The following is a 72,089-nucleotide window of genomic DNA, read 5'->3' as shown; positions in this document are numbered from 1 at the left end:
TGTTCCCTTTACTCCAGCTGTCTGTTCCCTCACCTCCGACAGTGCAGCCTCTGCCCTCAGATTCTAAATACTCTCGTTATTCAACAGCATCACAAACTGTCTTGTCCTTTCGTTCAACATCGCCAATGGCTAATTTGGATTTCATGGATTGCTTCGGGCTGCAGAGTTTTTTTTTAAATTTAGATTACCCAATTATTTTTTCCAATTAAGGGGCAATCACCTACTCTGCACATTTTTGGGTTGTGGGGGCGAAACCCACGCAGACACGGGGAGAATGTGCAAACTCCACACGGACAGTGACCCAGAGCCGGGATCGAACCTGGGAACTCAGCGCCGTGAGGCGGTTGTGCTAACCACTAGGCCACCGTGCTGCCCCTCGGGCTGCAGAGTTGAGGCTGCCGTCCTCCAATGTCTCAGCCTCTGTGACCCTGAGTGCACGGGTTCATAGCTGGTAAAAGATCCCTCCGATGGCATTTTAATACAGAGCACGGAATTCTTCCTCGTGTCCTGGGCCAAGATTTATCGCTGAACCACAATCTCAGAAAACAAACTGCCCGCTCATTGTTCTTCGCAGCACAGTGATTAGCACCGCTGCCTCACAGCAGCAGGGACCCAGGTTTGATTCCGGCCTTGGGTGACTGTGCAGAGTCTGCCCGTTCTCCCCGTGTCTGCGTGGGTTTCCTCCGGGTGCTCCGGTTTCCTCGCACAGTCCAAAGATGTGCAGGTTAGGTGGATTGGCCATGATCAATGCAAGGGGGTTATGGGGATGGGCCTGGCTGGGTAGGGTGCTCTTTCGGAGGGTCGGTACAGACCCTAATGGCCTCTTGCTGCACTATAGGGATTCGATGGGAGCTTGCGGTTCACAAATTGGCTCCCAATAAAAAAGTTTGGACAAGCCTTATTTCTCTTTTTTGTACTGTTTTTCTTTCTCCTGGACTGTGCCATTTCCTCCACGACTGTAAATGGGAGATGCTTCAGTGGCTGCAGAGCACCTTGAGGCTCTGGGCGAGCTTGTGAAAGGCGCTATGCAAATGCAACATCTTCCCTTGTGCTCATTCCTACCATCTGGGCTCAGGTCCATTCTGACCCTCCCTCCAATTGCTCGTATTCAACACACCGGGACCACCCACCTGACCTGTCCTGTCCTGTCCTGTCCTGTCCCCTTGCCCTGAATTGAAACGCATTGACATCTGCAGCCCGGGCTAACTCACCTTCGGCCTGTCACGCAGGCGCTGGGCCCAGGAATAGGAAACATCGATTCTGCCTCCCGCCCGGCTCCACCGACAGCGCCACCCGGCGGAGAGGAGACTGAGCCCCGGCTACAGCGCCACCAAGTGGAAAGGAGGTCCCGCCAGCCACAGCGCCACCCAGTGGAAAGGAGGTCCCGCCAGCCACAGCGCCACCCAGTGCAAAGGAGGTCCCGCCAGCCACAGCGCCACTCGGTGGAAAGGAGGACCCGCCAGCAACAGCGCCATTCAGTGGAAAGGAGGACCCGCCAGCAACAGCGCCACCAAGTGGAAAGGAGGACCCGCCAGCAACAGCGCCACCCAGTGGAAAGGAGGACCCGCCAGCCACAGCGCCGCACAGTGGAGGGAAGGAATTGCCAGCCACAGCGTCCCCCAGCTGCGGGGGAGAAACCGCCAGCCACAGAGCCACCCGGCGAAGAGGAGAAGGAGCCCCGGGCTACAGCGCCACACGGAGGAGGGGAGGAATCCCCAGACATAGCGCCACACAGTGGAAGGGAGGACCCGTCAGCCACAGCACCACACTGACGAGGGGAAGAAACCGCCAGCCACAGCACCACCCAGCGGCGGGGAGAAACCGCCAACCACAGCGCCACCCAGCGGCGGGGAGGAACCGCCAGCCACAGCGCACCCCAGCGGCGGGGAGGAACCGCCAGCACAGCGCACCCCAGCGGCGGAGAATAACAGAGCCAGAAAATGAACAGGATTGTTGACTCCAGGCATTGAGGGAATCCATTAGCAACAAGTTAAGTCAGTTATGATCCTGCTGCTTCCAAAAGTGAGGTTCCAGATCCTAAGTTTTTTTAATTATTGTAGTGGAAAAATGAACTATATTACATCAGGATGGAAAGTTCTCCATACAAATACAAGAAAATGATTCAAATATTCACGATTCCGGACCGCGGGCATGTCCAATCTGGCCCGCGGGATGATGGCAATAGAAAATATTAACGTTGTTATTTTCTTGCAAACGGTTCACTAGCATGGCAGCGATTGGAGGACTGCATACAGAAAAAATCACATAATACCCTTGAAGGCTCTTGTAGTTCATTGTTCATCCTACAGGTGTCGCTATCGCCTCTGTCGCTGAGGCGCAACCAAATACGCCGAATTTCACCGGCGAGAATTGCGTGGGATTTTTTTTTTGAAGGTACTTTATTCCAAACACATGTAACAACAGCAGAATACAAAATACACAGTCCATACAATCACAGTCAACAGTTTGTACAATTTTTCTCCTCCTTCCCCCCCCCCCCCCCAAATGGGGCTGGTTTAGCTCACTGGGCTAAATCGCTGGCTTTTAAAGCAGGCCAGCAGCACGGTTCGATTCCCGTACCAGCCTCCCCGAACAGGCGCCGGAATTTGCTGACTAGGGGCTTTTCACAGTAACTTCATTGAAGCACGGTAGCATGGTGGTTAGCATAAATGCTTCACAGCTCCAGGGTCCGAGGTTCGATTCCCGGTTGGGTCACTGTCTGTGCGGAGTCTGCACGTCCTCCCCGTGTGTGCGTGAGTTTCCTCCCACAGTCCAAAGATGTGCGGGTTAGGTGGATTGGCCATGCTAAATTGCCCGTAGTGTCCTTAAAAGTAAGGTTAAGGGGGAATAGCGTCAAGAACAAGCCCCACGGCAGCTCGAAGCCCCCATCTAATCCTTTCAACGCGAACTTAAATCTTTTCCAAATGGAGAAAGTCGTACAAATCCCACAGTTAAGCCGCTACCCCCGCCAGCGTGTCTGATCTCCAAATAAACAGGATCCTTCGCTAGCCAATTATCGGTGGCGATTGTTGGTGTCTTGGAAGCTCCAGAGCTTCTGGAGGGGTCGGAGACCGAAATTCCTTCTGTGGCGCTCGTTCCTTCCATGCCCACTGGCAGACCCACAATCCACAAGTTCTGCTGTCTGGATCCGTTCTCCTGCTCCTCCACCTTCACTCACAGCGACTTGCATAGATCCCCAGCATTCCCACCTCCTCCTCCAAAGACACAATCGATCGCTCTGGTCTGACGCTACCTTCTGCAACTCACATATTATCGCCCCTTGCACCTCCAGGCACTTGCCAACTCGGTCCAATGACCCTCACAGAGGTGCCACTGCTTCCTCAATGGCCTTCGACCAGTGGTCGGTCACCTCCTTCTTTTGCTGGTGAAATTCCTCCTTGATGAAGCTCATCAACTGCTCCATCTGAGGCTTTTCCACCAAAGGTGAGCCTCCCCTCTCTGCCATTCTCAAAACTGGTGCTGTGCTACAGGTCTCAAACTCATTAGCCAGGTCCTAAACGGCCAGGGGATGGTTTAGCACTGGGCTAAAGAGCTGGCTCGCAATAACCGTTATAAACCGTCTTCCGCCGTGTCAGATAGCCAGTAGACATCCAATCTTGGGGTGAACGTCTTCACCTACACCTTCTGCTCCACCTTCGTGCCCAAACTACCCCAGTAACAGGTCAAATGTGCCAAAACCAATGCCTTCGTGTTGGAGCAGCTCTGTGTGCGACCACATGGCTGCCACCGGAAGTCCCATTGGACGGGATTTCAATGACATGAATTGGACAGGACAAACCGAACCAGCTAGCTTTCCAGCACTAGACGATTTTCCGTTCTCGCAGCTAAATTGATGAGGACGAAAACGGTGAGATGATGGGTGTTATCGAAGAGAAGGAACGTTTATGGAGAGTATCGCCTTTTTCAAGAAAAGTGGGAAAAATGTACTTTTGGAACTTGAATGATAAGCCTACACGCCTGATATGCAACAGGTAGCTGTGCCAACACAGTACAACACTGAGAGACAGTACGTGTCTAACTATGGCACTCAGTATGACAGATACACAGGTCAACTACACAAAGGCAAATTAGCTGAATTATTAGGGACCCTGAAAACATCACAGTCAACATTCACTCGTTCTTATGAAGTAAACGAAGCAGCTCTCAAGTCTAGCTTCATTATCACTAAAGAAATTGCCTTAGCATCAAAAATATTTTGCGAGGGCGGGTTTCTATAGAAACGCATGCTAACGGCAGCCAAAATTAATGTGTCCTGATAAGCAACAAGCCTCCGCAAATATTAGTTGCTGAGAAACACCATTGCTGAGAGAATTTGCAAATTATCTGATCATTTGCACAGCCAACTTATGACCAAGGTGAAGTCTTTTATTGCTTTATCTATTTTTTTTCAATTTATAGGCCCAATTCTTTTCCCCCCCAAATAAGGGGCAATTTTAGCGTGGCCAATCCACCTACTCTGCACATTTTTGGTTTGTGGGGGTGAGACCCACACAGACACGGGGAGAATGTACGAACTCCACACGGACAGTGACCCAGAGCCGGGATCGAACCTGGGACAAAGAACAATACAGCACTCCGGCCCTCCAAGCCTGCACTGATTGCTTATCCTATCTCGACCTGTATCCTTCTATACCCCGTCTGTTCATGTGCCTATCCAGATACGTCTTAAACGTCGCCAATGTGTCTGCCTCAACCACAACCATCTCACTTGGCAGCACATTCCAGGCCACCACCACCCTCTGTGCAAAAAACGTTCCCCGCCATTCTCCACTGAACCTATCCCCCCTCACCTTGAACTTGTGCCCCCTTGTAATTGTCATTCCCACCTGGGAAAAAGCCTCCAACTGTTCACCCTATCTATATCCCTAATAATTTTACAAACTTCTATCAGGTCGCCCCTCAGCCTCCATCTCTCTGGGGAGAACAATCCCAGTTTATTCAATCTCTCCTCATAGCTAATACCCTCCATAACCAGGCAACATCCTGGTAAACCTTTTCTGTACTCTCTCCAAAGCCTCCACGTCCTCCTGGTAGCGTGGCGACCAGAATTGGACACTGTTTTCCGAATGTGGCCTAACCAACGTTCTATATAACTGTAACATAATTTTTGAGCTTTTTATACTCAATACCCCGTCCTATGAAGGCAAGCATGATGCTTTCTTTACCACCATTTCCACCTGTGCTGCCACTTTTAAGGCTCTGTGGAGCTGCAAGCCCAGATCTTTCTGTGTCACTGTGTTCCTGATGGTTCTGCCATTTATTTTATACTTCCCAGAGAGTCATGAACACAGCCTAGTCCATCACATAAACCATTGACTCCATCTACACCTCCCACTGCCTGGGGAAAGCGGGCAGCATAATCAAAGACCCCCTCCCACCCGGCTTACTCACTCTTCCAACTTCTTCCATCGGGCAGGAGATACAGAAGTCTGAGAACACGCATGAACTGACTCAAAAACAGCTTCTTCCCCGCTGTTACCAGATTCCGAGACGACCCTCTTATTGACTGACCTCATTAACACTACACCCTGTATGCTTCATCCGATGCCGGTGCTTATGTAGTTATATTGTGTACCTTGTGTTGCCCTATTATGTATTTTCTTTTATTTCCCTTTCTTTTTATGTACTTAATGATTTGTTGAGCTGCTCGCAGAAAAATACTTTTCAGTGTACCTCGGTACACGTGACAAACAAAATTCAAATGAATTGGATCGATCAAAATGCATCACCTCACATTTGTCCAGGTTAAATTCCATCTGCCATTTGTCTGCCCAAATTTGCAGCCTATCTATATCCTGTTGTATTCTCTGACAATTTTCATCACTACCCGCAATTCCTGCAATCTTACTATCATCCGCAAACTTGCTAATCAGATCCGCTACTTTTTCTTCCAAGTCATTTATATATTACAAAGAGCAGAGGTCCCAGTACTGATCCCTGTGGAACACTAGTTACAGAACTCCATTTGGAAAAACACCCTTCCACTGCTACCCGCTGTCTTCAATGGCCAAGCCAATTCAGAATCCATCCAGCTAGTTCACCCCTGACCCCATGTTATTTAATCTTTTGTACTAGCCTGCCATGAGGGACCTTATCAAATGCTTTACTAAAGTCCATGTAGACAACAGACACAGCCCTTCCCTCGTCAATCATTTGTGTCACCTCCTCAAAAAACTCAATTAAATTAGTGACACAATGACCTCCCTCGTACAAAACCATGCTGTCTGTCGCTAATGAGACCATTCACTTCCAAGTGTGCATAGATCCTATCTCTGAGAATCTTTTCCAACAATTTCACTATCACTGACATCAAGCTCACTGGCCTATAATTACCCGGATTATCGTTGCAACCCTTCTTAAATAATCCTGGAGCTGTGGAGCAACAGTGCTAACTCTGTGCTACCGTGCCGCTTCTAGTAACACTGGAGGAGGAGGTTTGCATTTTCATTGTATTTTGCACCAAGAGGCATTGTGTGCCAAGTGGCTGAAAATGGACAATGTCATGGACGTAGTTATCCAGATTGTGCATTTTAAACATGCAAGAGGGCTCAATCACTGGCAATTTGATAGTCTCCTAAATGACAGTTACATGAGTCACGGGTTGCCAGAAATTGGCTTAGTTAAGGAGCCATGCTTAAATGTTTCTTTAAATTGCATTAAGCATCAGGAGAGTTCATGTATCAAAAGCAAAACAGGAGCTCGAATTACAAGATGAAGCAACCGTGTCTTTACGCCGCACACGACGGAGCATCTGAAGTGGCTGAACATACAAATGCAAGGGTGCAGCAAGGTTGCGACAGACCTTTATTTATTTATTTTTTAAGCTAGTGTACCCAATTCATTTTTTTTCAAATTGAGGGGTAATTTAGCGTGGCCAATCCTGCACAACTTTGGGTTGTGGGGGCAAAACCCACGCAAACACACGGGGAGAATGTGAAAACTCCATACAGACAGTGATCCAGAGCTGGGATTGAACCTGGGACCTCAGTGCCATGAGGCACCTGTGCTAACCACTGTGCCACCGTGCTGCCCTTTGACAGACCTTTAAGACAGTTTTTATAGGCCAGGGTTTAGAGAACCCCAAAGTGTGTCATGGAGTTCCCATGACCCACAACTTTTAACCGATTGTGGTATGGGGAGCATACGGCCCACTCTACAGGTGTGGTACAGCAGAAATGGAAAAGTATATTTGAAAGCAAAACAATGTTTATTCTATGAACTCAAGTTAACCTTTTTGAAACATACAGTGAACATCTTAGCAACCATTAATTCAAATACAACCCCCCCCCCCCCCTCAAAGAATACAACACTAAGTAATCCTTTAAGCTTTCCTTTTAACATCCATAAGACTTAAAATATTTTTACCAGAAGCACATCAGGTTAGTTTTAAATCACCAGGATCGATTTACAGTCTTTAGATTACAGAGAGAGATTCATACACCTTCTGGCTGTGACTGCAGCTATCCAGCTCTGAAAACAAAACTAAAACACACCCTGCAGCAAACCGCCTAAAATGAAAGTAAAAAGCTGACAGACAGCCCAGCTCCACCCACTCTCTGACATCACTGCAGTAGTAAACACCCATTTCTTAAAGATACTCTCACTACAGATATTTATATACACACCCATTTCTTAAAGGTACTCTCACATGACACGGTGTTTGTGTGCTTGAACTGAAACAACTTTCTGATGGTAATTATGCACAATCTCCCTACATTGAAATTGATGACTGCAAATGTCAGGGTCTCCAGTACAGAATGTGAGGGGGGATAAAATAGCTGGATTAAAAAGAATTATTGCTGTGACTTCAGAAAACTTGTCAACGATTTCACAATTTTCCATGCCACTTTTTTGTCAGTCAGTGCATCTGACGTGATAGATGAACTACAAATGATTGAGCTGCCGTGCGCCACACTGTTGAAAGAAAACTCTCCTACAGTGAGTGTCGACAACTTTTATCATTACCTGGCCCAAACTACAGCAAATTGAAAGCATTTGCTTCAAGAATTCAGTCTGCGTTTGGATCAACTTATGTCTGCAAACAAGTGTTCTCAGTCGTGAACCTTAACAAGATTAAAATTACACTGGTCACACTTCAGGCCCACGTTAAGCCCGCCACATTGAATGGTTTGACAACCCTGGTGTGGACGGACATAGGGGAGGCCATGGTGCAGTGGTATTGTCACTGACTAGTAATCCAGAGACCCAGTCATGCTCTGGGACTCAGGTTCGAATCCCACTCTGGCAGATGGTAAGATATGAATTCAATAAAAATCTGGAATTGAAAGTCTAATGTCGCTCGTCATGAAAACTCATTGTGTTCACTAATATCCTTTAGGGAAGGAAATCTGCCATCCTTCCATAACCAGGTTTAGCACACTGGGCTAAATCACTGGCTTTTTAAGGCAGGCCAGCAGCACGGTTCAATTCCCGTACCAGCCTCCCTGAACAGGCGGCAGAATATGGCGACTAGGGGCTTTTCACAGTAACTTCATTTGAAGCCTACTTGTGACAATAAGCGATTTTCATTTTCATTTCTTAACTGCCCCCTCAAGGGAAATTAAGGAATGGCGATAAATGCTGGTAACAGCCTGTGATGACCACAATCATATGAACGAATAAAAAACACCAAATTACAAAAGCGAAAAAAGCAGATTCCAGGGATTTCTCAACAATCCATCCAGAGGCTTATCACATCGTGATCCAACGAATCTCGCTGAAACTCTGCCTTTCTCATGAAGGTTTCCAAACTCCATGTTTGAAGAACTCTCAATGGGAATGCTCTCCCATTGTCGCTCCCATTCGGATGGCTTCAACAAGGACTCCCCTCCAATGCTTCAATCTCGGCTTCCAAGATTCCAGGGGCTGGTTTAGCTCACTGAGCTAAATCGCTGGCTTTTAAATCAGACCAAGCAGGCCAGCAGCACGGTTCGATTCCCGTACCAGCCTCCCCGGACAGGCGCTGGAATATGGCGACTAGGGGCTTTTCACAGTAACTTCATTGAAGCCTACTCGTGACAATAAGCGATTTTCATTTTCAAGATTCCTTCACACTAGATATCAGAGTACACCCACGCTTCACCTTCCCAGCACACTTTCAGATCTACGGCTGCGCCAAGCAGATACCACTGCTCCAAAAGGGCACCGTTGCCCTTACAAAGAACAAATAAACGTACAGCACAGGAACAGGCCCTTTGGCCCTCCAAGCCTGTGCCGACCATGGTGCCCTATCTTTAAAAAAAAACCTTCTTCCCTTATACAGTCCGTATCCCTCCATTAATTGTTCTTTCGGTCCGCAGCATGGAGTCACCGACCTTTGGCTGCATCCTTGAAGATTCAGGGCTTCTTACAAGCCTGCTCCTCACAGCACTTTCTCTAACTTGGAGCCTTCCTCTCTGCCTCTGTCATTTATCTTGACGCTACGCGATATGATTCCGGTCTTTGAGGCAGCTTTCTTCTGGGATCTCTTTCTGTCCGAGGCCCTACTTCAAAACCTTCTTGATTTAGGACTCCCTCTGTTTCCCTCTCCGCTTATCCTGCACCCGGGGACACCTTCACTCTTTTGGCACTCTGGTTCCAGGTCACCTGACCTGCAGTTTCCCATTCTTTCACTCCTTTTCTTCTTTTCCTTCTGCGCCAGTAAGTGGGGTCAGTTCCTGGTCTAAAGACACCGTACACCATGGCCCGTGCCTGTGTAGCTATCTCCCAGTTGGCACATTCAGGAGGCCCGAGGCCCATTGGGAACAGCTGTCCCTGGTCTCCAAATTCCCAATCTCAGACTTTGATTTAAAATTAAGTATCAGAGTTTCCTAACATATGGAACCAGGGTCACTGAACCACAATATCTTCTGAATATTGGCTGCTCAGTAATAAAACAATAAATTGGGTAGAGCCAAGCCCCCTGTTTGCTCATCTCTTTGGAGCAAAGCCCCAAGGATCCTTGGAGCCTTACCAACCAAATAAATGAGCTCATTAATTTATTCACTTTGACGAAAAAGGACTTGGAGAGAAAAATGGGAGGCACTGAAAAAGAAATAAAAATCTCGGGTGTATGTTCATTTTAATAGAACACACAGTGCAGAAGGAGGCCATTCAGCCCATCAAGTCTGCACTTAGGCCCTCACCCACCCTATCCCTGTAACCCAATAACCCCATTTAACCTTTTTGGTCACTAAGGGCAAGTTTATCACGGTCAATCCACCTAACCTGCACGTCTTTGGATTGTGGGAGGAAACCGGAGCACCCGGAGGAAACCCACGCAGACACGGGGAGAACGTGCAGACTCCGCACAGACAGTGACTCAGCGGGGAATCGAACTTGGGACCCTGGCGCTGTGAAGTCACAGTGCTAGCTACTTGTGCTGCCCACAAATAGTCTGAGCCCTGCTCGCCAAGGAGAGAGGGAGGTTATCACAGCTCCAAGTCTGACTTGACACCATCAACCACGTAGTGTAATTAAACTTTTGAAGTGAGGCCCAATTGTGGGCCACCTGGACCCCCAGATAATGAAAGCTAGCTGGTCTTGGCAAGGCGAAAGGTATCATCCCCAGTTGGGCTCTACTACCTAGGGGGGGTTGACCCGGAAGCATTCACTCTTGTCCAAGTTCAACTTGTACCTAGAAAAGGAGCCAAAACACCGAAGCAGCTTCATTATCTCATCCATAGGGGATATTGGGTCTGTAATATAGAGAAGTAGGTTATCCGCGTAGAGACACCTGACGCCCCATTGAAGGAACTTATGATTGTGAAGTAGAGCTTCAATTTAAGGCTACCGGTTGTTCTTGAGCATTGCTGAAACTCAGTAGAAAATCAAGTTAAAAACTTGTTAGGTGCAAATAAGAATTGTTTTATTTGGAGTTCATTGGTTACAACTTGAAAATCATTTAAAAGGTAGTTTGTAAACAATTTGATTTTCTTCAAAGAATCACAGGAATTATCTTCTGAGACAGTAGCCTGAACACAACTTTAAAAGTCAAAGTCTGAAATCAAAGTATGAAAATGAAATATGAATACAGAACTCTTTTCTAATTCTCTTCCTTTACTTTATGGCTCTCTCTGTCTCTCGCTCTGGCTTTCTGTCTTTCTCTCCTGTCTTTCTTTCTTTCTGTCTCTCCTTTCTTTCTTTTCTCTCCTGTCTCTCCTTTCTTTCTGTCTAAAATGGTGGCCAAATCGTCCATGGATATACTATTTCATATCTGTCTTAAGCGATCCGATCACACCCCAATATAATCCTAATTGGTTTGATTTAGACTCAAACACATTTGATTTGATAACAAGCCGTCCATCTTCACGATGTAACATTGCTTCCAATTGTTGCTTGTCTGCAACAATGGAGACCTTATGTTATCTCATCGTACTATGCGAGGCATAATTCCGAAAATATAATTCAAACTGTCTTTTAATGTTGGAATCAAATATATATATTATATTTGATTTGATGTTTTAACTGTCCATTTATTAAAAACAAGGCAACACAGTCTAAAATGCTTCAGCTATTATAATCGTGGGATGTGATTTACTCTAATCTGAAATGGCGTGAGAATCTTATTCTTATTCCTCGTTGCCATGGATTCAACCCTTGTCCTTGGAAAAAATGTAATGTTTTTATCAGACTTCTGTGTTTTGCAAACTCATGACTGAGTTTGGAAATTGTATGTTTCTTTCATTTTAAAACTGGGAATTAATATTTATGCTTTAGCCAGCTTTTTACCTATATTAAGTGTATTTGAAATACCTGGCTTCTACACCCATCCCTCCCCGCGTTATCTCCCTCCACTTAACAGAGGACCTCAACACAATAGCAAGCCAAAGCAAACAGGAACGGAAACAGTGGACATCCCTATCTCGTTCCCCTATTCAACAGGCAGCAGCCAGAGTTCAGAGCATTCGTATGAACACTAGCAGTGGGGGTCCTATACAGCCGTCAAATCCAGGAAATAATCTCAAATCCAACTCCAAACCTCCCAAGAATCTCAGATATTCCCATCCGTGGCTATCAAATGCCCTTTTGGCATCAGGGGAGCAATCACCTCCAGTTTGGGCTGAGGAGGGGAAAAGGACAATGTTTAGCAGGTGATATATATTGGCCGACAATTGCCAACCCTTAACAAAGCCGGTCTGATCCTCCAAGATCACCTCGGGAGGCAGGGCCCCAGCCACAGCATCAACACTTCAGCAAGTAACTTAATACCCACATTTAAGAGTGAAACAGGTCACTACAACTCATACTCTATTGGGTCTTTGTCGTTCTTGAGAATCGAGGAGATAGAGACCTGTGTGAGGGTAGAGGGCCACGAACCAAAGGATATGGAATCATTAAACATATCCAGAATTAAAGGTAAAAGCAAATTACTACGGAGGCTGGAATCGGAAACAAAAACAGAAAATACTGGGCAATCTGAGCTCTGACAGCCTCTGTGGAGAGAGATGGGAGCTAACCTTTCGAGTCTGGATGACTCTTTAAAGCTGACAAAGAATTAAAGGTACCAACTGCCTCGCAAACCTCTTATAAAATTCAATGGGGAGGATATCTGCACGAAGGGCTTTACCAAGCTGCATCAACCATTGCATTTCACAGCGCCAGGGTCCCAGGTGCAATTCCCCGCTGGGTCTCTGCCTGTGCGGAGTCTGCACGTTCTCCCGGTGTCTGCGTGGGTTTCCTCCGGGTGCTCCAGTTTCCTCCCGAAAGTAGCGCTGTTAGGTGAATTGGACATTCTGAATTCTCCCTATGTGTACCCGAACAGGCATGGAATGTGGCAACTAGGGGCTTTTCACAGTAACTTCAATGCGACAATAAAGATTATATTAAAAAATTTGATTGGTATATGCTAATTTAATGTAATCGAATCTCAAAGAATAACTATCTGTACCATAAATGAATCTGGGTTTTTTGGTGTCCAAATTGGAATGCAGAGAGCCCTCGCTGCAGCTTGTAAATAAAGACTAGTTTTTAAACTCCAAAAGCCTTCATGTGGTCCCTCACGAGAGTGAGGGTCAAGTACCCGACATTGCCTTATTCAAAAAACATGCCCCTCAGGTGTTGCAACTGGTCCACAGCTGTCTGTTGACAATAGCTCAAATTGTGTTTGCAACTATTTCCTCCTTGCCAACAACGCCGGGATTGGGGCAAGTGAGTACTGGTGGTTCACCTCAAGAATGGAGTCCACCATCCTCTGCTGCTCTGACCTCGCCGCCGCTCCGACCCTCGCTGCCTTCACCATGTGCATTTTGTAGGAGATAATCTACCAGCCTGAGAACTGCCTTAACGGCATCCCGCAGCGCAGGTGGCGAGATTGACTCACTTTCTTTTTTTAAAATAATTTTTATTCAAATTTTCACAAAAAAGAAAACAATAACAGAAAATTCTAAGAACAAAAAAAACAGAACCCCCCTCTGTAAATACAAAAGAGAAACAATAAATTAACGCCCGTCGTTGGCAAAAAACAGATATTCAACCAAAAACAAAAAGACAACCCCCCTCTCCCCCCCCCACCCCAGCACTTGCTGCTGCTGCTGACCTTTTGTTTTACTGTTCTGCCAGGAGATCTAGGAATGGTTGCCATCTCCTGAAAAACCCGTGCACTTAGGGCAAATTTCACCCTCTCCAATTTAATAAACCCCGACATATCGTTGACCCAGGCCTCCACGCTTGGGGGCCTCGCATCCTTCCACTGAAGAAGAATCCTCCGCCGGGCTACTAGGGACGCAAAGGCCAGAACACCGGCCTCTTTCGCCTCCTGCACTCCTGGCTCCACTGCAACCCCAAATATTGCGAGTCCCCAGCCTGGATTGACCCTGGATCCTACCACCCTCGATACCGTCCTTGCTACACCAAAATTCCCCGAGCGCTGGGCATGCCCAGAACATGTGGACATGGTTTGCTGGGCTCCCTGAGCATCTAATACACCTGTCCTCGGTCCCAAAAAACCAGCTCATCCTTGTCCCGGTCATATGAGCCCTATGCAGTACCTTAAACTGTATGAGGCTAAGCCTCGCACACGAAGAGGAGTTCACCCTTTCTAGGACATCCGCCCACATCCCCTCACCCAGCTCCTCCTCCCATTTATCTTTCAGCTCCTCCACCGAGGCCTCATCTACCTCCTGCATCACCTGGTACACTTCCGCGATCCTCCCCTCTCCAACTCATACCCCCGAGAGCACCCTGTCCTGGACCCCACGCGGCGGCAGCAGGGGGAACCCCGCCACCTGCCAGAGATTGACTCACTTTCATTAAATTTAAGATATTCCCCAATGGCGGTGGACATGCATTCACAAAATGCATTGTCTGCTAATAACGTCGTGCCCAACCTCCATGTCGGACCCTGACTCTAGTGCCAAATCACGAAGTGTGAGAGGCATGGTCCAAAATGACAACTGCTGAGTAACTAGCTGCTATCCAGAACAGAGGAGACCTCTCCAACACACACACACAAACAAAAATCGATTTGCGTGTGTACCTGATGCACGTGAGAAAAATGAAAAATCGTTATCACCTGGGTGCAAAAAGCTACACGAATCCACAACCCACCCCCCCCCACATCTGTTTCATGAAAAACAACAAAGCTCTGGCCACGCCTGATGGAGTCAGAGATTTTGGCCTTGGGCCGATCCAGTTCAGAACGCAATTTAAGTCCCCACCGTAAACAAGCTGATGAGATTCCAAATTGGGGAGGTCAGCAAATAAGGAATATAATCCATATCGCCCCAGTTTGGAGCATACCCGTTAGTGGAGCGGCTGGACTCCAGACGCTGCCACCGGCATCATTTCTGCTGATCAGCTCAGAGAGGCCTCCGATTCCGTCGCCGAACTTCCACTATCCGCCTTTTATACCTGACTTTTCTGGACATTTCACCTATATAGGATGGTCATCACATTAATTAGGTGGGATTTCAAAAGAAAATACCTCCTGAAACGAAGAGAAAAGAGCAGGAAGTGCAGTACACCTCGTGCAGACTAACTGGATTGAAGGATCATTTTGCAATAGGAGGGGGTTGTACAGAACAAATTCCAGAGATTAGTGCAGCAGGCACAACCACCAACGATTAAAATCAAGGATGCTCAGGAATGACTAGAATGAGATGAGCAGAGTTCCTGGAGGGTTGGTGGAGTTTACAGAGATAGGGAGGAACGAGGGATTGGAGATAGTTTTAAAAAATGTTGCGAATTTTAGAAACAAGGCCTTGCCTTGCGTGAGTCTCAGCCCCACAACCCAAAGATGTGCAGGTGGATTGGCCATGCTAAATTGCCCCTTAATTGGAAAAATATAATTGGGTACTTTAAACTTATTGGGAAACATTCTGTCACTAAGACACATTGACTATAGGGTGCTGAGGGAATCCTCAGGCCTCTCAGTCCTGTCACGTTTAAAAAAATATAATTTAAAGTGCCCAATTTATTTTCCAATCAAGAGATAATTTAGCGCGGCCAATCCATCTACCCCGCACATCCTTGGGTTGGGGGGGGGGGGGGAGCCCTATGCAGACACGGGGAGAATGTGCAAACTCCACATGGACAGTGACCCAGAGCCAGGATCAAACTTGGGTCCTCGGCGCCGTGAGGCAGCAGCGCTAACACTGAACTGCCCGCACAGATCTGTCACTACAACACACTGACTGGAGGCTGCTGAGGATCCAGTGACCAGGCCTCTCCGTTCCTGTCACTACGATACACTGACTATAGGCTCCTGAGGGAATGAAATGACCAGAACACTCCATCCTCACTGAGACACGTGGCGGCACGGTGGCACAGTGGCTAGCACTGCTGCCTCACAGCACTAGGGATCCGGGTTCAATTCTGGCCTCGGGTGACTGTGTGGAGTTTGTACGTTTTCCCCTGTGTCTGTGTGGGTTTCCTCCGGGTGCTCCGGTTTCCTCCCGCAGTCCAAAGACGTGCAGGTTAGGTGGATTGGCCACGCTAAATTGCCCCGTAAGTAGGGTGCTCTTTCGAAGGGCCCAGTGCAGACTTGATGGGCCGAATGGCCTCCTTCTGCACTGTAAATTCTATGATCTATGACACACTGAGAAGAGGCTAATGAGTGAAGCAACCAATTGGAGCATTAGGAGAACCTATTGCACATATTCTACACAGGTTGTAAATAATAACAAATGAAAGGCAGAAGCTTTAGCAGGAAGACCAACGGTTTTCTTTTACATACAAATGCCAAACTTTATTTGAACCCTCAATAATGGGCAGCTCTAGGCTGGCACAGCCATCCTGTGCTACACATATACAAAAGTGAATGAGTCCTGAGTGAATCAGGCACTGCTGCAGGTTGCAACTGAGTCAAGCTCTGTGGCAGCTGCTCCTGGCTCCGGCTCCATAAACAACCGAGCTTTTAAAACGGTAACTTTCCCCGCTTGTTTATTTAGACAAGGCTGCGATTGGTCACTGTGATCGCGGCATGAAGCCAAACCTGCCTGGGTATGGTGGGAGTGACCGTCGGTCATGGGCCTTCTCGGCCTAGCCCTGAGCTGTCGCCGGCTGGAGCGTGGCAGATTCCTCACAGCGACGAGAATTCCATCCGACCTGGGCGTCAAATGCAATCCCGGGAACGCCGGCGGAACCGTATTCGAGGTTGTGATCCACACGATATTCATCTGTACGTAACGAACACTCAGGAGCAGTGACACTGGTCAGAGGGGGAGGTGGAATTGCCCTGGGAGAGGGGGGTGGGGGATGCCAAGACTGGACAGGCAAACGGCTCACGTTTGATCCCCGCGGACCGCCGTCGCCTGCCCTCAACCCAGCTCCTCCCGGGCCTTCCCCACCTTCTTGGGCATCTTCTTGCTTGCCGCGTCCTGCAGCTCTTTGGACTTGTAGTAGTGTGGGGCGACCTCCAACAACCATCCGCTGTCGATCTCGATCACCTGGGACAGAAGGGCAGGTTTGAGACGGCAGCACAGAGTTTAAAGGTACCCGCCACAGAGATCGAGAAGGTGGCACACTCGGAGAGGAGGTGGCAATGGAAACATACTCATTACAAAACTGAGAAGGCGGCAAGACCATCATCAGGCCCCATCAATAGGATGAGGAAACCCAATCCCATTCGCAAGTCTGCTATCAGACAGGATGCCAGCCCTGGACAGGGTGGGCGATGCAGTATTCCCAAACTGAGCACTACCCGACACGGATGCCAGCCCTGGACAGGGTGGGCGACGCAGTATTCCCAAACTGAGCACTACCCGAAACTCCCCGCCTGGACAGTGCAAACCTCTTGGACCGAGTCAGAATGCTGTGGGTTCAGGATCCCCTCCGGTGAAATATAAAAGCCTAGCCGACGCTCCCAGTGCGGTGCTGAGGGATTGCTGCACTGCCAGTACTTCCGCCTTTGCGGAAGAGACATTAAACGGAGAGCCCTTTCTGCCCTCTCAGGTTGGCTGTAAAAGACCCCAACGTGGCCACCACTTTGAAGAGGATTGGGGTGATTTCTCCCGGGTACATTAATTCGCCTCGACCAATGTCATAAAAGGCAGATGTGCTGCTGGGTGGTAGCGACACGTTTAAATTTTGGTGTGAGTGAGAGTATAAATAGCAGAGGATGGTTATAATCCATCGACTTCTGGGTTATGGGCCCAGCACGCTTCCGCTGTGCCACTCTACTCCCCCAATGTCTTAAAAAACATGTATTTTCTGGCTGGCTGGGCTAAACAGTCTTTTGCTGTTGTGGGAACATAAAGAAATAGGAGCAGGAGTAGGCCATTTTCCCCTTTTAGTCTGCTCCGTCAATCAATAGGATCATGGCTGGTCTGATTGTGGCACCAATTCCGCTTTGCTGCCTGTCCCCCACCCCCCAAAACCCTTAATCCCCCTTTTTTCTAATAGAACATACAGTGCAGAAGGAGGCCATTCGGCCCATCGAGTCTGCACCAACCCATTTAAGCCCTCACCTCCACCCTATTCCCGTAACCCAACAACCCCTCCTTACCTTTTTGGTCGCTAAAGACAATTTATCATGGCCAATCCACCTCTCCTGCACATCTTTGGACTGTGGGAGGAAACCGGAACGCCCGGAGGAAACCCACGCAGACACGGGGAGAACGTGCAGACTCCGCACAGACAGTGACCCAGCGGGGAATCGCACCTGGGACCCTGGAGCTGTGAAGCCACAGTGCTAACCACTATGCTACCGTAGTGGTGCCCGAGCCCCTTGTCAATCAAAAATCTGTAACTCAGCCTTGAATATATTCAATAACCCGGCACTGCTCTCTGGGGGAGAGAACCCACAGACCAACCACCCTCAGAGACAAAATTCCTCCTCCCCTCCATCTTAATTAGGAGACGCCTTATTTTGAAACCGTCTCTCCACCCCCCTCCCCCCAAACCCTTCATCCTTCTCTGGTTACCTCGGTGCGTGTGGGGGTGAGCTAGGAATGACAGGCTCAGCTGGTGATGCCCTCCAAAGGTGCATAGTTGCCGCCTCTCACTGAGCTGGGTTTACACCGGGATATTCAGAATGAGATACCAAAGTCAGCTGCACTCCCATGGAGGGGGTGGGTAACCATAGAGAGTGGGAGAGCGGGCGTGGGAGAGCAGGCACGAGTGCACGGGCACGAGAGCGCGGGAGAGAGAGCGAGTGAGAGACTGAGAGAGAGAGGGACCGAGAGCGAGGGACCGAGCGAGAGGGTCCGAGAGGGAGGGTGCGAGAGGGAGGGTCCGAGAGGGAGGGTCCGAGAGGGAGGGTCCGAGAGGAAGGGTCCGAGAGGGAGGGTCCGAGAGGGAGGGTCCGAGAGGGAGGGTCCGAGAGGGAAGGTCCGAGGGAGGGGGACCGAGGGAGGGAGACCGAGAGAGAGGGACCGAGAGAGAGGGTCCGAGAGAGAGGGACCGAGAGAGAGGGACCGAGAGAGAGGGTCCGAGAGGGAGGGACCGAGAGAGGGGGTCCGAGAGAGAGGGACCGAGAAAGAGGGACCGAGAGAGAGGGACCGAGAGAGAGGGACCGAGAGGGATGGTCCGAGAGGGAGGGTCCGAGAGGGAGGGTCCGAGAGGGAGGGTCGAGAGGGAGGGTCCGAGAGGGAGGGTCCGAGAGGGAGGGTCCGAGAGGGAGGGTCCGAGAGGGAGGGTCCGAGAGAGCGGGACCGAGAGAGAGGGACCGAGAGTGAGGGTCCGAGAGAGAGATAGGGACCGAGAGAGAGGGTCCAAGAGAGAGAGAGAGGGTCCGAGAGAGAGAGAGAGAGAGAGAGAGAGAGAGAGGGAGGGTCCGAGAGAGAGAGAGAGAGAGAGGGTCCGAGAGAGAGAGAGATGAGGGTCCGAGAGGGAGGGACCGAGAGAGAGGATCCGAGAGAGAGGGACCGAGAGAGGGTCCGAGAGGGAGAGTCCGAGAGGGAGGGTCCGAGAGGGAGGGACCGAAAGAGGGTCCGGAAGAGAGGGTCCGAGAGCGAGGGTCCGAGAGCGAGGGTCCGAGAGCGAGGGTCCGAGAGCGAGGGTCCGAGAGGGAGGGTCCCAGAGGGAGGGTCCCAGAGGGAGGGACAGAGAGAGAGGGTCCGTGAGAGAGGGACAGAGAGAGAGGGTCCAAGAGGGAGGGACCGAGAGAGAGGGACCGAGAGAGAGGGACCGAGAGAGAGGGACCGAGAGAGAGGGTCCGAGAGAGGGTCCGAGAGCGAGGGTCCGAGAGGGAGCGAGAGAGGGACCGAGAGGGAGGGAACGAGAGAGAGGGACCGAGAGGGAGGGAACGAGAGAGAGGGACCGAGAGAGAGGGTCCGAGAGAGAGGGTCCGAGAGAGAGGGTCCGAGAGCGAGGGTCCGAGAGAGAGGGTCCGAGAGCGAGGGTCCGAGAGCGAGGGTCCGAGAGCGAGGGTCCGAGAGAGAGGGACCGAGAGAGGGTCCGAGAGAGAGGGTCTGAGAGAGAGGGTCCGAGAGAGAGGGTCCCAGAGGGAGGGACCGAAAGGGAGGGACCGAGAGCGCGGGACCGAGAGCGAGGGACCGAGAGAGAAGGTCCGAGAGAGAGGGTCCGAGAGGGAGGGTCCGAGAGGGAGGGTCCGAGAGGGAGGGTCCGAGAGGGAGGGTCCGAGAGGGAGGGTCCGAGAGAGAGGGACCGAGAGAGGGTCCGAAAGAGAGGGTCCGAGAGCGAGGGTCCGAGAGCGAGGGTCCGAGAGCGAGGGTCCGAGAGAGAGGGACAGAGATAGAGGGTCCGTGAAAGAGGGACAGAGAGAGAGGGTCCGAGAGGGAGGGACCGAGAGAGAGGGACCGAGGGAGAGGGTCCGAGAGCGAGGGTCCGAGAGGGAGCGAGAGAGTGGGACCGAGAGGGAGGGAACGAGAGAGAGGGACCGAGAGGGAGGGACCGAGAGAGAGGGTCCGAGAGAGAGGGTCCGAGAGCGAGGGTCCGAGAGCGAGGGTCCGAGAGCGAGGGTCCGAGAGAGAGGGACCGAGGGAGGGTCCGAGAGGGAGGGTCCGAGCGAGGGTCCGAGAGAGAGGGACCGAGAGAGGGTCCGAGAGAGAGGGTCCGAGAGAGAGGGTCCCAGAGGGAGGGACCGAAAGGGAGGGACCGAGAGGGAGGGACCGAGAGCGAGGGACCGAGAGCGAGGGACCGAGAGCGAGGGACCGAGAGAGAGGGACCGAGAGGGAGGGACCGAGAGGGAGGGACCGAGAGGGAGGGACCGAGAGCGCGGGACCGAGAGCGAGGGACCGAGAGAGAGAGACCGAGAGGGAGGGACCGAGAGAGAGGGACCGAGAGAGAGGGACCGAGAGTGAGGGACCGAGAGGAAGGGACCGAGAGAGAGGGACCGAGAGAGAGGGTCCGAGCGCGAGGGTCCGAGGGAGCGAGAGAGAGGGTCCGAGAGAGAGGGACCGAGAGGGAGGGACCGAGAGAGAGGGACCGAGAGAGAGGGACCGAGAGAGAGGGAGCGAGAGAGTCCGAGAGAGAGGGACTGAGAGGGAGGGAACGAGAGAGAGGGTCCGAGAGAGAGGGACCGAGAGAGAGGGACCGAGAGAGAGGGACTGAGAGCGAGGGTCCGAGAGAGAGGGACCGAGAGGGAGGGACCGAGAGAGAGGGTCCGAGAGAGAGGGACCGAGAGAGAGGGACCGAGAGAGAGGGTCCGAGAGAGAGGGACCGAGAGAGAAGGACCGAGAGAGAGGGACCGAGAGAGAGGGACCGAGAGAGGGATCGAGAGAGAGGGACCGAGAGGGAGGGTCCGAGAGAGAGGGAACGAGAGAGGGTCCGAAAGAGAGGGTCCGAGAGCGAGGGTCCGAGAGCGAGGGTCCGAGAGCGAGGGTCCGAGAGGGAGGGTCCGAGAGAGAGGGACAGAGATAGAGGGTCCGTGAAAGAGGGACAGAGAGAGAGGGTCCGAGAGGGAGGGACCGAGAGAGAGGGACCGAGAGAGCGGGACCGAGAGAGAGGGTCCGAGAGAGAGGGTCCGAGAGAGAGGGTCCGAGAGAGAGGGTCCGAGAGCGAGGGTCCGAGAGGGAGCGAGAGAGTGGGACCGAGAGGGAGGGAACGAGAGAGAGGGACCGAGAGGGAGGGACCGAGAGAGAGGGTCCGAGAGCGAGGGTCCGAGAGCAAGGGTCCGAGAGCGAGGGACCGAGAGAGAGGGACCGAGAGAGGGTCCGAGAGGGAGGGTCCGAGAGGGAGGGTCCGAGCGAGGGTCCGAGAGAGAGGGACCGAGAGAGGGTCCGAGAGAGAGGGTCCGAGAGAGAGGGTCCGAGAGAGAGGGTCCCAGAGGGAGGGACCGAAAGGGAGGGACCGAGAGCGAGGGACCGAGAGCGAGGGACCGAGAGAGAGGGACCGAGAGGGAGGGACCGAGAGGGAGGGACCGAGAGCGCGGGACCGAGAGCGAGGGACCGAGAGAGAGGGACCGAGAGAGAGGGACCGAGAGGGAGGGACCGAGAGAGAGGGACCGAGAGAGAGGGACCGAGAGAGAGGGACCGAGAGAGAGGGACCGAGAGAGAGGGACCGAGAGTGAGGGACCGAGAGTGAGGGACCGAGAGGAAGGGACCGAGAGAGAGGGACCGAGAGAGAGGGTCCGAGCGCGAGGGTCCGAGGGAGCGAGAGAGAGGGTCCGAGAGAGAGGGACCGAGAGGGAGGGACCGAGAGAGAGGGACCGAGAGAGAGCGAGAGAGAGGGTCCGAGAGAGAGGGACTGAGAGGGAGGGAACGAGAGAGAGGGTCCGAGAGAGAGGGACCGAGAGAGAGGGACCGAGAGAGAGGGACTGAGAGCGAGGGTCCGAGAGAGAGGGACCGAGAGGGAGGGACCGAGAGAGAGGGTCCGAGAGAGAGGGACCGAGAGAGAGGGTCCGAGAGAGAGGGACCGAGAGAGAGGGACCGAGAGAGAGGGACCGAGAGAGAGGGACCGAGCAGAGGGGGACCGAGAGGGAGGGTCCGAGAGGGAGGGTCCGATAGAGAGGGACCGAGAACGAGAGAGGGACCGAGAACGAGAGAGAGTGTGTCTTTGTGTGTGGGGGGGGGGGGGGTGGAGAGGAGAGGGTGGGGGGAAAAGTACCTGTCTCATAAACTCCTTCGTGGTGAAGACAAGCTCGTGGTAGATGAGCCATCGGGGCTGTTCCTCGAATAGGCTGCTGTTTGGGTGAATATAGACCGCCTGTTGGTGTTTGACTGTCTTGTAGCCGGTTCGGGTGAGGCGGGCCGTGTGGTAGAAGAAACCGGCGGTGATGGTCTTCAGAGAAAGGGGAGAAGAGCTGTACGTGAGAACACTGCGCAAACTTCCAAATCCCACAAAGACACATTGTCCTCCCAAACACATTGTCCTCCCAGGTGTCATCACTGGGAGCCCACTGCGCAGATCAGCTAATTTTAAGGGTCAGCTAACCTCGCTTCTCCTCGTCCATGAGTGGCCATGTTTATTGAAATCAACATGAAACAGTCTGCGGTGGTGAAATTGTATAGCATAGAAAGAGGCCATTCGGCCCTACGTACTTATACTGTTCTAAGGTGTTTGCAAAGAGAAACTGTATTTATAAGTGATCTTTGAACTACATTGGGTTGCTTAATTGGAATATGCATAAATATAACTGCAGGTGTCGGGAGCAAGGTAAACTTTTTCCTTTTAGTTTGGAACTGTTAAACGTAAATTCTGTTACTTTGTTGTTGCAAATGTGATTTGTTCAGTGTTTAAATTAGTTTGTTTTAACATAAAAGATATTTATTAGTCAGTGTTATCACTCCTGTGACGAAGTATCCTTTGCGCAGAATTTTACAAATTCTTGTCTGGAATCTTAACACCGGCCTTTTGGTGGATCTATCCAATCAGCCCCACTAATTGAGCGCATTGAATGGCTGAATAGTCTCTTTTACTCTCACATTTCAGACTCTACCCCCCAACTCTGATCATGGGTGCTGCTACTGCGCTAGCCCAGCTACTTACAGCGAGGTCCTGAGCTCCAGTCAGCTACAGCTTCTAATCCACACACTCACCTTGCGGATAAGGATGTTATCGCCAGCAGACGATTTCATCTCTACCTCAATCCTCTCCATCAGACCTTCGAGCTGCTCACGGACATCCCGGGCTCTCCGCATGGAACGAAACTGAATGAAGTTCTCGTAACACCACTGTGTTGAATAGGCGCTTTCAACCCACTGCAGTGTGTGTGGGGGGTGGGGGGGGGGGGGAGGAGGGAATGAAAGGTTTACACAACTCCAGAATATAAACAGATTTACACAGTCCCCCAATACAGGGAGATTTACGCAGTCCCTAAAAGGGAGTTAGACAAACCCTGAATACCGAGGGTTACACAATCCCATAACACAGGGAGAGTTACACAGTCCAATAATACAGAGTGTTACACAATCCCCTGAACAAAGACTTACACAGTCCCTGAATACAGAGAGAATTACACAGTCCCTGAATACAGAGAAAGTTAAAGTCCCTGAATACTGAGAGAGTTACACAGTCCCTGAATACAGAGAGTTACACAGTCCCTGAATGCAGAGAGAGTTACACAGTCCCTGAATGCAGAGTTACACAGTCGCTGAATGCAGAGTTACACAGTCCCTGAATACAGAGAGAGTTACACAGTCGCTGAATGCAGAGTTACACAGTCCCTGAATGCAGAGAGTTACACAGTCCCCAAATGCAGAGAGAGTTACACAGTCCCTGAATACAGAGTGTTACACAGTCCCTGAATGCAGAGAGTTACACAGTCCCCAAATGCAGAGAGAGTTACAGTCCCTGAATACAGAGTGTTACACAGACCCTGAATGCAGAGAGTTACACAGTCCCTGAATGCAGACAGAGTTACACAGTCCCTGAATGCAGAGTTACAGTCCTTGAATGCAGAGAAAGTTACACAGTCCCTGAATGCAGAGAGAGTTACACAATCCCTGAATGCAGAGAGTTACACAGTCCCTGAATACAGAGAATTACACAGTCCCTGAATGCAGAGAGTTACACAGTCCCTGAATACAGAGAATTACACAGTCCCTGAATGCAGAGAGAGTTACACAGTCCCTGAATACAGAGTAACGCGTTCCCTGAATGCAGAGTGTTACACAGTCCCTGAAGACAGAGTTACACAGTCGCTGAATGCAGAGTTACACAGTCCCTGAATACAGAGAGAGTTACACAGTCCCTGAATGCAGAGAGTTACACAGACCCTGAATGCAGAGTGTTACACAGTCCCTGAATGCAGAGAGTTACACAGACCCTGAATGCAGAGAGTTACACAGTCCCCAAATGCAGAGAGAGTTACACAGTCCCTGAATGCAGAGAGTGTTACACAGTCCCTGAATGCAGAGTGTTACACAGTCCCTGAATGGAAGGAGAGTTACACAGTCCCTGAATGCAGAGAGAGTTACACAGTCCCTGAATGCAGAGAGAGTTACACAGTCCCTGAATGCAGGGAGAGTTACACAGTCCCTGAATGCAGGGAGAGTTAAACAGCTCCTGAATGTAGAGAGAGTTACACAGTCCCTGAATACAGAGAGAGTTACACAGTCCCTGAATGCGGGGAGAGTTATACAGTCCCTGAATACAGAGAGAGTTACACAGTCCCTGAATACAGAGAGTTACACAGTCCCTGAATACAGAGAGAGTTACACAGTCCCTGAATACAGAGTTACACAGTCCCTGAATACAGAGAGAGTTACACAGTCCCTGAATACAGAGAGAGTTACACAGTCCCTGAATGCAGAGAGAGTTACACAGTCCCTGAATGCAGGGAGAGTTACACAGTCCCTGAATACGGAGAGAGTTACACAGTCCCTGAATACAGAGAGAGTTACACAGTCCCTGAATGCAGGGAGAGTTACACAGTCCCTGAATACGGAGAGAGTTACACAGTCCCTGAATACAGAGAGAGTTACACAGACCCTGAATACAGAGAGAGTTACACAGTCCCTGAATACAGAGAGAGTTACACAGTCCCTGAATGCAGGGAGAGTTACACAGTCCCTGAATACGGAGAGAGTTAAACAGCTCCTGTATACAGGGAGATTCGCACAGTCCCTGAATACAGAGAGAGTTACACAGTCCCTGAATACAGAGAGAGTTACACAGTCCCTGAATGCAGAGAGTGTTACACAGTCCCTGAATACAGAGAGAGTTACACAGTCCCTGAATGCAGAGAGTGTTACACAGTCCCTGAATACAGGGAGATTCACACAGTCCCTGAATGCAGAGAGTGTTACACAGTCCCTGAATACAGGGAGATTCACACAGTCCCTGAATGCAGAGAGTGTTACACAGTCCCTGAATACAGGGAGAGTTACACAGTCCCTGAATGCAGGGAGATTCACACAGTCCCTGAATGCAGAGAGAGTTACACAGTCCCTGAATGCAGGGAGAGTTACACAGTCCCTGAATGCAGAGAGAGTTACACAGTCCCTGAATGCAGGGAGAGTTACACAGTCCCTGAATGCAGGGAGAGTTACACAGTCCCTGAATGCAGGGAGAGTTACACAGTCCCTGAATACAGGGAGATTCACACAGTCCCTGAATGCAGGGAGAGTTACACAGTCCCTGAATACAGGGAGATTCACACAGTCCCTGAATGCAGAGAGAGTTACACAGCTCCGGAATACAGGGAGATTCGCACAGTACTGAGAGTTGGGTGCTCCATCACCTGTGTGTAGACATTTAGAAGCACCAGGTGGTCACCACCCGGCAGGAAGAAGTTCATGCGAGCGTTGTCCGCATGCACCACCTTGTCTTTGGGTCGGTAGAAAATGGCATTGTTGACCGACAGCATGGCTGCAATGGTTAGGATCTCCTCTGAGCATTGGTACCTGTGGATAGAGCGGAGTGGCAATAAGTACTTGGGAGTCTGTGGCAAGTCTCTTCAACTGGTGTGTGTGTCCGTCCCCTCCCCGGTTAACATTCAGCAGCAGAAGCTCGGGCAGATCTTGTTCACCTTTTGGGTTGGTTTTCTCTCTCATTAATTCCATATGGTTTTAATGGGAATGGTAGTCTTAAAGATTGAGAACAGTCAGCTAATGGAGAAGAATTTAAGTGCATTGGAATCGGTTCAGTGAGGTTCTCCCAGACTAATGCCTCCAATGGGTGGGTAGTCTAATGAAGACCGTTTGGATAGGCTAGGCTTGTATCCACTAGAGTTTAGAAGAGGCGACTTATCGCAACACTGGACGAACTGACAGAGAAATTTCAGCTAGCTGGGGGGAACGAGCTACGGTACCTGCAGCTCAAAAACTTCCTACGAAAGGAGACAAGGACATACCCACAACCGCCACGACAGACACTACTGGAAGACCTACTGGACGCAAGTATCCTACAGAAAGGGAACTGTAGTGACATATATGACCGACTGGTAGATAGGGACGACACCGTACTGGACGCAACAAGGAGGAAATGGGAGGACGACCTGGGGATGGAGATAGGGTGGGGACTCTGGAGCGAAGCACTGCATAGGGTCAACTCCACCTCCACGTGCGCAAGGCTCAGCCTGACGCAACTAAAAGTGGTACATAGAGCCCACTTAACGAGAAACCGTATGAGTAGGTTCTTCCCGGAGGTGGAGGACAAATGTGAGCGGTGCCAGAGAGGCCCGGCCAACCACGCCCACATGTTCTGGTCTTGCCCCAGACTTGTGGAGTACTGGACAGCCTTCTTCGAGGCTATGTCCAAAGTGGTGGGGGTGAGGGTGGAGCCATGCCCGATAGTGGCGGTCTTCGGGGTTTCAGACCAGCCAGATCTATTCCTGGGGAGGAGGGCGGACGCCCTTGCCTTTGCCTCCCTGATTGCCCGCCGTAGAATCCTGTTTGGCTGGCGGTCAGCAGCACCACCCAGAGCTGCAGACTGGCTGTCCGACCTCTCGGAATCTCTCCAAATGGAGAAAATCAAATTCGCCATCCGAGGGTCGGACAACGGCTTCCACAGAACGTGGGAGCCATTCATGCAACTGTTCCGGGACCTGTTTGTGGCCAACGTACAGGAGGAAGAATAGTCGGGTGGCCAAGAACCAGGGGAAAATGGACGGGAATCGGGGGAAGGTAGCCGGGGGGAGGGAGGGGGGGGGGGGCTACGGGCTCGGTATGGGGGTTTGATGGCAAGCCAAGGCCCAAAACCAAACTATAAATAAATGCCTATAAACATGTGCCTCGGCCATATTGGGGAATGTAAAATATGTATGCTGGCTAAAGGGGGCGGCCACAATTATTGTTATGAAGATGCTTACCTGTAAATATTCATGTTAAATTTTTGTGCTTTCCTTTTTTTTTCTCTCTCTCTAATAACTTGTAATTTGTCATATATAAAATATGAAAACTCAATAAAAAAACATTTAAAAAAAAAAGAAGAGGCGACTTGATCGAAACATTTAAGATGCTGAGGGGTATCGACAGGGTGGACGTGGAGACGTTGTTTCCTCTTGTCGGAGAATCTAGGACCGGGATCACTGTTTAAACATAGAGTTACCTACTTAAGATGGAGATGAGACAAAATCTTTTCCTTCAGAGGATCACGAGTCTCTGGAATTCTCTTCCTCAAAAGGTGGTGTAAGCAGAGTCTTTGAATATTTCTCAGGCACAGCTAGATAGATTCTTGGGAAGTAAGGATGGGTAATGGATTATTGGGAGTCAGCGGAGTGTAGATTCAAAGTTTTTTGGGTTTTTTTTTTAGTAAACTTCGAGGGTACCCAGTTATTTTATTTCTAATTAAGGGTCAAATTATTGTGGCCAATTCACCTAACCTGCATATCTTTTTGGGTTGTGGGGTGAGGCCCACGCAGACAAAGGGAGAATGTGCAAACTCCACACGGACAGTCATCCGGGTCCAGGGTCGAACCTGGGTTCTCGGCGTCATGAGGCAGCAGTGCTAACCACTGTGCCACCATGCCACCTTTGAAGTTAGTATAAGATCAACCATAATCTTATTGAATGACAAAGCAATTTGAGGGGCTGAATAGCCTGACTCCTGCTCCCTGTGCATATATAACATTAACAGATATCACGGGGAAATGGTCTCCAAGGAGGGAAGTTGAGACAAGCATGAGGTGGTGCTAGGAACAGTGAGTCTTTCAACTGTGCGAGTCAGGAGCAAAGGCCGAGGTGACATTGACCAGACCGAGAGGAAGGAAGGAAGAGACCGACAGCAAGAACAACCTTTATGAAGACGGGCCAGAGGAATTCCAGCGATCCAATCCACAGCCTACCAAGCCATCTTTGTAGGTAGTATACATGAAACTGGGGTTTTACATGGTTAATTTAAAGGTTAATAGTATTATGATTAATAAACTTATTGATCCTTTCAAAAATAACTATGTGAGTCATGAAGACAGAGGAACAGGCCTCGCTCAGCTGACTGGCCATTTCTCTCCCTTACCCGTGGGGCTAAACAGCATTGATCGCGACTTACTTCTCTGAGGCCAGGATCATTTTTGACAGCATGGGGTCCACAGGGAGTTCTGCCATCCTGCGGCCAAGCTGGAACGACAGAGACGTGGAAAAACGTCAGGAAAAACAGGATGCTGGAAAAGCGCCCGGCATAGAGGGATTAAGATCAGGGGAGGGCGGCAGCAGATAAAGAGGGGATGGGGGGGAGGAATGCCGGTGGAATGCTGTATTGAGGGGAAGCTAAGGTGATCTCCTTGAGCTATACAAAGTAATGCAATGGCGCGGTTGAATTAAATTCACACAATAGCACCAGGGCTGATACAAATCTGAGGTTATAGTGAGATGACACCAAGCTTGAGTTTTAAAGCCTGCAGATTGTAAGAGGAGGGTGCGACTGAACGAGGTCATGAGCTAGTGGGGAGAGAGTAAGAAGCAGAGAATGGTGCAATTCAGGGGCAGTTAGTGGCGTAGTAGGAATCTGCAGTGTAGAAGGAGTCTATTCGGCCCATCAAGTCTGTACCAACCCTCTGAAAGGCCACCCTACCTAGGCCTAATTCCCACTTGATCCCCATACTCTGTAACCACACCTAACCTAACTGTTGGATAGTAATTGGCAATTTAGCATGGCCAATCCATCTAACCTGTACATCTTTGGACTGTGGAAGGAAACCGTAGCACCCAGAGGAAATGCATGCTGACGTGGGGAGACACATAGACAGTCATCCAAGACCGGAATTAAATCCGGGTCCCTGGCACTGAGGCAGCAGTGATAACCACTGTGACACAGTGCCGCCCTAATGTCACAGAAGTACCAATGCAGAGGCCCAGGTTAATATCCTGTGGACATGGGTTAAAATCGCAACACAGCAGCTGGTGAAATGTTTTTAAAAATGTACTTAAGGACGGCATGGTGGCACAGTGGTGAGCATTGCTGCCAACGACGCTGAGAACCTGGGTTTGATCCTGACCCAGGCTCACTGTGGAGTTTGCACATTCTCCCCGTGTCTGCATGGGTCTCGCCCCCACAACCCAAAGATGTGCAGAGTAAGTGGATTAGCCACACTAAATTGCCCCTTAATTGGTAAAAAAATAATTGGGTACTCTAAATTTATAATATATATATATATATATAAATATATATATTTATATAATCTATTTAGAGTACCCAATTCTTTTCTTCCCCCAATTGAGGGGCATTTAAGAGTGGCCAACTCAGCTACTCTGCACATCTTTTGGGTTGTGGGGGTGAGACCCATGCAGACACAGGGAGAATGCGCACACTCCTCACAGACAGTGACCTGGGGCCTAGGTCCTTGGTGCCGTGAGGCAGCAGTGCTAACCACTCCGCCGCTGTGCTGCCCCCCCCCTCCCCAGCTGGTGAAATTTAAACTTAATTGATAAAATCTGGATTATAAAGCTACTCTCAGTAATGGTGACCACGAAGCTATCATTGAGTCTTGTACAAACCCACCTGGTTCACTAATGTCCCCTTTAGGGAAGGAAATCTGCCATCCTTACCTGGTCTGGCCTACACGTGACTCCAGATCGGGTACCTTCTGTCCCCTGAAATGTTCAGCTCAAGGGCAATTAGGGTCGGGCAACGTCCCATGAAAGGACAAAGAAAAAAAGCTCTTGATTGCAATGTGGTGAAGAACGAATGGGAATGGAAGGGGTTTTATAGCTTGGGAGGAGCGAGTGGTGTGAGAGTGAAGAGGAGGAGGTTCAGAAAAGTCAGGCAGGAAAGGTTCAATTAAAGAAGGTAATCCTGCCCGTCCCAGCCATGTGCCTTACCTTGGTGAGCTCTCCGAGGTGGTTGAGAGCTCCCAGTGCGTACAGCTGCTCCAAGGCCAGCACAAGGGTCTCGTGAGGAGGGGGGTCCATGAAATCAAAGTGGATCAAGTCATTGATTCCTGAAATGAGGAGAGAGGGTGGGCGTTAAACGGGCTGCCTGCTGTTGGCACCATGAGATGGGCAATAAACAGAAAGGCGCCGAACAGCCAACAGCACATTGCGATGGGAATCCAGGCAGGAAGAGGTGGATCGGTTCCTGGGTGAGACCAACACGGACAGGCTGCTCATTCACTAAACTCATGTGCACTGGGGTCAGGTATCCAGTAATTCAAAACACAAAAATATCCAGTCATTTAAAACACAAGCTTTCTGTCCAGCCTCTGAGCTGACTCCATTTACCCGACGAGTAAGTAAAGTCTCCATAGTACCTGACTATAGGTTGTTTTGCTCTTTGAGGGGGGAGAGCTGACTGGTGGTGATTTAACCTGAGGGTCAACACACACCAGGCGAGGGGCAAGGTTGAGAAAGCGGGGCATTCATGAATAACGTCAGCCAGTATGGGAATTGAACGCACGCTGTTGGCCTCGCTCGGCATCACATACCAGCTGTCCAGATAACTGAGCTAAACTGACTATTGGGCCAGTCAGACACATTTTGTGGGGAGCGAGTGGGGGTTCACTTGGTCGACTGGGTATGGAGCACTGAACATAAAGAAACCAGAGCTTGAAAACCCAAAAAATAACCAGGTTGAGCCATGCCAGAGACAATTTCCCCAAAGGTGCTGTTAAGGGGTCCCACCCTCACCCCACTTCCCCAAATATCCTCGCCCTGCCTGAAGGTGGCTCACTGGGTCATACACTGGCCTCCGAATCAGAATATTGAGAGTTCAAATCCCACCTCAAACACTTGAGCACAAAATTTGGGCTAACTGGGAAGCACTGGGTGAGTGCCACACTGTTTGATGGCCTTATATGAGATGTAAAATTGAGGTACCCCCAGGGCAGCACAGTGGTGTAGTGGGTTAGCCCTGCGGCCTCACGGCGCCGAGGTCCCAGGTTCGATCCCGGCCCCGGGTCACTGTCCGTGTGGAGTTTGCTCATTCTCCCCGTGTGTGTGTGTGTTTCACCTTGCAACCCAAAGATGTGCAGGCTAGGTGGATTGGCCACGCTAAATTGCCCCTTAATTGGAAAAACTGAATTGGGTACTCTAAACCTCCATTTGTCCTTACGACAGATGACTCCTGGGGTCCGAATTTGAAGAGGAGCAGGGAGACTTTGCATCCTTGCTCTGATCCAATGTTTCCTTTTATATAAATTTAGAGCATCCAATTTTTTTCCCCAATTAAGGGGCAATTTTGCATGGCCATTTCCACCTACCCTACACATCTTTGGGTTGTGGGGGTGAGACCCGCGGAGACACGGAGAATGTGCAAACTCCACGCGGACAGTGACCCGGGGCCGGGATCGAACTTGGGACATTGGCACCGTGAGGCAGCAGTGCTAACCACTGTGCCACCAGGCCGCCCCAACCCAATGTTTACCCGCCAACCAATATCACTAACACCACAGTGTGAAAACGGCCGAAGAGAGCTACAGATGCCCAAGGTTCTCGACTTGCACAGCGTCAGGATAAATGCAAGAATGCCAAATTTCAGACAATCGCAACAATTTGTACTGCTGGGGAAGTAGTACTGTTGATTGTTTGGAAAGTCGACTCTGATTGGCCAAGGTGTTGCCATGGAGAAAGCATCAGTGGAAAACCATAGGCTCCCCCGAGCTTCCAGATAATTAAAAAATAAGAGTTGACCGCTAGATCTTGCAGCGCACAAATTAGGATGCTGGAGTTCACAACAGCAGCTACACATCAACAAGGACCTCAACCATTGTAAAGCCCTTCCAGACATCTTGAGGTTATGAAAGATGCGTTTCCAAAAACAAGCCCTTCACCTCCTTACCCAAACTCTTCAGCAGCAGCACCACGTTGCCCAGGTTCGTCCGCTGGATTTCTGGGATGGATGTTTCCTCCATCTCGTGCTTGAAGGCCCAGGCCGTGTAGAGACGGAAGCACTTCCCCGCTGCCACGCGGCCGGCCCTGCCAGCTCGCTGGTTAGCCGAGGCCTGATGACAAAAGGAAGCGGGGCAGGGAGGGTTATAGCATCAACGGATCAGCAGCAACACTCCCCCAATCCATCCGGATTGGGGAACATCAAAATTCATCTCCGCACATTCTCCCAACACCTCACAAGGCCCACGTCCCTCACGGTTTATATCTACTTCCTAAACATCAATTTATCTTGCTTCTACCAGATTCAATGTCTGCTATGGTTCAGTGATTAGCTCCCTTGCCTTGTTCCCCCCCCCCCCCCACCCCCCCCCCCACCCCCCCCCCCACCCCCCCCCCCCCCCCACCGCCCCACCCACACACACACACCTCCCTCACACCCCAAGTCATGTTTCAAGCAGTGCCCGTCACATCCTCAGGTCACCCCAAAGCACATCAGACAATGAAGCACTTTTTTTGAAATGTGTAATGTGGGAAGAGCAGCAATCAATGTGTGCAAGTCAAGCTCACACAAACAGCAACACATTAACAATCAAATGCTCTATTTTTAGTGATGTTGATGAAGAAATAAATATTAGCCAGGAGGAGGGAAGGGGGTTTGGTGGGAGCAGAGAGAATAATCCAGGCTGATCCTCCAGCACAGTACACAGCTACATTTACGGCTGAGCATCTCTGGTGAGGGAGCACATACAGTCCACTGGCTCCGTCGAGGTGGGGGGACATCATGTTTTGATTTAATATTGTTACAACACCCTGGACTAGGGCGCCATCAATTTCAGATCTCCTTGACCAGAGTCGCATGCAATTGAATTAACCAATAATTCTTAGAAAAAGTAAGGCAGCACGGTGACACGGTGGGTTAGCACTGCTGCCTCATGGCGCCGAGGTCCCAGGTCCAACTCCGGCTCTGGGTCACTGTCCGTGTGGAGTTTGCACATTCTCCCCGTGCTTACGTGGGTTTCGCCCCCACAACCCAAAGATGTGCAGGGTAGGTGGATTGGCCATGCTAAATTGCCCCTTAATTGGAAAAAAATAACTGGGTACTCTATTTTATAAAAAAAGTCTATGAAAAAGTCTTTAGTCCTTGGCTGCCCGATAATTAGAGTCACCAGGTTTGTAAATTTAAATACAATTACTTTCTATTTATATTAAGAGCTACAAGGAAACATGCAGCAAAAAGAACTGGTTAAATAGTCAAATTTCTAATCCCCCACCCTCTATATACCCACACACACACACACACACACACACAATAAACACAGAATGGAGGGGAGGCGTGAAAATAATAAATAAAAGGTTATCTTTAAGCAGACCTTCCTTCAAAGTAAGCTTTCAGATCCAGGTCTCTGTTTGCAGCCTGTAATGGTTTCACTGTAAATTCATTCAGGTCTCTGCAGTTTCAGAAATACAGCACACCACAGCCTTTCTGGAGAGAGCGAGACAGAACAAGCAGGTCCTTCCCGAGTGTCCAGGATTCAAACTCTGCTTCCATAGTTCTCTGAAAATCATCCCACTCAGACAGGATCCAATCACCACCCATTACCGGGCAGAATATGGTCTTTTGGCCAATTCGTTGGCCCCCAGCCAACCAATCGAACCAAATCCCACCCCATCTCTCGGGTGCAGAGGTCGGAGTTCTGTTGTCCAAAATTAGCAGCACCATATACTATGTTGCAACTTGCTGAATTCCACCTGGTCTCTGCTGCTTGATTTAAAGATACATGTCTATTAAGCATCCATGGATCAAAAATGATAATGGAAAAATAAAGAAAAGGGAAATAAGGGAATCATCAGGAAGAACCCTTACATACCTCCTGCCCTAAAAGGCTAAAATTGCTGAAGGGCTAATAGCACTGCCCCAACTCCTATGTCATTGGCACCTGTGGCCATTTTTAATGGTCTGAAAAGTCCGGGGCGGCCAGCACCATTTGCCCACTAACACTGGATTTGTATTCATGGCCTTCAATCTACGTGTCATTCTGTGGACCACAGTGTTTCTGCTCGTTTCCACAAAATATCCAACATGCACTATGTTTTAGTCTCTAACTGAGCCAGTCTCCGTGGTTTTAGTCGAGATGGATGTTTTTTAATGGTTCAGTTTCTTATGTCTACATCATGATTATTTAATGGTGTATCCCTGCAGTTCCGTCTAGTTCCTTTCCGTGTCATTATTAGGTCTTCTCTCTGTTCTTCTCCTGCTGATAGGTTTGCATCTTTAGTTTTAGAACTACATCTGGTAGCTTCAAAAAACGCCTTTTCACTCTCCTTCAAAATCCAAGACAATGGGGAGGTTTCTCCGTCCCACCAGATTTCTGGTGCAGCACGCCATCGGGATTCTCCATTTCACCGGCTAGTCAATGGGGTTTCCAATTGTGGGGCAGCCCCACGCTGTCGGGAAATTCCCTGTCTGCCGGGAAAACAGAAAATCCCCACGGGGGAGAATTCAGCCCAATGTGCTTCGCTTTGTCAGGTTTCTGACTGCCAAAATTAGGGGATTCCCTGAAGGAGTTTCTGCTGTACTTCTGTCTTTCTCATAAAGCAGCCAGTCTTTCCTGATTGTCCAATGAATGTTTATCCACATTTCAAGGATCTTCCGTAGCCAAACTACCAGCAGTATTGTCAATGCTGAGGGAAATATTTGGTTCATTTTTAATCAATAAACACTTCAATCCACCCAGCTTTACATTCCCTTTTTTCCTTCACATGGTCACTTTCAGCGACAAATAAAGCTGAGGGTTCAACCTTCGCAGTGTTGGTTGGCTTTATTTGTATCATTCTTTACAGATTTTCCTCAGAGTCTTTGTAATCATAATGTTTACCTTTACTTAGTAATATGGACTGACACAATTTGTGCTGTCCAGATTACAACTTTCCTCTGCTACTTTCAGAATCAAAGGATAACACTTGTTGGTTCCATGAACTTTCCGTTTTCGTTGACAGATGTGGTTGCGGAGACGCTGTATGGTTCTTCATCCGCCTTCCTCTTCATTTTCAAAAGGAATTGATCGCCAATTATTTCATCTGCTTTGCTATTTGCTTCTTTTACCTTGAACAGTCACTGTGGGCCTTTAAACGTATGTGGGTTAATCAGCCGTTTGCTTGGTGTCGCTTCACAGTCATTGCTGTCCTCATCCTGAATAGCTGATGCCATGCTATTATGTATTTTTTTTCTTCAAAACAGGCATGCTCTGGGAAATATTTCCACCTGCAGTGAATGGCAATGGGTTTACGGAAAGAGGCTGTCACAAATTGCTTTTAGAAAATTCCAATTCACTTTCCTCTTTTGATTTGCTGTTTTCTTTCCTACATTTGGAAGAATTACTTGCCATTTGTTCAGGATCAGTTTGTGACAGGTAGCAGGTGTTTAGCATTTCTCCAAAATCAGATTCAGAACTTTCATCTGAATCTTCATCACTGTTATTACTATTAAGACAGCAGGCTTGTAATGCAGAACAAGACCAGCAGCGCGGGTTCAATTCTCATACCGGCCTCCCCGAACAGACGTTGGAATGTGGCGACTAGGGGCTTTTCACAGTAACTTAATTGAAGCCTACTTGTGACAATAAGTGATTATTATTAGATTCAGATTCCTTCTTGGGATCACCTTCAGTCTCGAGTTCTCAAAATCTGGTTCTCTGCTAGATTTTATCTTTGACAAACTTGTGTGTGGAATCATTCTCTCAGATTCACTACCATTATCATTTGATATATGATTACTTTCTTTGAGTCAATGCCCAATGAGTTTTCCTGATTCCCACCTGCCCTGCCACTGGTATCTAATGCATTATCCGCAGTACTTCCATCCGACTCTCTGTAACATGGGTGAAGCTGTAACCTTCACTCCTGCCAAATCATTCCCAAAAGTAAGGCTACTCCGTCCACTGGGAATTTCTTAATCACTTCAACAACTCCTGGACCTGACACTAAACCACACATCAATTGTACTTTATATAATTGGACTGGGATATAATCTCCACGTATCCCATTCACTAATACCTTAGCTTTCATTGAACTCTCTGGAAGGAAAACCAAATCCTTCTCCAGTAAGAGATGTTTGAGCCGCACTTGTGTCCCTTAAGATGGTTATGGGTTTGGATACGCAAGTTGAGGAAAATGGGGTGATCTTCCCCTTCGACAAAAACCCTGCATATCTCTCATCAACCTCATTCATCATCCCTGCTCTCGCAGTAGTGTTTACCTCAGGTCTCCCAAGTCCAGGTAGAGACAGTCTGTAGGATTCTCCACTTTTGTTCCCTTTTCAAAATCCTCCTCATGAACTCCAACAAGTCCCATGTGCCTTCCTGCAACTTCCAACATGCTGAATGAACGTGCGCCACCTTACTCCAAAGTACTAAGCTGATCAGCTGAAGGCCCACCTGCTCTCTCAGGTGGATGAAAAATATTCTGCAACACTATTTTGAAGGGGAGCAGAGGGGTGGGTCACCTCTGGTGTCCTGGGTCAATATTTATTCCTCATTACAGTTAGCAGGAACTTGCTGTGTGCAAATTAGGCTGCTTCAGGACTAAAACAAAAAAAGTGCTTTGTCAGCTATGACACGCTTTGGGACATTGTGAAGTTGTAAAAGACGCTGTGTAAATGCAACTCCTTTTTCCTCAGGTGCTTTTCAGAATTGCATTCCCTCCCCTATCCCCCCCTCTCCCCACTCCTCCAGTGTCTCTAAACCAGGACCTTCCACCAGATGAAGGGGTCACCTTGGTACTTACCTTGGAGCAGGGTGTGACAATAAGTGACTCCATGCCTGTGCGTGCATTATAACTCTTCTGCTTGCAGAACCCTGGGTCAATCACGTAGATGATCCCGTCGATTGTTAGGGACGTCTCCGCGATGTTGGTGGCGACGACAACCTGAACAGTCGGGGTCGGGTGGGATTGAGAGAAACACCAGGAGGAGAAGAGAGAATGTGTGTTAATAGAACAAAGTCAAGCTCAATAACGGCACGGAAGTGAGTGGTGCAGAGACACAGACATCAGTCTGTGAGGGCAGCCTCAGTTGGGTCTTGGAAGTCACAGACACCATGCACGTGCTCTTGCCTATTCTTAGTTCCGAGGATGAAAGCCTTTGAACATGAGCAACCTATTGACAAGGGAAATTGCCACCCGCCGCTTCCAGGGTAGCTGTTTACAAAATCCTCTTTATGAAAAAAAATATATATATTTTTTTTCTTTTTTTATAAATTTAGATTACCCAATAATTTTTTCCAATTAAGGGGCAATTTAGCCTGGCCAATCCACCTACTCTGCACATTTTTGGGTTGTGGGGGCGAAACCCACGCAAACACGGGGAGAATGTGCAAACTCCACACGGACAGTGACCCAGAGCCGGGATCGAACCTGGGACCTCAGCGCCGTGAGGCGGTTGTGCTAACCACTAGGCCACCGTGCTGCCCCTGAAAAAATATTTTTATTGAACTTTTAACTTTTTATATCCAAACATTTACACAGCAAAACAAACTAACACATGTTAACAATCACCTGTTTAAAAAAGCAACCCACGCAACCACACGCCCCCACAACTAATAGCGACTAATATGAACGGACACCCTCTACGATAGTACCCATTAGACGGCCCCTCACAGTGAACTTGACCGAATCAACATACAGAAACACCATCAAGTCATCTAGCCAGGCTGAGGCACTAGGTGGTGTCGCCTGCCTCCAACTCAGCATAACCTGCCACCGGGCAAACAACGAGGTGAATGTCAGGGCATCCGCCCCAGCACCCATCCTTAACCTAGTCTGGTCCGACACCCTGAATATAGCTACAAATGAACAGGGCTCAATCTCAACATTCGGGATTGCCGATTTGGTGCAGGAAAAAGACTCAAATATCCACCAATTTGGGACAGGACCAGAACATGTGTGGTTCACAGGCCCTCTCGAACACTACTCACACAATCCTCAACCCCTGCAAACAATCGACTTATCCTGGTCTTGGTGGGATGCACCATAAACACCACATTGAGCTGAATCAAACTCAGCCTTGCACCGATAATGTAGCATTCACCCTGCGGAGGGACTCACTCCATGATGAGTCTCAGCTCCTCCTCCCACCTGGCCTTCACTCTCCTCCACCGAAACCTGCGCTTACCCACAAGATCCGTTCATATATCCCAGAAGCTGCCCTCTTCTGACTCCGTACAGGAAAGCATCTTCTCCAATAAATTGAATGACGACAGTCCTAGGGATGTTGGAAATGTTCGCCAAACAAAGTCCAGTACCCAAAAATATCTGCTAGCCACCCCCCCACCCCCAAGTCTCCCCACCGCCTCCCCTACCCCTCAAAATCCTGCTTTCTCCTTCAACTCCTCCAAACCGCCACTCCAGGAACCAAACCTTCAACCTCTCCAGCCCCTTATCTTTCCACCCTTCTCAACTTATCAAAGGCCCTTGAAGCGATACCCAATGGCTCAATCGCAAAAGCAAACAAAAGAGGAAACATAGGACACCTCTGTCTCCTCGCCCTATGCAGCCTAAACAACCCCGAACTTGTGGTGTTAGTGCGCACACGAGCAGATGGAGCTCCATATAACAGCTGTACCCACGACACAAACCGAGGACCCAACCCAAACTTCTCCACCGTGAAAAGGTGAACCCCATCAAACACTTTTTCTGCATCTCGACACATTATGATTTTCAGCTCCGGCCCCACTGGCAGTTTAAGAACTACGTTGAGTAATCACCTCATGTTTGATGGCAGTTTTTTGTTTTTTTTTCCTTTTTTTAAAAAATAAATTTAGATTACCCAATTATTTTTTCCAATTAAGGGGCAATTTAGCGTGGCCAATCCACCTACTCTGCACATTTTTGGGTTGTGGGGGCGAAACCCACGCAGACACGGGGAGAATGTGCAAACTCCACACGGACAGTGAACCAGAGCCGGGATCGAACCTGGGACCTCAGCGCCGTAAGGCGGTTGTGCTAACCACTAGGCCACCGTGCTGCCCTGGATGGCAGTTTTTTATCTTCACAAAGCCTCTCACTACCTCTGGGAGACAGGGTTCCAACCCCAACACTAAGACCTTAGCCAAGACAGCACGGTGGCACAGTGAGTTAGCCCTCGTGGTGACGAGGTCCCAGGTTCCATTCCGGTTCTGGGTCACGGTCCGTGTGGAGCTTGCGCATTCTCCCGTATTTGCGTAGGTTTCGTCCCCACAACCTTAGGGGCAGCATTGTGGTATCATTGTGGATAGCACAATCGCTTCACAGCTCCAGGGTCCCAGGTTCGATTCCAGCTTGGGTCACTGTCTGTGCGGAGTCTGCACATCCTCCCCGTGTGTGCGTGGGTTTCCTCCGGGTGCTCCGGTTTCCTCCCACAGTCCAAAGATGTGCAGGTTAGGTGGATTGGCCATGATAAATTGCCCTTAGTGTCCAAAATTGCCCTTAGTGTTGGGTGGGGTTACTGGGTTATGGGGATAGGGTGGAGGTCTTAACCTTGGGTAGGGTGCTCTTTCCAGGAGCCGGTGCAGACTCGATGGGCCGAATGGCCTCCTTCTGCACTGTAAATTCTATGTAAACCCAAAAATGTGTAGGATAGGTGGATTGGCCACGCTAAATTGCCCCTTAATTGGAAAAAATGAATTGGGTGTTCTAAATTTATATTTTAAAAACCTTAGCCAAAATCTTCGCATTCACATTGAGCAACAAAATCGAGTGGAAGAGTGATGTCCTTATCACTCTTCAAAAGGAAGATGGACACCTGCCCCAATGTCTCCAGAAGAGAGCCCCGTGCCAGTGAATCGTTAAACACCAAGTGAGCCAACTGATCTACAAACTTCGTATAAAATTGTATCGGGAACCCGTCTGACTGCAGTGCCTTCTCTATTTGCATCTTCCTAAAGCCACGTAAACTTCCTCTAACCGTAGCGGCGCCTCCAACTCCTCCCTTAATTTTCCCCCACCTGGGGAACTCCAAATCCTCCAAGAATTCCACCATCCCCTGCTCGTCCACTGGTGGCTCCGAATTATAATGCCCCTCATAGAAGTTCCAAAACATTGCGTTCACCTTCTCTCGGTTGGAGACCAACCAACCCACCCCTGCACCAGCTCCCGGACCTGCACAATCTCCCCAGCCGCCTCCTGTTGCTGGAGCTGATGAGCAGACAGACGGCTAGCCTTCTCCCCATGTTCATACACCACCCCCTTTCAGCGCTGCCGCTGGCACACCGCCTGACCCGTGGACAACAGATCAAACTGCATTTGCAGCTTCTTCCTCCATGCCCATAACTCTGGCATTGGGTAACACGCATACTCCAGATCTACACCCAGAATCCTGACCACCAGCATCTGATGCTCCTTCCTGGCCTCCCGATCTACGAATGCTTCAAAGAATTCCACGGATTCACTTACTGAGATTATGTATCTGGTCCGAGAGTCTCCCACAAAGGGAAACACTGTGAAGCCTAGTGCTTTGTTCCATGTTTTAATATCTCTGAAATTCTATCTAAACATTGCCTCTAATGTTTGTTATTTATACAGTTATGCCCCAGAAGGATATTTATCGTGCTATTAGTGAAACAGACACATTACAGAGAATTCCTCGCATTCTGCACTTTAGCAAAAGGTAGTTTCCTTAAAGAATGCTACTTGAAAATGGCTTTGTTGGAGGTAGGATTGCTGCTCACCTTCCTGGCTCCTGACGGAGTCGGCTCAAAGATTTTGGCCTGCATGTCCGAGGGAAGGTTGGCATAAATGGGTAGAACCAGCAGCTCGGCAATTTTGGAGCCCAGTCTACGGCAGCGCTCCTGTAACATCTCACATGTAGTCTCAATCTCCTCCTGCACAGGAAGCAAAGCGGTCAGCACAACTACACACTGGGATTAATACAAGCAAAAGAGGCTAGGAACCCTACGGTGAGTAGCACACCTGCTGACTCCCTAAAGCCTGTCCACCACCTCTACAAAGCACAAACCAGGAGGGGAATGGAATACTCTCCACTTGCCTGGATGAGTGCAGCTCCGACAACACTCAAGAAGCTCAACACCATCCAGGGCAAAGCGGCCTCCTTGATTGGCACCCCTTCCACAAACATTCACTCCCTCCAGCACCGACGCTCAGTGGCAGCCATGTGTACCATCTACAAGATGCTTTGTAGGAACTCACTAAGGCTCCTTCGACAGCACCTTCCAAACCACTACCATTTAGAAGGACAAGGGCAACAGGTACATGGGGACACCACCACCCGGAAGGTCCCCTCCAAGTCACTCACCAACCTGACTCGGAAAATATATGTTCGTTCCTTCACTGTGGCTGGGTTAAAATCCTGCACCACAGGGACTACAGCAGTTCAAGGCAACAGCTCACCACCACCTTCTCAAGGGAAATAAAAGCAGGGCCTAGTCCGCGACGCCAACATGCTGTGACCGAATAGATTGAAATAAAGCAAATGCCAGATACTCAATGGGCCACAACAGAGCTCTGGGACCAGAATTTACACAGCGCAATATTGGGTCTCAAGAAGCACCAGGTCCAACTCACCACTGTGAATATTGGGAATTGATATGAACAAATACAGTCAGCCTGGGGTTTTCAGGGTGAATTACTGACGCCCAACCTTCCTTACCTGACCAGTGAGGAACACCAGAATGTCGCCAGGGGCTTGAGTGACGTGAATCTGCAGCACAGAGACCACACAGGCTTCCAGATAGTCCGCTTCGGGGGCCTAATGGGAGAGCAGCAGAGTACGTCAGTCAATAGAAAAATCTAATCGGGCAGTTCAGAGTGTTTTACCACTCCTCTGAGAATCAGCAAGATTGTACAGTGGGGGGAGTGTTTGCTGTTGTGGCAAAGTACTTGTGTGATATCTCTGTGCGCACATTTCGATGTAGGGGAAACAAACTCAACTGATTTATTTGATCCTGTCGTCGCTTGAGACCATTTGAGGTAAAATAGTTCCTGGGGATGAGCCCACGCAATGGCACAGATAAGGAATCCACCTTGGGATCTTCCTATTCCACAGAAACATACAAAATAGTAGGCCTTTCGGCCCTTTGAGCCTGTTCTGGCATTCCAGATGCTCATGGCGGACTCTCTATCCCAATGTCACACTCCCGCGCTCTCCCCAGACCCCACAACACCTTTAGAGTCTATAGGAGAATTTCCTTCTTAAATATATTCAGTGACTTGGCCGCCACAGTCTCCTGTGGTAGAGAATTCCACAGGTTCAGCACCCACTGAGTGAAATTTCTCCTCATCTCGGTCCTAAATTACCCACCCCGTATCCTGAGACTGTGATCCCGGGTTCTCGACCCCCCCCCCCCTCCAGCCAGAGGAAACAACATCCCCTGCATCCAGTCTGTCCACTCCTGTCAGAATTTTATACGTTTTAATGAGATCCCCTATCATGCTTTTACATTTCAGTGAATACAGGCCCAACCGGCCCAATCCCTCCTCATACGTCGATCCTGCCATCCCAGAAATGGTGCCAATCTGCACCAATTTAGGGCAGCACGGTGGCACACTGGTTAGCATTTCTGCCTCACAGCTCCAGGGTCCTGGGTTCAATTCCAGTCTCGGGTGACTGTGCGGAGTCTGCACGTTCTCCCCGTGTCTGCGTGGGTTTCCTCCGGGTGCTCTGGTTTCCTCCCACAGTCGAACGATGTGCAGGTTAGGTGGATTGGCCATGCTAAATTGCCCTTAGTGTCAAAAAGGTTGGGTGGGGTTACTGGGTTACGGGGATAGGGTGGAGGTGTGGGGTTTAAGTCGGGTGCTCTTTCCAGGGCCGGTGCAGACTCAATGGGACGAGTCTGAAAACCCAACTATTGAGGAATTGTCACGGGTTCCGCCCAGCACAGAGGCCATACTCATGTCCTCATGAGGATGAGTCTTACTTAGAGATTCTTTCTTAAAATAAATTTAGAGCATCCAATTACTTTTTTCCCCCAATTAAAGGGCAATTTAGCTTGGCCAATCCACCTTTTGCGTTGTGGGGGTGAGACCCACGCAGACACGGACAGTGACCTGGGATCGAACCTGGACTTCGGCGCCAGGAGGCAGCAGTGCTAACCACTGCGCCACCGTGCCGCCCCTTACTTAGAGATTCTTACAGCACAGACAGTCCTTCAGTCCATCTCACCTGTGCTCTCTCTTTGAAAAACCTACGCCATTCATCTCACTTAACTATTTTTCTCCATCCCCTTGCATATTTCCAATTTCCTCCTCAAAGTCCCGATTGAATCTGGTTCTGACCCCCTTCCCGAATCATTCCTGCATCGTGAAGAAATTTCCCATGTTCCACTCTGGCTCTGTTTCCAAGTGTCTTAAAGCCCTCTGGTTACTGACCCACTCGCCGGTGAGGGATCATCCCCATATCTCCCCTGAATAAAACCCTTCATGTACATTGGGCACATTGCGTAAAGTTCCAAGCCCAACTCCTCCAGCTTCATCACTGATAGCATTCTGGTGAATCTCCACATGCTCATCTTGTCTTTGTCCAGAGACCTTAAACACCAGCCAGCAAGGGCCAGCACTGGTGGTAAAACCCAAACCCAGCAGGTAAGAGTTGCATTACGGCTGGGGCTTAACATGGAAGATACATGCTGTATACTGCAACAGAGCAAAACCCACCTTGTACTAACTTGCTCAGTGAGGCAAGAAGCACTTATCTCTTGATAACTGCTCATTAATACACTCAGCAGCCCAATTGGAACAGTGCAGCCGAGGGAGCAGGAGGTGTTAGTTGCTCCTGTATCTCTGGGTGTGAGCTGGACCCTGAAGCGAGGCCAATAGCAGGTCCGCCTTTCCAAAATGTCCCGCACCACTCCGGCCCTTGTACCTTTGTGTAGTAAATATCGACAGGGAACCGCCGCCCTGGGATACGGAAGACTGGAGCATCATCAAAGAAGGTTGAGAACTTCTCAGTGTCCAGTGTTGCACTCGCAATCAGGACTTTCAGGTCAGGGCGGAAGCGGGAGATATCTTTAATCAGCCCGAAGAGAATGTCAGTGTGGAGAGTGCGCTCGTGGGCTTCATCAATGATCACGACACTGTAAAGACACAGACACCCACGTCAATCTAGCACCGTTACTGATCACAACACTGTAAACACAGACACCCACATCAACCCAGCTTTACTCAGCACCGCGAACAAGCACGCGCTGCCCCGCACCACGTGAAGAGGCACACGCTGCCCCGCATCACATGAAGAGGCACACGCTGCTCTGCACCACGTGAAGATTCACACGCTGCCCCGCACCACGTGAAGAGACACACGCTGTCCCCCCACCGCGTGAAGAGGCACACGCTGCCCCCCCACCGTGTGAAGAGGCACACGCTGCCCCGCACGGCGTGAAGAGGCACGCGCTGCTCTGCACCACGTGAAGAGGCACACGCGGCCCCGCACCACATGAAGAGGCACACGCTGCCCTGCATCACGTGAAGAGGCACACGCTGCCCCGCATCACATGAAGAGGCACACGCTGCCCCGCATCACATGAAGAGGCACACGCTGCCCTGCATCACGTGAAGAGACACACGCTGCCCCGCATCACGTGAAGAGACACACGCTGCCCCGCATCACGTGAAGAGGCACACGCTGCCCCGCATAACATGAAGAGGCACACGCTGCCCTGCATCACGTGAAGAGGCACGCGCTGCTCTGCACCACGTGAAGAGGCACACGCTGCCCCGCACCACGTGAAGAGGCACACGCTGTCCCCGCACCGCATGAAGAGGCACACGCTGCCCCCCCACCGCGTGAAGAGGCACACGCTGTCCCCGCACCGCATGAACAGGCACACGCTGTCACCGCACCGCGTGAAGAGGCACACACTGTCCCCGCACCGGTGCAAAACACTAAATATTCAGCGGTGGTTATTTCTGACTGTGCAATGCACTTGGTGGACATGGCGTTAAGAGGCGGATTTGGCACAGTGCACGGGATGTAGTACTGTTACTTGATATGGGGTTTTGTGGGAAGATTTTGAGGGCCACAAAGGAGTACGCTGACCTGAATGAGAATGGGGCGGACTCATTCTCTACTTTGTGGGAGGTGTTAAAGGCGATGATTTGGAGGGGAGATCAACTCGTACAAAGCATTCATAGATAGGGCGGCCAGGATAGAGCATAGAGATTCTGGGTGTAGATCAGGAGTATGCAAGTGATCCAACGCCGGAATTATGGGCGTGCAGGAATCTGCAAATGAAGTTTGACCTGTTGTCCACAGGCCAAGCGGTGCGCTCACGACGGGGTTTAAAGAAGATGGTGCATGAACATGGGGAGAAGGCTAGCCATCTTTTTGCTCATCAGTTACGGCGACAGGAGGTTGCTAGGGAAATTTTGCAAGTGCGGGAGCAGGGGGCGGGGAGGGGGGGGGGGTTTGGACTCTGACCCAGAGAAAGTGAACGTGGCATTTATTTGGTGCATTTAAGAATTGATGCAGTACATCTGATAATTCAGTGCATAGACAGAATCCACAAGGTCAATGTGGGAAGATAAAATTTCTCCTATGTCCCTGCAGATTGGAGGGTAGCTCACGTCACTCCGATATTCAAAAAGGGAGGTTGAGAGAAAGCAGAGAATTATAGACCAGTAAGCCTAACATCGGTAGTGGGGAAAATGCTGGAATCCATTATCAAGGGCTTTATAGCGGAACATTTAGAAAGCAGTGGCAGGAGCAGTCAGAGTCGGCATGGATTTATGAAGGGAAAATTATGCTTGACAAATCTGTTGGAATTCTTTGAAGAGGTAACCAGTAGTCGATGTGGTATATTTGGACTTTCAGAAGGCGTTTGAAGTCCCAGATCAGAGATTATTGTGCAAAATTAAAGCGCATGAGATTGGGGGAAATGTATTGAGGTGGATAGAAAACTTGTTGGCAGAGAGGAAACAAAGAGTAGGGATTAATAAGTCCTTTTCAAATTGGCAGGCAGTAACCAGTGGGGTACCACAAGGATCGGTGCTAGGACCCCAGCTATTCACAATATATATTAATGATTTAGATGAGGGAACAAAATGTAACAACTCAAAGTTTGTAGATGATACCAAATTAGGTGGGAGGGTGAATTGTGACGAGGATGCAGGATCCTACAGCATGATCTGGACAGGTTGGGCGAGTGGGCAAACCAATGACAGATGCAGTATAATTTGGATAAGTGTGAGGTTATTCATTTTGGAAGCAAGTAGATTACTACCTGAATGGATGTAAAGTGGAAGAGATGTGCGCAGCGGGACCTGGGTGTTCTTGTGCACCATTTGCTGAAGGTAAGCATGCAGATGCAGCAGGCGATAAAGGCGGCTAATGGTATGTTGGCCTTCATTGCAAGAGGTTTCGAGTATAGAAGCAGGGATGTGTTGCTGCAATTGTACAGGGCCTTGGTGAGGCCACACTTGGAGTATTGTGTGCAGTTTTGATCTCCTTCTCTCAGGAAGGATGTTCTTGCTCTCGAGGGAGTGCAGCAAGGTTTACCAGACTGATTCCAGGGATGGCGGGACTGTGATATGAGGAGATTGACTAGGTTGGGATTGTTCTCGCTGGAGTTCAGAAGAATGAGGAGGGATCTCATAGAGACTTATAAAACCCTAATAGGACTAGACAGGGTAGATGCAGGGAAGTTGTTTAGCACAGGGCTAAATCGTTGGCTTTGAAAGCAGACCCAGGCAGGCCAGCAGCACGGTTCAATTCCCGTAACAGCCTTCCCGAACTGGCGCCGGAATGTGGCGACTAGGGGCTTTTCACAGTAACTTCATTTGAAGCCTACTTGTGACAATAAGCGATTTTCATTTCATTTTTTCATGATAGGTGTGTCCAGAACCAGGGGTCACAGCCTGAGGATTCAGGGTAAACCATTTCGGACAGATATAAGAAGGCACCTTCACACAAAGAGTGGTGAGCCTGTGGAATTCATTACCACAGGAAGTAGTTGATGCTAAAACTTTGAATATATTCACGAGGTGGCTGGATATAGCACTTGGGGTGAATGGGATCAAAGGCTATGGGGAGAAAGCAGGATTAGGCTGTTGAGTTGGATGATCAGCCATGATCGTGTTGAATGGCGGAGCAGGCTCGAAGGGCCAAAAGGCCTCCTCCTGCTCCTATCTTCTATGTATCTATGTTACTGCGATATTGCATTCACCCACCCTCAGTGTTGGTCGACATATCTTGTGGAAACCCTTCTCACCTATATCCAGCCAAGTCTGGCTCTGTGAGGAATTCTCGCAGCAACATCCCGTCTGTCATGTATTTCAGCACTGTGCGTTCCGACGTGCAGTCTTCAAACCGGATACTGTACCCGACCTGGAGGAGGGGTACACATGCAGGATTCAGCTGGCTAACCATATTAATGTTCGCAACGCATGAACTGGAAAAATTCAAGCAGTAGCTGCACCTTTCATTATGCCCAACCGTCCCCATGTTATTTCTCACGAAATCCCTCTCCAACTACTAATATTCCTGCTCATTTCTCCCCCATCATTATTCTGGATGGGGCAGAATAATGGAACAGGAACAAGCCATTTGGTCCATGAGCCTGACCTGCAATTCAGTGAGGTCAAAGCCATCTTTCTCCTAAATATCTTTCTCCTTTTAGGCTCCTTGGTATCCTTGACTCGCCAAGAAAAAAAACATTAATCTGCAATTTAAATAATAAACTGAGGTTGCATTAACTGTTGTTTCTGGAGCGAGTTTTCATATTTCTACTATCTTCACCACCCAGCATCCTCAATCCCAGTCACTGCACGTCACTGATCTCTGTCACTCTCCTGCTCCTCTATCGTCTCCAATCTTAGTAATTGTCTCCATTATTCCAAGTCACTTTCTCCCTTCACTGTCTTTAGTGTCGGTCACTACCCCCAGCCATGCATCACGTATTCTAATTGTCCCTCCCCCATAATTATTCCTGGTCAAGTCCTCTTGCACCTAGCTTGGTTAATAATGCTTCAGGACAGTCACACGAGCAAGTTACTTTGTTTTCAGCTCCGTTCTCAGCAGTTTCAATACCAAATCCATATCTACATTTCCTGGCAGCTCACCTCATTTCCCAGTTTGACCCCGATCTCCTGTGCCACTCGGGATGCGACGCTCATGGCTGCCACTCGCCGGGGCTGTGTGCACCCGATCTTCATACCGCGAGCAGTGTAGCCCTGCGGAGAGAGATCCAACGCTCAATATCAGATGGTGAGGGAATGAATGCAAGGTAAAGCTGCAATTCAGTATGGGAAACAGCCCCCTGCTCAGCACTGCCACTCAACTAATACCATGGAAAACACAGGCCACATATTTACGCTGACTAAACCTCTCTGTTGAGGCACTGAGCGACTAGAGTGGGCCCAATTTAAAACTCAATTTCATTCTCCATTGAAGTCAACAGCGATCCAAATTGGGCAAGGTGCAAATCCAGCAATCCAGAGGATCCGGCAGGATTTGCACCTGGCGATTTAAGTTGTAATCAGCTCAATATCTCTGTGATTGAGGGGCCAATTTATGGATTGTCCAACAGTGAGAGACAGGAGTGTGGGCAGTCATTATTGATTAATTCTGTTTATTACATGTTTTTGAGGAAAGAACATTTTGAAATACAGTACAGAAGTAATCCAAGATGACACACGTGGTAAGAATAGCAGTCCCGGTGAGAACAGTTGATATTGTTTCGCAAAGCTCCCGATCATTGGAGTATTGCTAGGGCTCATGTCCGAGATTTCTCTGGGCTAGCTGATGGGATGATTGCGGTGATCAGAAAACAATTCATTTCTCATTGTGTCGAGCAACCTGCAGTTTGGGCAAAAGCAAAATAGCTGACCCGTGGCCCCTCCTCATTAACAACCCCTATGTATCACAGTACTGTAACCCTGCCACTGTCTCACAGGTTGAACACAGGACTGTATCCCTTCCACTGTCTCACAGGTTGAACACAGTACTGTAATCCTGTCACTGTCTCACAGGTTGAACACCGGACTGTAACCCTTCCACTGTCTCACAGGTTGAACACAGTACTGTAATCCTGCCACTGTCTCAGGTTGAACACAGGACTGTAACCCTCCCACTGTCTCACAGGTTGAACACAGTACTGTAATTCTGCCACTGTCTCAGGTTGAACACAGGACTGTAACCCTGCCACTGTCTCAGGTTGAACACAGGACTGTAACCCTGCCACTGTCTCACAGGTTGAACAAAGGACTGTAACCCTGCCACTGTCTCACAGGTTGAACACAGTACTGTATCCCTCCCACTGTCTCACAGGTTGAACACAGTACTGTAATTCTGCCACTGTCTCAGGTTGAACACAGGACTGTAACCCTGCCACTGTCTCACAGGTTGAACAAAGGACTGTAACCCTGCCACTGTCTCACAGGTTGAACACAGTACTGTATCCCTCCCACTGTCTCACAGGTTGAACACAGTACTGTAATTCTGCCACTGTCTCAGGTTGAACACAGGACTGTAACCCTGCCACTGTCTCACAGGTTGAACAAAGGACTGTAACCCTGCCACTGTCTCACAGGTTGAACACAGTACTGTATCCCTCCCACTGTCTCACAGGTTGAACACAGTACTGTAATTCTGCCACTGTCTCAGGTTGAACACAGGACTGTAACCCTGCCACTGTCTCACAGGTTGAACACAGTACTGTATCCCTCCCACTGTCTTACAATTGGAACACAGGACTGTATCATCTCACTGTCTCAGAGGCTGAACACAGGAGTGTAACCCTCCTAGTCTCACAGGTTGAACACAATATTATCTCTTCTGTCCATCTGCCCAACGCATTGAATGGGCTCTGCTCTGATGGTTGCTCACCTCCTCATACAGGTACTGGGGGATCTGCGTTGTTTTGCCAGATCCCGTCTCGCCCTCGATGATGAGAATCTGATGCTCGGCAATGGCTGTTAGCAGGTCCTGACGGTATGGGAAGACAGGCAGGCTCCTCCTCACCTCCTGGAGCGACACCTTCTGCTTCTGCGCCTCCGACAACTCGGTCTTTTCATCCTGACGAGAAAAAGCAGGTGAGGGAAGTGTCACTCGGGGGAGGGGCTTTCCTGACCGGGGGACAGTAGGGGGAGACCGGTATGGAGCATAAACAGTGGCACAGTCCAGTTTGGTTTAAAGGCCTGTTTCAGAGTTGTTAAATTGTGTTGTTGTCAGGCTGACGATTGGATGGCAGACTATTTTTACACATTTGGCCGTGGGATAAGAGCACTGTTGACAAGGTCAGCGTTTGCTGACCATCCCTAATTTCCTTCAAGCAGATGGTGGTGAGCCACCTCCAAGCAAGTAGCCCGTTATAAATTCGCTGCTTATTCACTGAGGGGGGAGGAGGAATCCTGAGCCAGACTTTCCTCACATAAGTTTATCCGAAAAACATTGAGAACACAGGTACAGGCTCCCTTTTCCTTCCCCCCCACACAGGTGAAACCTGGTTCTTACGCATACCTGAGAATAATGCCCGCACCCTTTCCCATTCCTTAACAGTTGCTTCCACTTGCAACTAGAGCATGGACTTCATTGTTACAGAGCTGCCATATGAACTCGTAACGGTCATGTTTCAGGAACAGATGAGACATTGGGTCCGTGTTTAGGGACAGTGGGACCGGTCCGAGGCGGCGGGTTGCACTGAACTGAAATGGGACCAGCGTTCTTGGAGGGAGGTTTGCTAGCTCGGTTGGGTGGGTTTAAACTTTGCAGATGGGGTAGGATCCTGAGAGAACAGAGGAATTGGGAGAAGTTTGCAATTCAGCCCTTCGAGCCTGCTCCACCATTCAATCAGATCATGGCTGATCTCTTCCTGATCTCAAATCCACCTCCCCACCTGTTCCCCATTTCCTTTTAACCCGTTTTTAAAAATCAGATATATATCTATCTCAAGCACGGCACGGTGGTGCAGTGGTTAGCATTGTTGCCTCACGTCGCCAAAGATCCGGGTTCGATCCCAGCCCCGGGTCACTGTCTGTGTGGAGTTTGCACATTCTCTCAGTGTCTCGTGGGTCGCATCCCCACAACCCAAAGATGTGCAGGTTAGGTGGATTGGCCACACTAAATTGCCCCTTAATTGGGAAGAAAAAAGAATTGGGCACTTCAAAAAAAAAAATATATCTCCTTCTTGAACCCAGTTAATGATTCAGACTCCACCGCACTATGGGGCAGCGAGTTCCACAAATTCACCACCCTCTGCTAGAAGTAGTGCCTCCTCATCTCAGTTTTAAATCTACTGCCTCAGCCTATATCTGTGACCCCTTATTCTAGATTGCCCCACAAGGGGGTACATTTGGTCCAGATTTACAATCTCTCAGTATTTTATATACCCTTCTCATTCTTCTAAACTCCAGTGAGTATAAGCCCAAACTCTCCTCATTCATCAACCTCTTCATCCCTGGAATCAATCTGGTGAACCTCCTCTGTACTGCCTCCAATGCCACCACATCCTTCCTCAAATAAGGCGATCAAAACTGGACACAATACCCAGCAGGGAGAGATGCACAGCCAAAATTAGAATCAACAAAAATTGAGTAAGGAAGGTATAGAAGTTAAATCCATAGAATTCCTATACTGCACGAGGCGATCCATCAGGCCTGCACCAACCCTCTGAAAGTGCACCCTGCCGAGGCCCACTTCCCCAACCCGACCCCCGTGACCCCATAACCCTACCTAACCTGCACACCTCTGGATACTAATGGGCCAATTTTCAGCATGAACAATCCATCTAACCTGCACTTCTTTGGACTGTGGGAGGAAACCCATACACAGGAAGAATGTGCAAACTCCACACAGACAGTACCCAAGGCCAGAATCGAACCCGGGTCCCTGGCGCCATGAGGAAGCAAAGCTAACCACTTTGCTATTATTGGCCAGTTATAGACCAGTTTAAGTCACAAGGAGGTTTGGCAAAATTGGATAGTATTTATTTTAATGCAAGGGGTCTGACGGACAAGGCAGATGAGTTGAGGGCTCAAATGGAAACTTGGGGGTATGATGTAATTGCTGTCACTGAGACATGGTTAAGAGAGGGGTAGGTTTGGCAGCTCAATATTCCAGGATATAGGATCTTCAGGCGGAACAGGGAAGGAGGTAACAGAGGAATTCTGACCAGGGAATCAATTACATCACTAAGAAGGGGCAACATCTTAGAAGGTTCTTCAAATGAAGCCATACGGCTGGAACGTAAAAACCAAAAAGGAGCAATCAGATTGCTGGGAGTGTTCTAACAGTCAGAGAAATAGAAGAGCAGATGTGGAGGCAAATTTCAGAGATGCGTACAAGTGTTTGGGTAGTGATAGTGGGGATTTTAACTTCCCCAACTTTAACTGGGGTAGTCAAAGTGCGAAAGGTTTAGAGGGAGCAAAACTCTTAAAATGCATCCATGAGAACGTTTTAAGCCAGTACGTAGAAGGTCCTACAAGAGCGGTCTTGGACTTGAAACGAAAACAGGCTAGCGGTTAAAGTATCAGTGGGAGAACAAGTTGCAGACAGAGATTGAAGATTGTTATGGAAAAGGACAAAGGTGAGCCTGAAATCAGAGTTCTAAACTGGGGGAAGGCCGATTTTAACGAGATCAGGTATGATTTGGCGTGAGTGGACTGGGAGCGGACACTTTTAGGTAAATCTGTGACAGAACACTGGGATGCACTCAAGAAGGAAATAAGTAAGGGCAGCACGGTGGCGCAGTGGGTTAGCACTGCGGCCTCATGGCGCCGAGGTCCCAGGTTCAATCCCGGCTCATGTGGAGTTTGCACATTCTCCCCGTGTTTGCGTGGGTTTCACCCCCACAACCCAAAGATGTGCAGGATAGGTGGATTGGCCATGCTAAATTGCCCCTTAATTGGAAAAAATGAATTGGGTACTCTGAATTGACAAAAAAAAGGAAATAAGTAGCGTACAGGGTCAACATGTTCCAATAAAGAAAAAGGGTGGGACCAACAAACCCTGTGCGGAGTCAGATGTAGGTAGGGTTCCAAATTAATACTTTGTGTCGCTGTTCACTTGTGGGAGAGACAGTGTGGGTACAGAAATCAGGGAGAAGCACTATGATAAAATTAAAGAGATGAGCATAGACAGAGAGGAGTTTCCGTGTCATCTGGGAGGCTTAAAAGTCGACAAATCTCCAGGGCCAGATGAAATATATTGCAGGCTGTTGAGTGAGTCAAGGGAGGAAATAGCAGGGGCTCTGGCAATAATTTTCAATTCCTCTCTGGCCTCAAGAGAGGAGCCGGAGGACTGGAGGATAGCCAATGTGGTACCATTATTCAATCAGGAAGCTACAGGCCAGCCAGTCTAATCTCAGTGGTGGAGAAACTATTGGAAACAATTCTGAGACACAGAATTAATCTGCATTTGGAGAGGCAGGGATTAATCAAGAACAGCCAGCATAGTTTTGTTGGGGAGGTCACGTCTGACCAACTTGATTTAATTTTTCGAAGAGGTGACCAGGTGCGTCGATGAGGGAAATTGTCGGCGTCGACTTGTACTTCCGCAAGGCGTTTGATAAGGACCATATGAGAGACTGATAGTGAAGGTAGGAGCCCATGGGATCCAAGGAAATTTAGCAAACTGAATCCAGAATTGGCTGAGTGGGTGATGACGGTCGAGGGGTGTTTTTCAGACTAGAAACCTGCTTCCAGCAGGGTCCCGCAGGGATCAGTGTTGGGGCTCTTGCTGTTTGTGGTTTATACAGATGATTAGACTTGAATATCGGAAGGTTGATCAGTAAGTTTGCAGATGATATCAAAATTGATGGGGTGGTAAATAGTGAGGAGGACAGCCTTCGATTACAGGAGGATAAAGACGGACTGGTCAGATGTGCTGATCAGTGGCAAATGGAATTTAATTCAGATAAGTGCGAGGCGAGGCACTTGGGCAGGACAAACAAGACAAGGGAACACATGATAAATGGCAGGACCCTGGGAAACACCGAGGATCAGAAGGACCTTGGTGTGCATGTACACCAGTCCCTTAAGGTAGCTCAGCAGGTGGACACAGTGGTTAAGCAGACATATGGCATACTTGCCTTTATTAGCTGAGGAACAGAGTTTAAGAACAGAGAGGTTATGATGGAACTGTACAAAGCGTTGGTTAGAGTATTGTGTGCAGTTCTGAAATCCACATTAAAGGAGGGATGTGACAGCACTGGAAAGGGTGCAGAGGGGATTTACCAGGATGTTGCCTGTTCTGGAGAGTTTTAGTTATGAAGGGAGATTAGATAGACGTAGATTATTTTCCTTGGAACAGAGGAGACTGAGGGGAGACATGACTGAAATGTATAAAATTATGGGGGGCATAGATAGCCGACAGGAAGAAATTTTTCCCTTGGTGGAGGGATCAATGACCAGGGAGGCCCAGATTTAAGGTAAGGGGCAGGAGCTTAAGAGGGGATGTGAGGAGAAGTGTTTTCACCCAGAGGGTGATGGGAGTCTGGAACTCGCTGCCTAAAAGGGTGGTGGAGGCAGAGACCCTCATAGCATTTAAGAAGTATTTAGATGTTCACTTGCGATGCCAAGGAATATAGGGCCAAGTGCTGGAAAATGGGACTAGAATAGTTAGGTGACTGATTTTGACAGACGCAATGGGCCAAAGGGCCTTTTCTGTGCTGTGGACCTCTGTGACTCAATGAGTCTAGAGCATTGTTCAGAGTCTGAATGCACATGTCGGCCCTAGGCCAGATAAGGTGGGCAGATTTCCCTTCCCTGAAGGATGAGTGACTAAGCCAACCTCAACATTGGTTTATCCACAAAGCCGAGACAACACATGCGCAGACTCCACCCCCCTCAACCCCGCGCTGCCTCCACTTCCCAGCACAGAGGTGAAATCCAGTTCTTATATATACTTTAGAATAATGCCCTTATCCGTTCCCAGTTGCTCCCACTTACAACTAGAGCATGCACTTCATGAGACAGGATTGTAGCATTAACGTGGCCTTGCTAGGCCATGTTTCAAAGGGAAGTTAAGAGTCTACCACATTGCTCAGTCTGGAGTCATGTGCATGCCCAGGCCAGGTAAGGGTGGCAGACTTTCCTCCCCTGAAGGATATGAGCGAACCAGGTGGGGTTTTATGGCAATCAGCAGTTTCATTGCAGTGGGTTAGCACTGCTGCCTCATGGCGCCGAGGTCCCAGGTTCAATCCCGGCCCCGGGTCACTGTCCGTGTGGAGTTTGCGTGGGTTTCACCCCCACAACCCAAAGATGTGCAGGGTAGGTGGATTGGCCACACTAAATTGCCCCTTAATTGGAAAAAATGAATTGGATACTCTAAAATGTTTTTAAAAATAATTGATAAGAGGAATATTTTATTCCAGTTTTATTAATTGAATTTATACCCCACCCCCTGTTGTCATGATGGGATCTAAAGTAATTCCTCCAGGCTACTCGTATGAGCCTCTGGATCACTAATCCAACGACATGACTCCTGTGGCAACTCACCAAGGATTCTTTCGACACCACCTTCAAAACCCGTGACTTCTACCACCGGTAAGCACAAGGGGAGCAGATGCACCACCTGACGGACCCCCCCTTCCCCACCCACCCAAACCTGAGCTCACCACCACCTTCTCAACGACAGTCAGGGATGTAGGCCTGGCCAGCGATACCCACATCCCACAAAATAATTCTTTGAAATACGATCGTGCACTCTATCCAGTTGGGGGCCCCAGCATTGCTGCCCTACCTTGGTCACAGTCCCTTGCATGGTCACAGTGGTCACAAAGTCAATCATTTCATCCTCCTCCAGCACAAACTCGTACTCCTTCTGCTTGTTACGCTCCCTGGCGTCTCGGGCCCCGAACTTCAGCAGTGCTGCGTCCATGTGCTCCTCCTCCCAGCGTTTCTGCTCATCCCGTGGGGCATGTTTGTCGTCCGCCTTGGGCTCCTCGTAGCGATCCGGAACTTTCTTTTAAAAGTAAAAACAGAGACACCATTAAACAAATGAAGCCGCGATACGGGACAGAGGGTCAGAGTCAGAAAGAGGCAACAAAAGAAGAAAAAACTATCGGCCGTCAAAAACAACGCAAAGGACGCAACTGATTTACAAACTACCATCAGTCAAAGTTCAGAGAGAAGAGGCTGCAGGACAGCTTGAAAAAGCACGCAGCAAACGTACAGTGGGAAGGCTAAAATTCAGGTTTTGCCCCAAGACTTACATACATAATCCAAGCCAACAACCCTGCCACGCTCATGGAATCGTTGTGGCACTTTACTCACTCCCCAGGGAGGTGGAACCGTTCACACTCCCTTAGCAACGATACAAAAAGCACTGGCCAGAACACCTCATCGCACAAGTGCCTTGGCCGTGTCGGCCCTCCTACACTCTGCTGGGCTACACCTACCTTGTGGCGGGACTCCTCGGGCATGTAGTAGCGGTTGTTCTGTTCCTGCTTCTCCTGATCCCCGGCTACCTTGTACTCCCTGGCCAGGTCACGAACTTTCTTTTTGTAGTCCAGTTGCTGCTTCTCCCGGGCGCTGAGGTCAGTCGAGGAGAACAAGTACTCGTCGTCCAGGATTTCCGCCTCCAGGTCCTCCAATTTTTCTTGTTCTCGCTTGCCCAAGTAATCCCAGCGGGACTTTTTGCGCAACTCCGGGATCTAGGAGGAAGGGCATTAGAAATATTGATCAGTTACTTGCCACCCTGAACAGCAGAGCTTTACAGACATTCCAGCACCACGCACACATACAGATGCGCTGAGACAGAGGCACAGGCAGAGAGACAGGCAGGCAAGAGACAGGCAGGCAAGGGTCAGGCAGGCAAGAGTCAGGCAGGCAAGAGTCAGGCAGGCAAGAGTCAGGCAGGCAAGAGTCAGGCAGGCAAGAGTCAGGCAGGCAAGAGTCAGGCAGGCAAGAGTCAGGCAGGCAAGAGTCAGGCAGGCAAGAGTCAGGCAGGCAAGAGTCAGGCAGGCAAGAGTCAGGCAGACAAGAGTCAGGCAGACAAGAGTCAGGCAGACAAGAGTCAGGCAGACAAGAGTCAGGCAGACAAGAGTCAGGCAGACAAGAGTCAGGCAGACAGAGTCAGGCAGACAAGAGTCAGGCAGGGGCGCAGACAGAGTCAGGTAGGGGCGCAGACAGAGTCAGGCAGGGGCGCAGACAGAGACACACAGGCCGCAGACAGAGACACACAGGCCGCAGACAGAGACACACAGGCCGCAGACAGAGACACACAGGCCGCAGACAGAGACACACAGGCCGCAGACAGAGACACACAGGCCGCAGACAGAGACACACAGGCCGCAGACAGAGACACACAGGCCGCAGACAGAGACACACAGGCCGCAGACAGAGACACACAGGCCGCAGACAGAGACACACAGGCCGCAGACAGAGACACACAGGCCGCAGACAGAGACACACAGGCCGCAGACAGAGACACACAGGCCGCAGACAGAGACACACAGGCCGCAGACAGAGACACACAGGCCGCAGACAGAGACACACAGGCCGCAGACAGAGAGACACAGGCCGCAGACAGAGAGACACAGGCCGCAGACAGAGAGACACAGGCCGCAGACAGAGACACACAGGCCGCAGACAGAGACAAACAGGCCGCAGACAGAGACACACAGACGCGCAGAGACACAGGGGTGCAGACAGACACACACATACACACAGACGCACGCACGCAGACACAGGCAGACACGCACACATCCAGACATACGCAAACGTCCAGACACACACGCAAACGTCCAGACACACACGCATACGTCCAGACACACACGCATACGTCCAGACACACGCACACATACGTCCAGACACACGCACACATACGTCCAGACACACGCACACACACATGTGTCCAGACACACGCACACACACATACGTCCAGACACACGCACACACATACGTCCAGACACACGCACACACACATACGTCCAGACACACGCACACACACACGTCCAGACACACATACGTCCAGACACACGCACATACGTCCAGACACACGCACACACATATGTCCAGACACACGCACACACACATACGTCCAGACACACGCACACACACATACGTCCAGACACACACACACATACGTCCAGACACACGCACACACACATACGTCCAGACACACGCACACGCACATACGTCCAGACACACGCACACGCACATACGTCCAGACACACGCACACACACATACGCCCAGACACACCCACGCACATACATCCAGACACACACGCACATACGTCCAGACACACGCACATACGTCCAGACACACGCACATACGTCCAGACACACGCACGCACACATACGCCCAGACACACGCGCACACACATACGCCCAGACACACGCGCGCACACACACATACGTCCAGACACACGCACATACGTCCAGACACACGCACGCGCACATACGCCCAGACACACACACACGCACATACGTCCAGACACACGCACACGTCCAGACACGCGCACACGTCCAGACACGCGCACACGTCCAGACACGCGCACACGTCCAGACACGCGCACATGTCCAGACACGCGCACACGTCCAGACACGCGCACACGTCCAGACACGCGCACACACGTCCAGACACGCGCACACACGTCCAGACACGCGCACACACGTCCAGACACGCGCACACACGTCCAGACACGCGCACACACGTCCAGACACGCGCACACACGTCCAGACACGCGCACACACGTCCAGACACGCGCACACACGTCCAGAACCGCGCACACACGTCCAGACACGCGCACACACGTCCAGACACGCGCACACACGTCCAGACACGCTCACACACGTCCAGACACGCGCACACACGTCCAGACACACACACGTCCAGAAACACACACACACGTCCAGACACACACACACACGTCCAGACACACACACACGTCCAGACACACACACACGTCCAGACACACACACACACACACACGTCCAGACACACACACACACACACGTCCAGACACACACACACACACACACGTCCAGACACACGCACACGTCCAGATACGCACACGTCCAAATACACACACACACACGTCCAGACACACGCACACGTCCAGACACGCGCACACACGTCCAGACACACGCACACGTCCAGACACGCACACGTCCAAATACACACACACGTCCAGACACGCGCACACGTCCAGACACGCGCACACACGTCCAGACACGCGCACACACGTCCAGACACGCGCACACACGTCCAGACACGCGCACACACGTCCAGACACGCGCACACACATCCAGACACGCGCACACACATCCAGACACGCGCACACACGTCCAGACACGCGCACACACGTCCAGACACACGCACAATTCCAGACACACGCACACGTCCAGATACGCACACGTCCAGACACGCACACGTCCAGACACGCACACGTCCAAATACACACACACACACGTCCAGACACACACACACGTCCAGACACACACACACACGTCCAGACACACACACACACGTCCAGACACACACACACACGTCCAGACACACACACACACGTCCAGACACACACACACACGTCCAGACACACACACACACGTCCAGACACACACACACACACGTCCAGACACACGCACAATTCCAGACACACGCACACGTCCAGATACGCACACGTCCAGACCTGCACACGTCCAGACACGCACACGTCCAAATACACACACACACACGTCCAGACACACACACACGTCCAGACACGCACACACACGTCCAGACACGCACACACACGTCCAGACACGCACACACACGTCCAGACACGCACACACACGTCCAGACACGCACACACACGTCCAGACACGCACACACACGTCCAGACACGCACACACACGTCCAGACACGCACACACACGTCCAGACACGCACACACACGTCCAGACACGCACACACACGTCCAGACACGCACACACACGTCCAGACACGCACACACACACACACGTCCAGACACACACACACTCACACGTCCAGACACACACACACGTCCAGACACACACACACACGTCGACACCCAGACACACACACGTCCAGACACGCGCACACACGTCCAGACACACGCACACACGTCCAGACACACGCACACACGTCCAGACACACGCACACACGTCCAGACACACGCACACACGTGTCCAGACACACGCACACACGTGTCCAGACACACGCACACACGCGTCCAGACACACGCACACACGCGTCCAGACACACGTCCAGACACACGCACACTCGTCCAGACACACGCACACACGCGTCCAGACAAACGCACACACGCGTCCAGACACACGCACACGCGTCCAGACACACGCACACACGCGTCCAGACACACGCACACACGCGTCCAGACACACGTCCAGACACACGCACAAACGTCCAGACACACGCACACACGTCCAGACACACGCACACACGTCCAGACACACGCACACACGCGTCCAGACACACGCACACATGCGTCCAGACACACGCACACACGCGTCCAGACACACGCACACACGCGTCCAGACACACGCACACACGCGTCCAGACACACGCACACACGCGTCCAGACACACGCACACACGCGTCCAGACACACGCACACACGCGTCCAGACACACGCACACACGCGTCCAGACACACGCACACACGCGTCTAGACACACGCACACACACGTCCAGACACGGACACACACGTCCAGACACGCACACACGTCCAGACACGCACACACGTCCAGACACGCACACACACACGTCCAGACACACGTCCAGACACGCACACACACGTCCAGACACACACACACACGTCCAGACACACACACACACACACGTCCAGACACACACACACACACACGTCCAGACACACACACACGTCCAGACACACACACACACACACGTCCAGACACACACACACACACATCCAGACACACACACACTCACACGTCCAGACACACACACGTCCAGACACACACACACGTCGACACCCAGACACACACACGTCCAGACACGCGCACACACGTCCAGACACACGCACACATGTCCAGACACACGCACACACGTCCAGACACACACACGCACACACGTCCAGACACACACACACACACACGTCCAGACACACACACACACGCGTCCAGACACACACACACACACGCGTCCAGACACACACACACACACACGTCCAGACACACACACACACACACGTCCAGACACACACACACGTCCAGACACACACACACGTCCAGACACACACACACGTCCAGACACACACACACGTCCAGACACACACACACACACGTCCAGACACACACACACTCACACGTCCAGACACACACACGTCCAGACACACACACACGTCGACACCCAGACACACACACGTCCAGACACGCGCACACACGTCCAGACACACGCACACACGTCCAGACACACGCACACACGCGTCCAGACACACGCACACACGCGTCCAGACACACGCACACACGCGTCCAGACACACGCACACACGCGTCCAGACACACGCACACACGCGTCCAGACACACGCACACACGCGTCCAGACACACGCACACACGCGTCCAGACACACGCACACACGCGTCCAGACACACGCACACGCACGTCCACGCGCAGACAGACACACACGCAGACAGACACACACGCAGACAGACACACACGCAGACAGACACACACGCAGACAGACACACACGCAGACAGACACACACGCAGACAGACACACACGCAGACAGACACACACGCAGACAGACACACACGCAGGACAGGTACAGCACGGGGTTAGATACAGAGTAAAGCTCCCTCTACACTGTCCCCATCAAACACTCCCAGGACAGGTACAGCACGGGGTTAGATACAGAGTAAAGCTCCCTCTACACTGTCCCCATCAAACACTCCCAGGACAGGTACAGCACGGGGTTAGATACAGAGTAAAGCTCCCTTTACACTGTCCCCATCAAACACTCCGAGGACAGGTACAGCACGGGGTTAGATACAGAGTAAAGCTCCCTCTACACTGTCCCCATCAAACACTCCGAGGACAGGTACAGCACGGGGTTAGATACATGATGAACCCCTATTGCTTTCATGGTCTAACAATTTGCCTTGGGTCCAGTCACCCTATACAGCCCGAGTGGTGATTATCCCATTTCAGCCATCCTATGACCTCTCAATGTGACAGTGCTGTCGAATTGCTAGCAGCTCTGTGCGTCAGGCAGTGCTTCTCAATGTATATTTCGCATTGAATCTCTTGCAGACAGGAAAGGTCTCCCACTACAGCTTGTCTTTGGGAGATGAACCCAGGGTGCGGAGACGCATGGTTAGTGACTGACCCGTCAAACCAGCCCACCTGACTACTATAATAAACTGAACTCGGCCCACAGCCGAAGATCTACCTCCATACCGACAGGGGAAAGTTGGTGCATGAACTGCGCTGCACACCTGGAAGACAGCGGGAGTGAACGTCACTGCTTCCTTCCTGATGCATTTACACAATCGGAGCGCGGAGCAAGTGTAACCTTGCAATGAACCATGCGGAGAGTCGATGCTCTCCAATTCCCTGACTGAGAGCCAACTGCACTGCTCATCGTACCATCGCCCTCCGATCCTCCTCTCCCATCTTCAGCCGTTTCTGAGCTTCTTCGTAAGCCTGAGACAAAGGAAAGAAGAACAGAGACGGACGTCATTACCCATGAAACTCACGCTCTCCATATTCATGCGCTGACACCCCATTCCGAATTAAAATAATGGATACCTGGGAGTGAGTTACAGACTGGAATCTAATCGAGGGGTTCAGATGGTTTATATATAGAATAATGGATACCTGGGAGTGAGTTACAGACTGGAATCTAATCGAGGGGGGTTCAGATGGTTTATATATAGAATAATGGAGACCCGGGAGTGAGTTACAGACTGGAATCTAATCGAGGGGTTCAGATGGTTTATATATAGAATAATGGATACCTGGGAGTGAGTTACAGACTGGAATCTAATCGAGTTCAGTTGGTTTCTATACAAAATAATGTATATCCAGGATACTACAAATATGATATATAGGAACAGGCGCACAAAGTGGCGACGAGGGGCTTTTCACAGTAACTTCATATTAGTGACAATAAAAGATTATTTACATGTACATATAGTGGAATCTAATCGAGGCCAGTGGCGGGGCTAAGACAATGCGCAACAAAACAATTTAATTGTGCAGCATCTCCCATCCTCCCCCTCATCAGATTAATCCTCCAGTGCTGATCGATGGATGGGAGATAACAATCTGTCATGATCTACTTGAAGGTCTGAACAGGCTCGAGGGGCTGAATGGCCTACTCCTTTTCCTACATTTCAGAATTTCTCCGAATATGCTCTTACCTTCTTATCAGAGCGTTCCAGTATGTTCCGGGTTTTGTCCTTGTCGCGCTGTTTGATTCGTTCGGCGAAAGCATCTCGCTCCTCAAGATCTTTCAAGCGATCCTTCTCCTCTTTCTCCCATTCTTCTTCTTCTTCAGATCCTGACTGTTTCCGCGGTGACAAGGGTGTTTTCCTGATCATGAAGGGAAGGTGCAATCATTGGGAATGCTGGCACAGAAGCACAGATGCCAACATATCACGCTGCGCCTACCACCCACCCCCCAGTTCCAGACTGTTCCCTATGCCCATACACACTGTCGGACCGTCCGCTGCCCCTCAGTGTCAGACTGCGTCAGCGCCACATGGCGGCAGTAGGTGCCATTGCCTACCCGCCGTGTCAGACTGCCGCCCCACAGTGACAGACTGTCATCCGCCCCCCCCCCCACCACACAGGCACAGTGTCAGACTGCGTCAGTGACACTCAGTGCCAGTCAGTGCCCCGTTTCCAACACGGCGTGTCAGGCCGTTTCCCCCCCCCCCCCGCGCACACAGTGTCAGACCCTCCTCCTCCTCTCCCCCCCCCGCGCACACGGTGTCAGACACTCCTCCTCCTCTCCCCCCGCGCACACAGTGTCAGACACTCCTCCTCCTCTCCCCCCCGCGCACACAGTGTCAGACACTCCTCCTCCTCTCCCCCCCCACACAGTGTCAGACCGTTTCCCCCCACACAGTGTCAGACCGTTTCCCCCGCAGTGTCAGACCCTCCCCCCCCCGCGCACACAGTGTCAGAGATTCTCCCCCCCACGCGCAGTATCAGATCCTCCCCCCCCGCGCACAGTCAGACCCTCCCCACTCCCACACACACAGATTCTCCCCCCCACACACAGTGTCAGACGCTCCCCCCACCCGCACACAGTGTCAGACCCTGCCCCCCCCACCCCCACGGGATCAGACCCCCCCCCCCCCACAGTGTCAGACCCTCCCCCCCGCACACAGTGTCAGACCCTCCCCCTCCCGCACACAGTGTCAGACCCTCCCCCGCCGCACACACACACACACACACACACACACACACACACACACACACACACCAACAGATTTTTTTATTAAATTCATTAATGGATGTGGCGGTACGGTGGCGCGGTGATTAGTACTGTTTCCTCACGGAGCTGAGGACCCAGATTCGATCCAGGCCCCGGGTCCCTGTCCGTGTGGAGTTTGCACATTCTCCCCCTGTCAGCATGGGTTTCACCCCCACAACCCAAAGATGTGCAGGGTAGGTCGATTGGCCACGTTAAATTGCCCATTAATTGGGAAAGAAAAATAATTCTGGGATGTGGGTGTCGCTGGCTAGGCCAGCAATTTATTGTCCATCCCTAGTGATCCTTGAGAAGTGGTGGCGAGCTATCTTCTTGAACCGCTGCAGTTCATGTGGTGCAGGTAAATCCACTGTGCAATCAGGGAGTTCTACAATTTTTACCCAGTGACAGTGAAGGCACCGTTCCATCTCAAGTCAGAATGGCTAGTTCAATTGTGCCTACTGACCTTGTCCTTCTAGATGGTAGTGGTCATGGATTTGGAGGGTGCAGCTTATGTGGCCTGTAGTACATCGTGCAGATGGTGTACACTGGGGCAGTACGGCAGCACAGTGGTTAGCACTGTTGCTTCACAGCTCCAGGGCTTGGGTCACTGTCTGTGCGGAATCTGCACGTTCTCCCCGTGTCTGCGTAGGTTTCCTCCGGGTGCTCCGGTTTCCTCCCACAGTCCAAAGATGTGGTTAGGGTCCAAAGATGTGCAGGTTCGGTGGATTGGCCATGCTAAATTGTCCTTAAGTGTCCAAAAAGGTTAGGTGGGGTTACTGGGAATAGGATGGAGGTGTGGGCTAGGGTGCTCTTTCCAAGGGCCGATGCAGACTCAATGGGCTGAATGGCCTCCTTCTGCACTGTACATTCTATGACTATGCTGCTACTGTGCATCATAACTGTACCCTTGGCAGCACAGTGGCACAGTGGTTAGCATTGCTGCCTCACGGCACCGAGGCCCCAGGTTCGATCCCGGCCCTGGGTCACTCTCCGTGGGAGTTTGAACATTCTCCCTGCGTTTGCGTGGGTTTCGCCCCCGCAACCCAAAGATGTGCAGAGTAGGTGGATTGGCCACACTAAATTGCCCCTTAATTAGAAAAAATGAAATGGGTACTCTAATTCTTTTTTTAAGTCAGCCCCTCCCCCCACCCAACACACATGCACACAATCCCATTCCCCCACAGACACACATGAACACCATGTCAGACCACTGCCTCCCCATTCTGCAATAAAGACTTCATCCACACTCACGCACACACCCACTGCTCACTGCGGAAACATACGTTTTAGTGTCGGAGTCACTCTCTGATGATGCTGTCTGCTTTTTTCGGATGTGTTTCCGTTTCTTCTTGCCTTTGTGCTGGCTCTGCTGCTCCTCGGGCTCACTCTGGTCACTGTCCTCCAGCAAGGTGTAGGTCCGATTCTTCTGCTGCATGGCGAGGGCCTCTCGTTCAACAGCGCGCGATGCCTTCTCAACTGGCTGCTTCCTGGGAATCTTGCCAAGGAAAGACATGGGAAAGTCAAAAGTCCACACAAAGAGTCAACAATAAACCAATGGAACACAACCCAAGTTCTTCAACAGGTAATGCCCATGGATTCGGGGGAGTCACCCATGGAGCCCAGCCCAGGAGGAGGGCAGGGGAGGGCAACAGCCCAACACCTTGATACCCCGGCCATTGCCCAGCCTTGAATCCCCAATGAAAGATGTCACCAGGATTCCTTACGAACCCCCAACACCCACCTTCATCCAAAGCTCATTGGCAAACAGTCGGACCTCCTGTGTAATATCGATAGTTCCCGTCTCTTCCAGGCGTCGGACAAAGTCTGGCATGCTGGTACTGCGCTGGGCCGTGCCAATCAGGAACTGTGCCACATACTTGTCGCTCAGCCCCAGTAGCTGGTGAAGCTGGTCGTTCACCCACTTCTCCAACGAGCCCATGGCGACGCTGTAGAGAGAGTGCGCACACACAAAATCCGATCAGAAACTTGTAGAGTCATAGACTCTTATAGCACAGAGAGAGGCCCTTTGACCGATCATGTTTGCATCGGCCATCAAGCCACCTATCTATTCCAATCCAAATATCCAGCATTGGTCATTAGCCTTGCGTGCTGTGGTGTTTCAAATGCTCATTTAAATGCTTCTTAAATGTTGTGAGGGTTCCCACATCCACCGCCCTTTCAGGCAGAGTTCCAGTTCCCATCACCCTCTGGGTGAAAAGGTTTTCCCCAAATTCCCTCTAAACCTATTGTCCCTGACCTTAAATCTATGCCCCCTTTGTTATTGATCCATCTCCTCAGGGGAAAAGTTCCTTCCTATCTATTCCCCTCATATTAAATTATTTTGTAAACCTCCATCAGGTCCCACCTGCAGCCTTCTCTGCTCTAAGGAGAACAACACCAGCCTAACCAGCTTCTCTTCATAGCTGAAACACTCCAGCCCAGGTAACATCCTCGTGAATCTCCTCTGCACCCTCTCTACTGTGGTGACCAGAACTGCACACAGCACTCCAGCTACGGTCTAACCAACCTTTTATTCAGCTCCATCATAGAACCCATAGAATCCCTACAGTGCAGGAGGCCATTCGGCCCGTCGAGGCTGAATTGACCCTCCGAAAGGAACCCTACCCAGGCCCACTCCCCCTAATCCCACCTAACCTGCCCATCTTGGGAGACTGAGGGCCAATGGCCAATTTAACATGGCCAATCCACCAACCGGCACATGGGCAGCACAGTGGTTAGCACAACTGCCTCACAGTGTCAGGTACCCGGGTTCAATTCCGGCCTCGGGTGACTGTGCGGAGTCTGCACGTTCTCCCAGTCTCTGCGGGATTTCCCCCGACCAACCAAAGATGTGCAGGTTAGGTGGGGTTACAGGGTTGGGTCCTCTTTCAGAGGGTCGGTGCAGACTCGATGGGCCAAATGGCCTCCTTGTACACTGAAGGAATTCTATGATGATAACGCAGCAGCACTAACCATGATTAACTAATCATAAAGACAAGTATCCCATTCACCTCCTTAATCACCTTATCCAGGGCTCCAGCCAGTTGATGTGGACTAGTCAGCCGCTGGGGGAGGGGCCGAGGCAGTCTGTTCAGACACCCGGGTAACTCCGGGGATGTGGGCAGCCGGGAAGAGGGGTTGGTCAGCGGGGGACCCGCCGGGTGACCGACTCCAACCAACAGGCTCCACCGGGCCTGACTGGGCCGCACCGCGTTACCCCAACAACGACCCCTGACCCCGGAAATGCACCCCGAGCCGCCACCGCTGCTCCACTGTCCCGAATCGGTCAGGAGGCCGAGGGGAGTGCGGGCGACCTCGATCACAGCGCCACCTCCGACAGGGAGGAATGAGGGCAGACGCCCAACACAGCGCCACCTCCGACCGGGAGGAATGTACACAAACCACACCCACAACATCGCCTCCGCTCAGGTGAATGAGGGATGTGTCCGAACACAGCGCCCTCTGTGTTTGGGAGGAATATGCGGAAACGTCGCCCACAGCGCCGCCTCCGTCCGGGAGGAATAAGGGCAGACTCCGAAAATAGCGCCCTCTCCGTTGGGGAGGAATGCTAATCGGACTCCGGCTGCATCACCCTCCAGGTTGCAGAGGCATTTAGCCACACGAGTGCCTGGCAGTGACCATCTATCTCCAAAAAGGCACAAGAGAGATTATTCAGTCTCCCACCTGCTGGGGCACTGGCTGGCGGGTTCGAGCTGGGGAGAGGCAGTTCACCCGCTCCGCACATGGGAAAGGATTCAGCCATTCGCCCACCTTGTAGATGGCGCCAGAGCATGGTGACTCTCCACGAGCTCTCTCCCCCTCTCCCTTTTCTTTTATCTCCTATCAGCATTCTGACCTACAAAAACTATTTTCCTCTTCTTATGTATTTGCTTTGTTTGGCCCCTCGTTCCGCACTGTTGTGTAAGTACCATTTGTCAATGTTCCCTGTTGATTATTCTTGTGTCTACTATGTACGTTCCTCGGCCTCAGAAAAGTACTTTTCACTGTACTTTGGTACATGGGACAATAAATCAAATCAGATGCACCCTCTTTACCCTCCCCCACCCCACCCATCACCCCACTTCCAGCCTTGGCACAGCTACCGACACCTGATATGAGTCAAGTTGGGCACGATCCCCAAAAGGGCGAAAGTAGCATGTGCTTACCTCACGGTTGTGGAAACTGTGAAGCTCGCCAGGTGCACGCAACTCATAGATGGTCGTAGAAGTGAACGTTCTAATTGCCTGCTGGCGAGACAACTTAATTCCACCAAGATGGCCCTTTAAATCAGGATGAATGACTTGCTAATCCATGCAAAAGGGCTTACTGGCATTCCCACCTTGAAAGCATTGATAACAAAAATTCTAAAAGTCCATCCCAACATCAGGAAACTGGCTTTTGGCCTCTCACCAAATTAGGAACCCCCCCCCCCCCCCCCCCCCCCACTGCTGGCAGGACCAGAGGTTTCCTATCTGTACTTCAGAGGTACTTCATTGGCTTTAAAGTGCAGCGAGACATCCTGTGCTCATGAAAGACACAGTGGAAATAAAAACCTTTTTTCTTGTCCCGCTGTAATTGCAGGGAGGTCTTGTGACACAGAAGCCCTGGATTGAAGTCCGGGACTGAAGTCCAACCCCAGGACCTGATGGCCAGAGGAAGGTGTGTTCAAAACGCGGCCAAACGGGTTGAAGTATCGACCTGTGAAATCCTTCCTCCACATGCCAATGGCTGGTCGTTCACCCACTTCTCCAACGAGCCCATGGCGACGCTGTGGAGAGACAGAGTGCACACACACAAAATACGATCAGAAACTGGAAGGAGTTGTAGAGTCATATACTCTTACAGCTTAGAGAGAGGCCCTTTGAAGGGTATAGTGACAGGTGTACATTTATTATTACCTAGAGTAAGAACATAAAACATAGAAAGGGGGACATTTGACCCATCGTGTCTATTCCGGCTCTTCAAAAAAGGTATCCAATTAGTCCCCCTGGCTTTTCCTTAGCATGGCAACTATTTCCCTTGCAAGATTCCATGCAGAATCTCCGCTTGAAAGTTACGATTGAATCTGATCCCTGTTGCTATATTTATTCAGTTATAAATATGGCAGTCAATATGGTCACCTTCCTTAATCCTAATTATGTTTGCTTTAGAGTCGCCAGATATCTTTCGATACCACCACAAGGTTCAAACCCGAATACTGATCTAACCAGTTAGTTAGTTCAAAGTCAATACTATTTATTTACACACAGTAATATCTACTCATGCACAAAATACCATAAACTAAACTATCTCTAACGCTAACGCCTATACTTAACTTTGGGTGCCCACTCAGTCAGAGGAACAATGGCCGTTGTTCGGATGTGAGGTCATTGGGTTTGAAGTGGTACAGGAGAACAGCTAAGGTCGTCCGTCTGGTAGCGAGCGTTGACCTTGGACTTACTTGCTTCTGGTGCAGCTGGTGGACGGGTCTCTCCGCTTTGAGAGCCAAGTCCAAGAGAGCGATTCTCTCTCGGGGGTTTCTTCTTATACCCGAAGGGGCTTCGCGCACTTTCGGGCGGGCCTTAAACTTGGCCCCAATTAGCGGTTCGGGCTTGGAACAGGGTTCACCGCTTGGGTAAAGCTCCTGTACAACGCTCCCATGGCGAGTGTACAGACCAACAATACCAACTCCCAATACTTCCAGCTGCACAGGGGCACCAGACAAGGATGCCCACTGTCCCCGCTGCTGTTCGCACTAGCAATTGAACCGCTAGCAATCGCGCTCAGGGCAGCAAAAAATTGGAGGGGGATCCGAAGGGGAGGTAGAGAGCACAGAGTCTCACTCTATGCGGATGATCTGCTCCTCTATATCTCGGACCCACAAAGCAGCATGGACGGAATCATCGCGCTCCTGAAAGAGTTTGGAGCCTTCTCGGGCTACAAACTCAACATGAGCAAAAGTGAGATCTTCCCAGTACACCCGCAAGGGGGGGGGGGGGGGGGGGGGGGGGGGCAGCACTAAAGGGGCTGCCGTTCAAACAAGCCCGACATAAATTCCGCTACCTGGGGATCCAAATAGCCCATGACTGGAAAGGGATCCACAAATGGAACCTCACCAGCCTGACGGAGGAAGTTAAAAAGGACCTGCAAAGATGGAACACACTCCCGCTCTCCCTCGCGGGGAGAGTTCAGACGATCAAAATGAACGTACTGCCCAGGCTCCTCTTCCTGTTTAGATCCATTCCGATCTACATCCCCAAGGCCTTTTTCAAAGCGCTGGACAAACTCATCATGGCGTTCGTATGGGGGGGGGTAAAAATGCTAGGATCCCAAAGAAGGTCTTACAAAAAACAAAAACCAGGGGAGGGTTAGCCCTCCCGAATCTACAATTCTACCACTGGGCAGCAACAGCCGAGCGAGTAAGGGGATGGATCCAGGAGCCAGAAGCTGAGTGGGTGCGTGCGGAGGAGGCCTCCTGCATGGGAACCTCCCTCCGGGCCCTCGCCACGGCAGCACTCCCATCCCCACCCAAAAAACACTCCAGCAGCCCAGTGGTGACAGCCACCCTCTAATCCTGGAACCAACTGCGGCAGCAACTTGGCTTGACCAAAATGTCGAACAGGGCTCCCATCTGCAACAACCATAGGTTCACACCAGCACTGACTGACGCCACCTTCAAAAGGTGGAGGCAGGACGGGGGGACACTGACAGTCAGGGACCTATACACGGACGACAGGATCGCAACACTGGACGAACTGACAGAGAAATTTCAGCTAGCTGGGGGGAACGAGCTACGGTACCTGCAGCTCAAAAACTTCCTACGAAAGGAGACGAGGACGTACCCACAACCGCCACGACAGACACTACTGGAAGACCTACTGGACGCAAGTATCCTAGAGAAAGGGAACTGTAGTGACATGTATGACCGACTGGTAGATAGGGACGACACCGTACTGGACGCAAACAAGGAGGAAATGGGAGGACGACCTGGGGATGGAGATAGGGTGGGGACTCTGGAGCGAAGCACTGCATAGGGTCAACTCCACCTCCACGTGCGCAAGGCTCAGCCTGACGCAACTAAAAGTGGTACATAGAGCCCACTTAACAAGAACCCGTATGAGTAGGTTCTTCCCGGAGGTGGAAGACAGATGTGAACGGTGCCAAAGAGGCCCGGCCAACCACGCCCACATGTTCTGGTCTTGCCCCAGACTCGTGGAGTACTGGACAGCCTTCTTCGAG

At 50.5% G+C, this 72,089-nt stretch overlaps 1 protein-coding gene across 2 annotated transcripts; it reads right to left on the bottom strand.

Moving 5' to 3' along the window:
• Window positions 1-15,925: 15,925 nt before the first annotated feature.
• On the bottom strand, window positions 15,926-68,200 carry LOC119976019 (pre-mRNA-splicing factor ATP-dependent RNA helicase DHX16-like). 2 transcript variants are annotated; one of them, XM_038816088.1, is made up of 21 exons: window positions 67,883-68,200; window positions 66,613-66,817; window positions 66,155-66,366; window positions 63,811-63,982; window positions 63,035-63,091; window positions 56,861-57,115; window positions 56,203-56,424; window positions 50,350-50,538; window positions 48,585-48,695; window positions 47,735-47,850; window positions 44,392-44,602; window positions 42,181-42,279; window positions 41,243-41,395; window positions 37,326-37,466; window positions 32,494-32,656; window positions 30,540-30,658; window positions 28,771-28,838; window positions 26,024-26,186; window positions 23,379-23,540; window positions 22,447-22,620; window positions 15,926-16,886 (listed from the first exon to the last, which is right to left on the bottom strand). In XM_038816088.1, the coding sequence occupies exons 2-21, from the start codon at window positions 66,808-66,810 to the stop codon at window positions 16,758-16,760; spliced, it is 3,114 nt and encodes a 1,037-aa protein (XP_038672016.1). In that variant the 5' UTR covers window positions 66,811-66,817; window positions 67,883-68,200; the 3' UTR covers window positions 15,926-16,757. The 2 variants fall into 2 exon arrangements, with proteins under 2 accessions (XP_038672016.1, XP_038672015.1); XM_038816087.1 differs by having other exon boundaries at window positions 67,895-68,200.
• Between the last annotated feature and the right edge of the window lie 3,889 nt (window positions 68,201-72,089).

This window comes from Scyliorhinus canicula, chromosome 13 (assembly GCF_902713615.1).
Source record: "Scyliorhinus canicula chromosome 13, sScyCan1.1, whole genome shotgun sequence".
NCBI lineage: Eukaryota > Metazoa > Chordata > Chondrichthyes > Carcharhiniformes > Scyliorhinidae > Scyliorhinus > Scyliorhinus canicula.
Note: the sequence above shows the minus strand (reverse complement) of the source record. Positions and strands in the feature narration are given on the sequence as shown.

Bases quoted from the DNA above. Each gene is read 5' to 3' on its own strand.
- LOC119976019 (XM_038816088.1), bottom strand. From the start codon at position 66,810: ATGGGCTCGTTGGAGAAGTGGGTGAACGACCAGCTTCACCAGCTACTG. The intron at 63,983-66,154 runs GTATGTTTCCGC...CTTCATGATCAG, and splicing joins AGTGACTCCGACACTAAAAC to GAAAACACCCTTGTCACCGC. The intron at 30,659-32,493 runs GTAAGGAGGTGA...TCCTCATTTCAG, and splicing joins GCTGCTGCTGAAGAGTTTGG to GAATCAATGACTTGATCCAC.